Here is a 72,089-nt window from a genome sequence, read left to right on the forward strand (position 1 = left end):
AACTTATGTAAGCATATCGGCTTTTTCTTTTCTTTTTAATCTTTTTTTTCTTCCTTTATTTATTTTTTTTTATTTTAAAAAAAGATTAATCATTAAGAAAATCAAGAGAATCGTACAAAACTTTAGTTGGTAACCTAGCAACAAGCTGGGCACCAACACCTTTTTGAATGGCTACATTTAATCTATAAAAAAGAAATTTGCCTACTCCACTAGTAGCATTGTTAATACCGGAATTCTCGTTAGGCTCTACCCGTCGTAGTCTATCAAAATGACCTCACTTTTCTTAGAATAGTATGGGGGAAAGTTGTCTTTCTTGTCCTTTCTTATATAGACTTTCCAAAAGCCCTTTCTTTTTATGACATCTTGCCATGTGTCCTAAACCTCCTTAATTACTACTAATGTCATCCCTTCTCTAATATAACCTCCTTCTTCTTTGTTAATCCCTTCATTGTCCCTTCCAACTCATGGATACTTCTTTGGTGGACTTGGGCCTTAGTCCCCATGTTCTATGTGTGGCCTTTCCCCTCTTTGGGGCACCCTAACCTGGTTAAGGGGAATTATTTTTCATGTATCAACATTAGTCCCCTGACTATGAGGTTAGTCGTAAGATAACCTTATAGTCACACTCGTATGATCGAGTCAGCATACGCATGTCTTTGTACATGGGGAAGATCGCCGGTTACTGCCTCGTGAATGGTGTCTTTCTCTCATATATATATATATATATATAATCAACCGGTACCTTCCCATCGTATTCCTTAATCTCTTCTTCTTTCCTCCTTTTGTGGGCTACTCGACTTGCATGGCTGACTCTCTCCATGGGTACGTGCTAGTCTTAGCACCTATTCCTGCATTAACCCCTGTGATGTTCAAGCATGATGAACTGAAGCGTCTGCTGCTTTTGAAGGATGAAGTCGAAGCGCTACGAGAGTGGAGAATTGCTAACAGGCATGGCGCGAATACTAAGTTTAGGGGAGGTGTCTGAAGCTTATCAAACCGAGTTAGACATGGAGCCAGCGGGTCGGGTGTCGTCAGAGACTCAACGCACTCTGAATGATGCCGCCACGGCACATGGCGCGGCTAATCAGTTGTATGCAGATTCCTTGGTGATGGTGGCTACAATAGACCGGGTTATTTCAGATTGTCGCCTCTGGATTTCCAACCTAGTGATACGGCCACTCCTTGGTCACACTCTGGTCTTAACAGCGACCACTTCACTTGTACCTCATCCTTATGTTGAGGACGAACTAGCACGTCTGCTTGTTCTAAGGGAGGAAGCGGGAATGTTGTGGACTCTTCGTTCGTTCCACCGAGACAAAGCGCGTAGAGAATATGATGAACACGAGAACACCCTTTCACTTGCCCAAGGGGCTGGGTCCGAGGACAAGATCATTCAGGCTATTACTAAACGAGTTCACGAGGCTGATCATGATTTGCGCTTGGATGACGTACAAGTCAGCGATAGTCGCCTGATGGTGGAGTATCTGGACGTAGACATTGCTCGATGTCGTTCGTAATTGGAAGACTATTTTTTTTAGTATATATATATTATTATATATATATTTTTTAATATTTCTCGAAGTATGGCCCACTTTCGATGTTTTCCACGTGTCAGCCATGGTTTTGCGGTCGTTGTAATCGTTCATGCTTTCCTGATTCTCTATAAATATGCAATTTTAGCTTCTTTGAGCTCCAACTTGTCTGCTTCTTTCTTTTGTTCTAAATGGCATATGTTCTTCATGGTTACGTACTTTCGCTGGCGCCGATACCCTCGCTGGTTGACCCTCGATATAAAGAGAAGGAACTCGCAAGTCTTTTGCTAGTAAAAGCGGAGATTGAAGCGCTCAAGGTGCGGAGGGAGATTGACAGGGATGCCAAACGGGCCCAATTTTATGATCAATACGATACATTCCAGATGGATGAAAGGTTTCGAGCGAAGGGGCGCATATACCTCCAAATCCGCGGTGCGTTAGACGAGACGGTTAAGATCCGCCAAGCTGCCGATCAGCTCTTTGAAGAGTCCGTTGTGATGATGGTCAGTATATATCAACCCATAGCTGACTGCCATATATCTATCTCTGAGCGGGCTTCCCCTCACTTGCACGGGTATAATTTAATCCTTGCAGCGGTCTCCGCGCTTGTTCGCTCCTTCCATATCCCTGGTGAATTGAGGCGTTTGCTCATTTTGAGGGGAGGGATAGATATGTTGTTGGATTCTCTGGTGGTGCACGTGGAAAAAATGCGTGCGATTTATCATGGTCGATAGGAAATGCTAGCCATTGTTCGTAAATCAAAGGTTCCCGGCGAAATAAATGAGCTCGCTGAATTGGCTAATGAAGCCGATTATGCATTGGCTACTGCTATTGATCAGCGCGAGGAAGCACTCTTAATGGTGCAGACCGTAGATGTAGACATTGCTCATTGTCGCGTGTTACTATTAGACGATGAATGAGTGACAGGCGACTTGTTGTCGTTAGGTTTAATTAGTTCTATCTTTTTTTTTTAGCTTTCCTCTGTACTCGGGTATTTATTCTATATAGTGTATTTCGCTCCGTATGCCTTCCTTTTCTTCCTCTATTTGTGAGAGTTTAATTAAGGATATGCTTATTTCATCCCCCTTTTAACAGGGACGCTGGGCAGAAACTTGTGATAAAACGTATTTACCCTCTCTCACCCTCCCCCTTTTTTAGCGAGGATTGGGAGGGAGAGATGTATATTAAACGCGCCTACTCCCCCCCTTCGTTTTTCTCAATGGGGATTAGGAGGTCGGGATGTATGTTAAGCGCGCCTACTCCCCCTTTGTTTTTCTCAACAGGGAACTGGGAGGGCGGGAAGTATGTTAACCGCGCCTACTCTCCCCTCTTTTTTATTTGATGGGGATCCGGAGGTCGGGATGTGTGTAGAACGCGGCTACTCCTCCGTTTACATTCCTGTGTCTTTTAGTAAGTTTGTCAGCCGATCGGGCGTCATTGGCATTCCCACGGCCTTTTGTTAGTCGATCGGGTGCCATTGGCGTTCCCGCAACCTTTAGTAAATTTGTCAGTCGATCGGGTGCCATTGGCATTCCCACAGCTTTTTGTCAGTCGATCGGGAGCCATTGGCATTCCCACAGCCTTTTGTCAGTCGATCGGGCGCCATTAGCATTCCCGCAACCTTTTTTCAGTCGATCGGGCGCCATTGGTATTCCCGTAACCTTTTGTCAGTCGATCAGGTGTCATTGGCATTCCTGCAACCTTTAGTAAATTTGTCAGCCGATCGGGTGCCATTGGCATTCCCGCAGCCTTTTGTCAGCCGATCGGGCGCCATTGGCATTCCTGCAACCTTTAGTAAATTTGTCAGTCGATCGGGTGCCATTGGCATTCCCGCAGCCTTTTGTCAGTCGATCGGGCGCCATTGGCATTCCCGCAACCTTTTGTCAGTCGATCAAGTGTCATTGGAATTCCTGCAATCTTTAGTAAATTTGTCAACCGATCGGGTGTCATTGGAATTCCCGCAGCCTTTTGTCAGCCGATCGGGCGCCATTGGCATTCCCGCAACCTTTTGTCAGTCGATCAGGAGCCATTGGCTTTCCTTCGATCTTTAATAATTTGTCGGCCGATCGGGCGCCATTGGCATTCCCGCATCCTTTATTAGTCGTTACGAATCATATATCAAAATCGGCTTTTATTCGAAACAAGAGTTTTACATTGATCTGTTTATGCATAAAATTTCTTTATCCATTTATCGTTGATGGGTGACTTGACCTTTGTGCCATTCATGCGTCTGAGCTTGTAATACCCGCTTTCTGCTACCTTCCTTACTCTGAAGGGTCCTTCCCAGTTCACGGTGAATTTACCTGCACTAGCATTTCATTGCATGTGAGGAGCAATCTTAAGGACCAAATCTTCTACCTCAAATTTCCTTTTCTTTAAGTTCTGATTATAATAGTTAGACGTGCGCTTCCTGTACGCCTCAGCAAACCATTCCGCCCGGGCTCTCATCTCCTCTATTGTATCTAAATGGGCAAAGCGGCTTATTTCGTCTGGTGTCGTATGGCTAGCCATTGCTACCCTCGCAGATGGTATTGCAATCTCCGCCGGTAAAATTGCATCCTCCCCATAGACCAGAGAATATGGCGACGCCCCCGTGGAACTCCGTTTCGAGATTCTGTATGCTCATACCGCGAGCGGGAGCTGTTCGTGCCACTCTCTGTGGTGGTCTTCCACTGTCCTGCTCAAGATCCGGATGAGCGTATTATTGCTCGCCCCGGCTTTCCCGTTCCCTTGAGGATAGTAAGGGGTTGACGTATGAAGCCTCATATTATATTGGCGTAGCAAATCTATTACATCCTTTTTTACAAACGACTTTGCATTATCCGCCCTGATAATCATGGGCGCGCCAAATCTGCAAATAATGTATTCTCTGATAAATGCTGCAATAGTTTCCCCGGCATAGTCTTTGATAGGTATCGCTTCGACCCATTTCGTGGTGTACTCGGTGGCGGTTATTATGTACTTGTGGCGCTTCGAGGACATCAGGTTGATCTTCCCTATAATGTCTAAATCCAAACTGTGGAACGGCCATGGTGTTACCACGCTATGCAGCAGGGTGTGGGGTGTTCTGATTAGGTCTCCGTGTGTTTGGCAGTTGAAGCATCTTCTCACATGTTCTGAGGTATCACTTTCCATTGTGGGCCAGTAAAACCCGCCTTCATAGAGCTGTAGAAACAACTTCCACATCCCTTGATGTTCTGCATTGTGGGACCGAGTCATTACTTTAGCGGCCTCCTCTTCCGATAAGTACCTTAACATAGCGTTGCTATAGCTTTTGCAGTAGAGAATCCCCTCATGCATGAAAAACGTGCCGCTTTCTTTTGGATTTTTAGGGTCGCCTGCCTGTCACTGGGTAATTTGCCGTTTTGTATGAAATTCACATATGGTTGTCTCCAATCTACCCCATCGGCTGTGTAGACTTCGGCGGGTTGTGGTGGGGCTTGGCAATCAGTGCAATTGGCTTGGAAGGCCGCTGCTTGCTGACATACTAGGCCAGTATACCCCTCTCTTCTGAAGTTTTCTGTATAGATGAACCGCTGAAGTTTGCCCACATGTCGTCGCGTGTATCTTCTGGAGTACTTTTTCCGCTTATCTCTTATTTACGCATCTGGCGAGGGCTCCCCCTGTTCCTCGATAGTAAAGAGCTCCTTAGATCAATACAAATTGTTTCAGATTTCGGGTAGGTATTACACGATCCTCTTCCATTTTGGTCAGATCGTCGTTGTAAGTCCGCCTCCAATCATCCGCCTCATCGAAGGCCATATCTTCTTTCCAGGCGCTGGGCAGCTCCTTCCTCTTAACCGTTACCGTGCCCTCCACCTTATCATTCAATTTCATATTGTTAGCTAGTGTTGCCAGGGCATCTGCGTGTTTATTCTTGCCTCTGCCTGTATGATCTAGGGTCGACCCTGTCTGACTTATCAGGTTTTGGACCTCTGCTTGATATAGAACTAAATGTGGCTTCTTGACGTGGAAATCCCCGTTGACTTGATTAGTTACCAACCTCGAGTCGCCTTTTATTTCGATGCCTCCCAAGCCGATCTCCTTTGCCATTCTGAGCCATAAGATCAAAGCTTCATATTCGACCACATTGTTACTACAAGGAAAGTCCAACTTGAATGAACACGAAAACAATTCTCCTTGTGGTGCTTCGAACACTACTCCCGCTCCTCCGACAGTATCATATGACGATACATCGAAAAACATGGTCCAAGGCTTGTTAATATCAGCGGCAGTTACCTCTCCTGGCACCCGATCATGAATCTCATCATCTCCTTCTCCAGGAAACATAACCATTAGGTCAGCGATGGATTGCCCTCGTACTCATTTAGGTCTCTGATAGTCGAGTTCGAATTCTGATAGCTGCAACAGCCATCAGGACGTTCTCCCAGTCAAGATGGGCTTAGAGGCGAGGTAGGCTATGGGGTTTGACGCGACCACAACGATCGTCTTATGTGTCAGTAGGTATGGCCTTAATTTTTGTGTTGCTTAGATGAGGGCTATGCATGCTTTTTCTACTCGTGGGTATCTCAGCTCTGCGTGCCTTAAAACCCGACTCACGTAGTATATGGGTGATAATTCATTTCCTCCCATATCTTGTGCCAGGACTGCCCCTATGGTCGAGCTTGTGAATGCCGTGTATAAGTAAAGAGGCACTCCCTTTATTGGTGGTTTGAGAACTTGGGGGCTGACGAGGAACTTCTTTAGTTTTTCAAACGCGACCTGTTGAGTTTCTTCCCATTTGAAGAAGGTCATTTTCCTTAGTAATGGAAAGAACGCCGACATTATCTGAGCCAAACCAGGCATGAAGCGTCGTATATACAATATCCGCCCTATAAACGCCTGGAGCTCTTTGTCATTAGTCGGAGGTGTCATGGTCATGATTGCTTCAACCTTACTTGGATCCAACAGATTCTCTTCATCGGTTACAACGAATCTCAAGAATTTTCCGGATGAAACCCCAAAGGCGCACTTGAGCGGGTTCATCTTGAGTTGGTACTTCCTACATCTTTCGAAGACCCTCTTTAGGTGAGATTCGTGACTCTCAGTCTTTGAAGTCTTAACTACGATGTCATCCACATATACTTCCACCGTCTGATGTAGTAGATCGTGGAATATGGATGTCATGGCATGCTGATACGTGGCACCGGCGTTCTTTATCCCGAAGGGCATCAATACGTAGTAGAAGTTCCCATATGGAGTTTGGAAGGTAGACTTCTTTGCATCCTCTTCGGCCATCTTTATTTGGTTATATCCATTAAACCCATCCATGAAAGAGAAGCACGTATTGCCTCCAGTCGCGTCTAGCATTAAGTCGATGTTGGGCAGTGGGAAATCGTCTTTGGGACAGGCCCGATTGAGATCCCTATAGTCCACGCAACACCGGATATTTCCATTATTCTTCACCACTGAGACGATGTTGGCTAACCAGGTCGGGTGCTAAATAGGTCGGATGAACTTGGCTTTCAACAGGCGTTCCACTTCTTCCTTTATTGCGAGGGCAGTTGCCCTCAGGAACTCTCTACTTCTTTGTTTTATCGGCTGGACTTCAGGAGACACCCCAAGGTTATGAGCTACGATGCTGCTGTCTATACCCGACATTTCATCATAATCGTAAGCGAAAACATCTCTGTATTCCCTGAATAAGGCGATCAATGCTTCCCTTTCTTTCTCGTCCAAAATTTTACTGATCATGATCGGTCGCTTATCATCTTCTGTTCCGATGTTAATTTCTTCGACATCATCCATGGTGAGGTCTTTAGGAGCCCGTTATTCTATAGACTGTGTACTCGCATTAAGTAGTTCCTGTAATTCTTCATCATCAATTTTATTGTATGGTAGCTCGCTTAGGTTTTGATCGTTTGAGGGGGACTCTACATTGGGTGTGTCGAAGTTTTGCGTGCTTGTAGATGCTCCCTCGGTTAATCTCTATAAGCGGTACACCTGTGTAAGGACCCTCAAGCTCGTCAACGCTATTAGACTAGTCAAGAGATGATTTAGATGCTAATTACTCGATTAGTGTACCTCGAACGCTAATTATTAGAAATTAATCTAACAACGATCTAGATATGAAATTAGTATCACTAAATAGGTCTCGAAGAGTTATGCATAATGAACTACTCGCACTCGTCATTCGGACACTGGGTGAAGAAGATTTATCAATTTATTTTCGGAGGGTAAAATAATAATTTTGCATATTACCCTTGTGGAAGCACGTGTCAAAGCGAGTGGGTGTCTCAGCAAGTTGGGTCGGCCTTATCAAACCAGATCGAGAGGATAAGACCACATGTCTTTTCTTCTTTCTTCTTTATTCTTTATTCTTCTTCTCTTTCTTTCTTCTTCTGCTTTTCTCCAAGCGATTCTGAGGTTTGTGAGAGATCGATTGAGAGAAGTGTTTGATGAAAATATTAGATGATGGAAGTGTTGTTGTGGTAGTGAATCGTGAAGGAGGAGAGTTAGGGGATTGATATAGTTCTGCTCGAGATGATGAAACAGAGAAGTAGAGTTAGGGTTCTGTTGTTGAGTAGAAAGAGAGATTAAGAAGAGTTTTGAGTTTCTGTTGGATGAAGATTGAATGGGTTGGTGTTTAATTTGATATTTAAAGTTGATTCAGTGGAGAATCATTGAATAGAATGAATTAGGGTTCTTGAGTCGATTTGGGAGATTATATGGAATTGATGTTGTTTATGGGTTTCTGATATATATTGAAGTAAGGGGTGGTTATTAATTTGGTGTTATGAGGATGTTCCGAAGATGAACCGATGAATTAAAGAGTTAGGGTTTCTGTTCTTTCCCAAATTAAGAACTAGGGTTTCATAAGAAGTTCAAGGAAGAATACGAAGATGGAATTGATGTATAGAAGGATGATTAGGGATGGGTTTAGTCTGAATTAGAGTTTGAAGTTGAAGAATAGCTTGGAATTTTTAGTTAGGGTTTGATGTTGTTTATTGAGGATTTGGGAATTGAATTAAGGTTTAGTTGAGAACTGATAATGATGGATGAACTGGATTGAAGCAAGGTGAAGAGGAATTTGATTTCAATTGCTTCAACAAGATTAACTTGAGATTGAGTTGAAATGGATGTATGTGGATATACAGAGAGTTGTGCTGATTGTGATTAATTGAACAAGAGAATGGTGTTGGTGATCTGTGGTACTGTTGTTAGTATTTAGTTGTTGAGTGTTGTGTGGATTGAAGTTCTGATGTATGGTTGATTGAGGTGTTAAGAACTGTACATTGGAAATAAAAATTGGAAAGGGTGTTGATGTTGCAATTGTAGATGATTATTGAAGTTACAGTTGCAGTTTAAACTGATCTTGGTGGTGTTGTAATACAGAGAGGTAGTCTGGAATGTAGAAGTTATCTGTTGAAAAATTGAATTGTGGAAGTGTTGCAGGTGCAATGATTGGGTTGCTGGTACAAGATGGGGTTGGTTAATTGGTGGGCATATGTTGAATTACAGATATAGATAATGGTAGTTAATAGATGTGAACTGAATCTAGTGGACTGAATGGTTGGTTTAACTGAAGCAATAAGCATTTTTCCTGAATTGGTAGATGTTGGAATTGTGACAGCGGAACTGAAGAGGTCATAGTGGTGAATGAGATGAACTGAAGTTGATGTGGGTATGGATTTGGTTGTGATAGACACTAGACTAGCGTGTAGAATGGTGACTAGGTGGATTAGTATTGTAGCAGAATATAGAAAGAGTGTTTTTAAAGCTGCAATTGCGAGGTAGGCTGTTATCCTTGTAATTCAATTTGAAGTTTATTTGAATGATTCAATTAATGTATTATCAGTTTTAAATTGGAACTTGAGTTAGAGTTGTAGAGTTAATAGTTTTGGTGTTGCACAATGATTGTGCATTAGCTTTCTTTGGCCTGTACAAGAGTTGTGGCCTTGAGCTATTCAGCCTAGTCAGGATCTGACTCTAGCTGACTTAGTCCATCTGACTGAGTTGAATCGTATTGACCCGCTGAGTTACCTGTCTTGATCCGAGTTGACTCGACTCAGTTGACCGATTTAGACTTAACCATTGGACCAGGACTTGACCTTGACTAGACGTTTACCGCTAATTGAACCTTTGACTGTCGTTGACTGTTAAGTTGACACTTTTGGATTGGGATTTCGATTATTGGGCGGAGTTTAGTGAATTTGGGCTTAGGGTTAGTTTTACTAGTTCGATGATTTGGACCTCTTATGGTCCGAATTAGCTTTCGGTTTCTTCTACAAAGTTGTAGATACTTATAAGACATATCTAATGGACTATAGAACCAACCTAATTTAATTAGTAAACCTTAACTATGCTAAGGATAGATAAATAAAAGATGTAGAACCTTAAATGGGCCTAAAATCATTAGAAAGACTTGTATGATTCTTGTGTGAGCCTTTTGGCTAGATTCTTAGACTTCTTGTGTGATTAACAGTTAGTCTATATTAACAACGATCGATTCAAAGGATGAACCAGCAGATCGTGGATCTCGAGGTAGGCGTGGCTTGTCATCAAAAGAGGTGGGAATACATTTGACTCTTTTGTAACCATTGTTGTTTCTTTTACAAAAGTTTATGCTTAACAAACTCATGCATTGTCTAGTGTGCATTCCATATTTTGTTTAAATTGCATTACTATACTTATGTTGATTTTGTTAATCTTTCCATGGTTTGGAAAGGACTTGTAATGTTTGTTTGTCATATGAATTGTTATGGGAAATACGAATTTCCACTTGTGGTATATAGGATACGCTCCTTCATATTTATATCTACATGAATTCAGCTTTTATGCTTATATCGATCGACAGTTTGCGAGTTCGGAATTGTCGACATCCATATTTACGATTAGGTGTGGATTTGCGAGTTCGGAATTGCACAACCATAGTATACATTGTTTGAAGAAGGAGTTTGTCTATATACATGTTTGTTTACTTCTGTGAGGATATGCTCTTTCACATTTATATCTACATGAATTCAGCTTTTATGCTTATATCGGTCGACAGTTTGCGAGTTCGGAATTGTCGACATCCATATTTACGATTAGGTGTGGATTTGCGAGTTCGGGATTGCACAACCATAATATACATTGTTTGAAGAAAGAGATTGTCCATATTCATGTTTGTGTATCTCAGTGACTTGGTCACTATTCAATGTCTGGGAAAAACATTATTGTTTTTCTTAATCTTGTTTATGATTACTTAGAAGTTAAATGTTGATTATTTCCACTTTCAGTTTTCAGAGACAGAACAGAGTTGCACAGCGAAAGCCTCAAGTGTTGACTTCGTTAATTAGTTAACTTCTGATATGTTTATTAAGTTGTAAATTTTATTTGCAAACCAAATGACTATTGTATATGTATCATTTGAGAGAAGTTCATGTATGTATATTCTGAGCAGGGTTAGTTTTGGGATAAGTTTTGTAGCAAATTTCTTAATTGAATGTTTAAGTATTTGAATTAGATTCGTAGTGCCTCTTTATTTATCTAATCTCTTGGATTAGTCAGCTGCTAGCTTAGGGGGGGGGGGCTACAACCTGCCCCTCATATGGTCTTGAGAAACGCTGGAACCTAGGTTGATCTTCGTGTTTCCGCTTTCTTTCCTCTGGGAACGTCATTTTGGACGGGCTGAAAACTGACTTGGTTGGCTCCGTCTTCTCTTCCTCTCCATTTTGGTAGCGGGGTAAGTTTCACGTCGGGGATTTCATCCACCTCCTTAGCTAAATCATAAAAAACCGCATCTGTCATATAAGCTTCTTCCTGGTCAAAGGGGTGGCTCGTGGCTGGTATCAAAAATTGCCTTCCTCCTATGTTAGTCTTGACATACTGATGGTACGTTGACGCTACCACTTTATGGTTGAGTAATCACCCTCGTCCTAGCAGTACATGGAACGTCGTGTCGTCTTCCAATACATAGAAATGGGTAAGCCCGCGAATGGGACCAATCTTCATAACCAAATGGACGATCCCGATGGCCGTCTAAGTATTCCTCTGAATCCTTTCACCGTTGTGGTTCGCATTTTGACTGCCGACTGCTGCACCCCGAGAAGGTCTAGTGTTATTGTAGAGATTAAATTTAGAGATGTGCCCCCATCCATGAAGGCCCTCTTCAAAGGAATCTTATTGATATGCGAGGTTAGATACAGGGGTCTAAGGTGCTCTCCCGGATAGCAAATATCCTCGTCTGTGAATACGATAGCTTCTTTGGGGAGGGAATCGTAGGGCTTTCCTGCCGCAATTGCTGCAATAGCTTTAGCCGCTTCCCTTCTTTGATCCTCGCTAAAACCCAGCGAGTCAAAAAACTGCTGGGACAACACTGTGCCCGCGAATTTGCTAGCAACGCATCTGTGTTTGTAAATGCGCAACCTTCTATGATGACCTCGCATGCTCCTTCCTCTTTTTCTTCCCAGGGTTGCCATTCGTCTTCGCTGGGATCATGAGAATGCATCATTACCTGATTTTGAGTTGCTTTTCCTCTCTCGGAATCCCCTATTTCGATTTCGCCCACTTACAGTTTCTTCTGAAACATTCTTTTTAGGTTATAGCAGTCGACCGTGGGGTGCTGTACTCTGCGATGGAAGTGACAGTACCTGGCATTGCTCTTCTGGATATCGTTGGGGTCCTCCCTTGTTGAAGGAAGCCGAATTTATTTATTTTCAGCCCGCTTCTCCAAGAGTCCGATAATCCGCTCTTTACTGCAAGGCAACGGGGGAGGAAGCGGTTGGTTCCTATATGACTGGTTTGTTTGCGCGCCCCATCCTTCTTGGTTATTGTTTGCGCGGGTTTTCCTTGGTGTTGTTGAGACAGTGTTGACTGCGTTGCGCCAAACATAATCCGAGTTGCTTTCTTCAACACAATCGGCGATCCTCGCTGCGGCTTCTTCCAGCTCGACGAAAGTTGGGAATCGGAAGTTCACTAGGCTTTTCTTGAAACACGGTATCATTCCTCGTACGCATATCTCCACTAGTGTATCTTCTTTAGCGTCCTCATAGAAATCCAGTGCGAAATGTCGAAACCGAGTGATATACTTCCCTATGTCCTCCCCTAACCGCTGGTTACACTTACTCAAGTTGATGGTCGTGACTTTTCTTTTTGCGGAGTAAAACTTTCTGAGGAAGTGTGTGGATAGATCCGTCCATGAGCTGATGCTTACGGGTTTTAGGTTATCATACCAAGAGAAGGCCGTCTCAGACAACGACTTCGGGAACTCCCTTAGGCATAATTTCCCATCATAGGCTCGATCGTTCATAGAAGCGATGAATCGGCTAAGATGTTCTCGCGCATTCCCTTTTCCGTCATACACTTTGAACTTTGGTGAGGTATAATCTTCCGGATATTGATAATACACGATCTCAGGGGTATACGGGCTTGCCATAAAATCGTAGTTATTTTGTTTTACCACTTTGTAGTTCGTCTCGAAAAACTTGGCCATCGCCTCCTGCGTCATCATTCCATGATCCTCTCCTTTATCCTCGGCGTTTTCTAAGGCTTCCTTGGCGCTTTTCTCATTGCTAGCTTCTTTTAGCAATTTTCTCAATTCTCTTTCCCTGCGGATGTGTTCCTCCAACTCTTTCTGCATTTCCTTTAAAGTAGGTTGCGCGAGTGATGCACTTCCGCCCTCTAGTTGCTTATCCTTCTCCTACGTCGCCTCAGGTATTCTCGCTTGTAAGATTGGGTCTGTCACTATCCATATCCGCTCTCCTTCTAGGTTAGGGGGCGGATTATTCAGCTGACCGCTAGTCGCATTTGGGCTAGTATCGCTCGGATGCATTGTGTTAGACTAGGCACGAGCCTCCCACTGTGGTCGCCAAATGTTAATACCGGAGTTCTCGTTAGGTTCTACCCGTCGTAGTCTACCAAAATGACCTCACTTTTCTTAGAATAGTATGGGGGAGAGTTGTCTTTCCATTGTACCTTGTCCTTTCTTATATAGACATTCCAAAATCCCTTTATTTTTATGACATCTTGCCATGTGTCCTAAACCTCCTTAATTACTACTAATGTCATCCCTTCTCTAATATAACCTCCTCCTTCTTTTTTAATTCCTTCATTGTCCCTTCCAACTCATGGATACTTCTTTGGTGGACTTGGGCCTTAGTCCCCAAGTCCCCATGTTCTATGTGTGGCCTTTACCCTCTTTGGGGCACCCTAACCTGGTTAAGGGGAATTATTTTTCATGAATCAACAAGCATCATTGGTAACTAGACAACTATTCAACCTCTTAAAAAAACATAAAGTGTCTTCACTAAGCTCACCCAGGGTAGAAAAATCTAACACACCCAAACCATAACCGTGTGATACACATTTGTCCAAATATTGAGTACGCTTGCGTAATACAACATTAGAAATAGCTTGGCCCGGAACGAAAGCACGAACACCTTCGCCTGTGAAGGGTGAGATGCATGTGACATTCATACACACATCCTGTCCAAAACCAATTGTAAACAAGAATATCCGCAGGCTGTAAATCTTTGTTATTATTTGACAAAAACCCCAGAGCTACCTCCTTACGCTTAGGCACACCCTCCTTGTAAAAAATATCAGCAATTACATCATGTATAAGGTGAAGGTGGAACTTGAGACCAACATCTTTGGAAATAAGAAAGATTTACGGATAAAATGTATTATTACAATAAACTAGTCGGAAGCCTAACATGCTAAGTTCCAACAACGTACTACTATACTAGTTGAGCGGATTGTCGTGCTAGAATATTGTCATATACCTGCATATGACAAGCCATGAGCTATGGGTTTCCATGATTAACACAGCGGGTGTAGTTAGTATTAATAAGTGACTAACATCTAAGTAACTCGTGTCACGTCCGGATTAGTCTAATAAGCTACATGTGTCACACTCGGATTAGCTAAACCCGATCTGGTTATCTCCCTCTTTCTTCTTTATTAGTGTAAGAATATGTTTTGAGAAGGTTAAGATTGAATTAATGAAATTACTTTGAGGCTGCTTCGGTAGATTTTATCGTTTTACGTTTGTTCTTCAAATTAAGTTCAGTTTTCCGATTACTAATCGTACTAGCACAGTACAATTGTTATTCAGAGTTGTTCTTTCCTATCCACGCATCAAATTTGAGCTCAATTTTTTTTTCTCACCATGGTTGCTCAGACTTGTAAAGAGTTAACTGATACAACTAATAAGCAACAGCTTCAGATCGATAAAATCCATCTTCAACTCGATTCGATGCTGACCAAAGACGAATTCGAAACAAAACTGAAAGTTGTTCTTGATTCACATATGCTGACCTTACAGTCGATGCTGAAATCTCAGATGCATAATCTCTTCTCAGCAAGAAATTTCCACCACGGTGACCATAGTGGAGCTCCAAAACCTCATGAAAATGGTGGCAATCCTTTCCATACTAACTCCGGCGGCCGAGATTACAATCATCATCATCGTATTCCAAAGATGGATTTTCCACGTTTTGATGGCGATAACCCAAAAGGCTGGCTTAATAAATGTGAGTATTACTTTCAGATGCATGACATTGTTGAGTTTAATAAAGCTAGAATGGTTGTGATGCACTTTGATGGCAAAGCAAGTAAATGGTTTGAGAATTTTCGATTGAATAGGCCACATATCACCTGGAACGACCTAAGTAATAATGTTTGTCTTTGATTTGAAAATCTGTCTCATGAAAACATTGTAGGATTGTTCAATAAATTGTCTCAACTTACAACTGTAGATGCATATTTTGAGGAATTTGAACATTTGAAAGCCTTGCTGTTAAGCAAACATAATATCTTTACAGAAGAAAATTTCATTAGCAGTTTTATTTGTGGGTTAAAAGAAGAATTAAGAGAACCAGTGCTTATGTTTGGACCAACAACACTCTTATCTGCCTTCTCACTAGCTAGAATGCAAGAGAAAACACTGGCTCTACAATAAAAATCTGTCAAACCTGCTACAAGAGCATATTCAACTTCTTTTTCCACCACTAGACATTTTACTCCACAGCCTCCTATTACCCCAACTCCTTCCACCCAACCAACTTCATACACTTCAAAAATACAAAAGAATACTACATATCTTCATATTAAAAGGCTCACCCCTGAACAAGTGCAAGCTAGAAAAGCAAGAGGTATGTGTTACAATTGTGATGAAGTATACAGAAAAGGCCATGTATGTAAGCAACAACATTTGTGCTTAATGATTGGAGTTGAGAGTGAAGACAGTTCCCTGGAGAATGAGGAAGCATCTCCTCTTGAGGAAGAGGACTCACCTGTGGAGAGTGACATGGAAATTTCACTTCATGCATTGACATGTAATAATTCTGGTGAAACTATTAGGATTCCTGGTCTCATTAAAAAGAAAGCTATATCAGTACTTATAGATACAGGCAGTACACATAGTTTTATTGATAGTGACATAGATAGACAACTCAACTGTTCCATTGAGCCAACTGCTAGCATGTTAGTCATTGTGGTTAATGGTGATAAAACTGTCAGTAATGGGATCTGCTCCAACTTAACTTGGTCTATGCACAACCACAAATTTTCTGGGAGTTTAAGACTTTTACCACTTGGTGGCTGTGATTTGGTATTGGGAGCTGATTGGCTCAAGCAATTGGGTGATGTGATTTTTAATTTCTCAAAACTGAGCATCTCTTTTAAACACCATGGGAAGAAAATTACACTTACTGGTACTCAAGATAAAGCTTCCATCAGCATGATGAGTGGCAATGCAGCTATCAGATTCTTCAAAAAACACACCTATGGCCTCATTGGCCAACTATTTACCATTTCCACTTCTCCCACACCTACAATTCCACCACCTCCAATTTCAGAACTACTCCACTAATACTCTGATGTTTTCTCTGAGCCAAAATCACTTCCCCCTAAGAGAAGCCTAGACCACTCAATTCCTCTTAAGCCAAATTCTGAACCAGTTAACATGAGACCTTATAAGTGTCCCTACATTCAGAAGTCAGTGGTGGAAAAATTGGTTCAAGATATGCTTCATTCTGGTATCATTCAAACAAGTCATAGTCCTTTTGTAGCTCCTATACTTCTAGTAAAAAAGAAAGACAACACATGGAGATTTAGTGTAGATTATAGAAAGATTAACAGTATCACAGTCAAGGATAAGTTCCCAATTCCAATTGTAGAAGAATTGCTTGATGAATTACAAGGCAAGAATTTTTTTTCAAAAATTGATTTTAGAGATGGATATCATCAAATCAGGGTAACTTCTGCTGACATCTACAAGACTACATTTAGAACTCACCATAGCCACTTTGAATTCAAAGTGATGCCATTTGGACTTATCAATGCACCTGCTACCTTCCAGGCACTCATGAATGATATCTTCAAGGAGCATTTAAGGAAATTCATCATGGTCTTCTTTGATGACATCCTTGTTTATAGCTCCTCACTTGAAGAACATCTTTTGTACTTACAACTTACATTAGATATTTTGAGCCAACACCAGCTATTTGCCAAACTTTCTAAGTGACGTTTTGGACAATAAGAGCTAGAATACTTGGGCCATATCATTACTGTCGATGGAGTTAAAGCTGATCATGCAAAAATATCTGTTGTGGTTAATTGGACACTCCCTCACACACTTAAGGAACTCATGGTTTTTTTGGGCCTCACTGGATATTACAGGAAATTTTTTAAGGACTATGGTCAAATCAGCAGACCACTTACTGACCTGCTCAATAAGAATGCATTCCTTTGGTCTTCAGCAGCTACATCAGCTTTTCAAAAACTCAAAGAGGCCATGTCTTCTACTCCTGTGTTAGCTCTCCCAAATTTCAACAAACAGTTTATAGTTGAAACTGATGCTTGTGATGCTGGTATTGGGGTTGTTCTTATGCAAGATGGAAAACCTTTGGCTTTCTATAGTAAACCCTTGGGACCAAGAGAAGCTGCATTGTCCACTTATGAAAAAGAACTGCTATCTATTGTCCAAGTTGTCACCAGATGGAGGCAGTATTTACAAGGTACCCACTTCATTATTCAAACTGATCACCAGAGCATCAAACATTTCTTGGAACAGAAAATCTCTACTATCTTACAACAAAAGTGGTTGATGAAATTTCTGGGGTTTGATTATGAAATAAGATATAAGAAAGGGTCTGAGAACACTGTTGCTGATGAACTTTCTAGAAGACCTCATGTTGTTGGTGCTTGTCAAGTTATTTCCATTTCCAGACCAGCTTGGTCTCATAACATCATTGACAACTACTCTGATGATGCAAAGGTGCAAGCCCTCATTGCACAACTTACTCTTCAATCTGCTACTCTCTAAATTATTCTTATACTGATGGGATTCTGAGATACAAATCCAGAATATATGTTGGCTTTGCTTCAGATATTAAGTCCAAAATTTTGGATTGCATTCACTCTTCTGCAGTGGGTGGGCACTCTGGTATTCAAGCCACCTATATGAGAGCAAAGGCAACATTCTATTGGCCAGCAATGAAGAAGGAATTACTACAATTTGTGTCCACCTGTGACGTGTGTCAAAGAAACAAAAATTACCATACTTTTCCAGCTAGGCTGTTGCAGCCATTACCCATTCCTGATCATGCTTGGCAACACATTTCCATGGATTTTATATAAGGCCTTCCTATGAGTGAAAGGAAATCTGTTATCTTGGTTGTGGTGGACAGATTAACCAAGTATGAACATTTTATTGGGTTGCATCATCCATATATTGCTTCCTCTATCGCCAGGGAATTCATAGCTCAAGTTTACAAACTCCATGGACTGCCTGCCTCTATTGTGTCTGACATGGAAAAAATTTTCACCAGCCATTTTTGGCAGGATTTGTTCAAGGCACTGGGTATACAATTACATCTTAGCACTGCCTACCATCCACAAACTGATGGCCAGACTGAAAGAGTGAATTCATGCTTGGATAGCTACCTCAGATGCATGTGTGGACATCAGCCAAAAAAATGGCACCAATGGCTGCCTCTTGCTGGATGGTGGTACAATACAAATTACCACACAAACCTCAAATTAAGTCCCTTTACTGCACTTTATGGTTATAATCCAGCTCACTTGGCCTTCTCTTCTACCTCCACTACATTTGTTGCCACTATTGAAGAATACTTAAAATAAAGGGATGTTGTGTTGGAGTTACTGAAAGATTCCCTCCACAAGTCCCAAGAAAGAATGAAGTTCTATGCAGACAAAGGTAGAGTGGATAAAAGTTTTGCAGTAGGTGACAGAGTCTACTTAAAGCTACAACCTTACAGACAAGCATCCTTAGAACTGAGGAGGAATTTAAAGCTTGCATCCAAGTACTATGGCCCATTCACCATCCTCCAAAGAATTGGCAGTATAGCCTACAAGTTGCACTTACCTGCAGAAGCCAGAATCCACCTTGTTTTTCATGTCTCTCAGCTCAAGAAACAGATTGGAGCCAAGCACACTATCTTATCCACATTACCAGTCCTCAACAGGGAAGATCAAGTGTTAGTCATGAAAAAGCGAGGGTACCCAAATATACCTCAAGCTAAAGCTTTTCCTACCTATAAGTCCTTTCTCTGAAAGTGATTGTCTATGGACTAAGTCGGAATAATACAACTAATCGGCCCACACTTCGTGTGATCGTCTATGGATACGAGATCGAGACAATACAACAACGAAGTATGTTTACTTGATACAAAGGTTCGGTCTTAACCAAACACAATAGGATTGCTTATCAAGTAAATATGACTTAACGTTTGTGTAATTTATTTTAATTATAATAAAACAATTATAATGTGTAAGATAAAAGTAAATGACACAGCAAGATTTTGTTACCGAGGAAACCGCGAATGCAGAAAAACCTTGGGACCTAGTCCAGAACTAAATACTCTCAGGATTAAGCCGCTACACAAAATTACACTAACCTCGTATAGTTGAGACCAAGTAACTAACCCTATACTTCACCTAGTTCCTTCTGTATTCCCACGCCTCCAACTTATAAATAAATCACGTACTTGGAACAATTCCTTTGGTTCGTATTCCGAACAGTAAAGGAACAACAAATCTGTTTGGTATCAACTCTAGTCAACCAAGTGATATGAGTCGGACAAAGGCTCTTCCGTTTATCTCAACATAAACTCCTTCGTCGGGTACTTAGATCTATCTTACGTTCAATCAACCAAAGGTAATCGTTTAAGATTAAGCCAACAACATCTTTAATCCGAAGAATCGTGTTGATGCCGATCTACTCAATTAATAAATCCAATCTAGCACAAGGATAAACCGATTATTAATTGGATCTTCTTTTACCGAAACAAGTATTGTGCACACCAAAGATTATAAAACCTAAGTCAGATCTTCAATATCTTCTTTGTCTTCAAATCTTCTTAAATCTTCAATAAAAACCTGCACAATCACTTGAATCTCTTGTGATCAATCACGCAAAGAACGGAGTCTGTTAATAATGGATTATGACAAGATCGTCTTTAGAACTAACAACAGTCTAAAGATCCCTTTCGAAACTCTGAACTATTTTGAGTGAATCTTATATCAGAAGAGAATATTCTCAATAATAAACAAACTAGGTGCAATCATATTCAACCACCGTTAGTCAATCAAATCAATCGAAAACAAAAGATAAACCGCAATTATCTAGTTTCCCACCAACGGTACACGCTAGAGCTTCCCAATCCCAAAGAAGACTTTAAATTGCGTGGCCGTAAGATATTTCGCTTAATTAGGTAACTCTCCTCTCTGAATAGGCGGCTACACCAGTAACAACAACAAAAGAGTAAATCTGTTCTTCCGAAGGATTAGTTTGCTAGAAAGGCAAACTTCGAGTATTTATAGACAAGGAAGTTTGGACACCAAGGAATTTCCAAAACCGAAAATATTCTCAAGATATTCATTAAAGAACAGATTCGGTTTTCATAATTTTTGGAAATGCTCTGTCAAAAAATAACGATCGAAATCTCTCGGAAAATCTAATTAGTAAATGCACATTACTAATTATGTAATTTCCCTACAAAATGAAATTAATAGCCTTAATAAAAAGATTCTTAACTTACTTATGTTTCGATCATGGGATTCTCTTCCCTTAGCCGTTAAGGAATATCTTTGAATAATTAAAGAAATAAACATTCACAACACGTGTTCAAAGTTTGTCGACATCTTTACTTTGTAAGTTCTCTTTCACACTTACAACCTTGAGAACGATTTTCCACACTTCCAAAAAAGTTTAGAATTGGTTCATCTGACTTTCAAGAACTATGTGATTGATCAAACCAACATTCAATCACAATCATGGGTTTACGGTTCTACCAAAACAAGTTTCGGTTCTACCTCCATGTGAGTACCGTGCATAGTCTCACTAGCTTTCCAAAAATTTGGTTGACTAGGTACTAAGATCGGTTCCCACATATATATGGTATCTAACTTATATGTGTTGCACATGTCCATAGGATCGGTTCCTCTTTCTGCTATAAACCTTGTTGCACCCCATACAAGGATCGGTTCTCTTTGATGTACTGCATCCCTTACAAGGATCGGTTCCCCTTTCCTTTTAATTAGTCATACATACAAAATCCGATCATACCACAGGTGATTACTTAAGATCGGTTTTACTATTAAAAGTTATACCAATACATAAGTCAGGCCTTTGTGAATAGTTCTACCAAGAACACAACAAGTTGTGAGCGGTTATACTCTATCACACATATTGGTTGTTCATAAGATATGCAATGAATAACAAAACCAATAACACCTGGCAATTTCCTTTTCGGTCCACAAACAAGTTTATGAACTTACTTCCTTAGAACACATGCAAACATTGTTCCCTATGATGAAATCCTCACCTCATACCCATACATAATCAAAATAGCATTCAAATGATTATGGCGATGTCTTATCTACAAAGTTTAATGGTTAAGCAATAAACCTCGTATTGTATTCCTTAATACTATGTCTATCTAGAGTTCAAATATGCTTCGCAGTTATGTTTTCAATATGCACGCTTGAAAGATACGTTAGGGACTGAAACAGTTCAAGTCAAATATCACTAACCTCAAGTGAAAGGATGATTGTTGTCGTTGTAGCTCCTTGCTTCTTCACATCTTCAATACTTCTTAATACTTGTAATGTCTCATATCCTAGTACTTTCAAGCTAACCTATACGAAGTTGACTCTAGTACATAATCAAGCGACTCTTAACATGAGTTTTGATTCACTAAAATATGACAACCAAACTTGACATACCAATGCTTGGTGGGTTCAACCGAGCAATGCTCTAATAATCTCCCCCTTTATCAATTTTAGTGACAAAACTCTTACACCATATGGATAAACAAATTACAAGAATTCATTACAATCCGCTTGATTACCGATTCAACAGCACAGTAAAACTGCTTACATTCAATCCTTGAAAATGTCGTTGTTGACATTATAATAACAAACCTAATACTCCCCTTAAGGAAGATAGGTAGATATTCAATCCACCCGTCTTTGTTATACCAATTTATATGACATGTTACTCCCCATTAGTCTGTGCTTTCACTCTTTCATTAGATAAAACATTCAAGTACCAATGTTCTTTTCCCTAGCGATGACAATCAATATAAAATTAATGCCAGCATCACCTGTTTACTCCATATATTTTTTCCCCTTTTTGTCACAAAAATGACAAAGAAACGAAAAAATAAAGGACAACACGAAAAGAATCTTACAAATCTCAGAATAGACTTGCAAACCTGTAAAGTTAGGCATAAGGGTTCCATACATCATGTTCTGATAACCAATATCAAAAGTGAAACTACAAGTAGTCTTATTTTGATATGTTACTAAGGAAACAATTGTCCGAAACAATTTTTCCAATTTAGTTTAGCAAACCAAAAATAACTAAGCACATTAGTCCATTTGCTAAACCGATTGTTCAAAAACAACTGCTTAATTCGATAAGACCAGAATAAAGATAAACTCCATTTTTCTCATCAGATCTAATTATCCATAAACTTAGACCTTTCAATTTTAAACAAGACAAGTACTAGGTTAGTTAACTAGCATTCCTTGTTTAGGCATTCAATTAGACTTGAATAACTGAAACCTCACTTTGATAAGACAAACTAAGATCAGAATTAACTTAGTTTCTTATCCGGAATCGAATTGGCTAAACAACTCATCCCATACACAAATTATTTCGTTAAGCCATAAATAATTCATACAAACCAAAATAAATCAACTTGCATAATTATTCACCTCAACCGGAAGCAATTGAAACAACATAGACATTAAAATCACCGCAATTGCACCGTAATTTTGTAAGCCTAAACAATTGATACCGTACAAAAGCAAGATAACAATAGTTTTTCTTAACCGGAACCAATTGAATCACACACACATCAATTGTACCGAAATTTTGTAAGCCTAAACAATTGATATCACATAATAAAGCAAGATAACAATAGTTTTTCTTAACCGGAACCAATTGAAACACACATCTACACATACATCATGGAATAAATATCAATTGAACCGAAATTTTGTTAAGCAAAAGCAACAAATATATATAATATAAACTCAGGCTTTTCTTAAACAGGAAAACAATTAACTAACAAGAGTGTTACCTCAAATTTCGCATCCACTTATCCAGTATGATATCATCTTCGTCCAGGGAGAATTGATATCGAAATATCACCACGCTGTCATCCTTATGCATAAACAAAAGAATAACAACACACCTCAACCTTTACTAGAGAAAGGTTGAAAACAGGTTTTAACAATTGCAAGCAAAAGTTGAAAACCGTCGAAACACATATGCTTTTATGCTAAACCAAAAACGATTCAACATATTGTGACTTTTTCACATATTGTTTCTATCAGAACCCCTCATGATCCTTTGATAAAGCCTACCTACTAGGGATAGAACTTAATCCCGCTAAATCAAAAAGTCACCCAAACCATAAGGGTTCACAATATATGAGACCGAATATTAAGGTAGTAAAACCGAAATCAAACATCCCATAAACATACACAACAATAAGATAAAAGAAATTAAGCACAGGCTATGTAAACCGAAAACTATCACAAGAAAAATTACTAATCAAATAATTTTATTCATAATAGTTTTATTCATAATAGACCGATACAATCAATGAAAGAAACCAAAAATTGATGTCTATTATACTCTCTCATTTCTTCTGAAGATTTCTTTCAAAAACTGGATTCAAATTCCTCGGAGTACTTCCTCTTTAAGTAGATATGTTCATCTCCAGCAGTTGAGAATCAAGATTTGCAAGTACTTCTTCTGAATCCTTTATCATCAGTTCATGATACCTAATACAACCTTTAACAGAGTGAATCTATTTTCTTAGAGAGTCTTGAGAGATTTTATGAAGAGGAACATCATGAGTTTCAGTCATAACTGATGCACATAGTGCTAGATCACCAAGAGATGATTCTTCTTTTACCGATTTCTCCTTTGAAATATGATAATCTCCTTTCAGACATGAAGATTTATAAGATGGACGAAAATCAAGGAATAAAAAAAAATGGTTTAAGGAAACCGAAATTATTCTTTCCCAAAAATAAGAAATATTCAATATTTTTCACTAGAGAAACAATCATGAATATCTTGCCCAAATTTATGCTTCCTCACAATCAGAATTTTGGTCAACAAGTGAGGATGCAAAACTCAACACAATCAGTGTGTGTTGAGGTGAGAAATTTTCTCACCATTCTTAGCAAAAACATCTTTAGGATGATTAATCAACACAATGGACTATGTTTCCTTAGGTTCTCCCTCTCTCTTGTTATTGCGAGAGTTTCCAATCATCTTTTGTAAGCCAAGAACTTTACCAGTCTTCCTTATCCCTTTTTGAAGAGCCTGGATAAGTTTGATTTCGCAAAGGATTGTAGCGAGATCATTTTCTTCACATGAATAACTTGTTGAGTCATCAGAAAAACTAGTTTCTGATTCTCTTGGTATTTCACCCAATTTTCTGGTTCAGCTTCTACCATACAAGGTTGATCTGAAATGGGTTTCAACCGATTTTCAAGATCTAGGATTAACCTTTTACTTTTCTTAATTTCCAACTCAAGTTTTTCTAGAAGTTGATTAGATTTACTGAAAACATCATAATTAGAGTTAGCAACAAGTGCATTGCAATTAGATATTTCTTCATTGGATACTTCCTCCGGAATATCATCAAGAGTGGAAACATACGCTCTATTTCACTTTCTAGTTTTTCTGCTGAGACACTATTTTGACATATGTCCGAATCTACAACACTTGAAGCATTGAACTTTATCATTACCATTTCTATGGAAAACTGATAGCGTATCAGGAATACATTTATCACAGGATAATATATTCTTAATTCGTTGCGCAAGAAGCACAATAGTTGAGTCAAGCTCCTTTTCAACAGGTGCCAAAACCTTTTGGAAACGTTTTTCAGTTTGATTCTTTAGCAGAATTTCTCTATCAAAGATCTTTAACTTTCCCACAAGAGAGCTTCGAGAAAGTGTAGAAACATAATTCCCTTCTATTATGGCATGCTTCTTAGACTCGTATTTGGATGGTAACGATCTGAGAATTTTGCATACTATTTCCTTTTCAGGTACTGCCTTTCCAAGGAGAAAAGATGCATTAACAATCTCAAAAAGTTTAGAGTTAAACTCCTCAAAGGTGTCGTTATCATCCATATGGATATGTTCCCATTCAAATTAAAGGATGAGAAGTCTAGCTTCTTTTTCAGATTCATCACCTTCGAATACAGTCTCAAGATATCCCATGCTTCTTTAGAAGTTCTACAAGACAGTACATGATGTAGAAGGTCATCACTAACTGCATGTATAATGGCGTTTAAACCATCATAATTCTGTTTTGCAAGCATCCTTTCTTCAAGAGTATATGCCCCTAGTCGTTTGAACTCTGACTCCGAATTGTCTATCGGACGTTGGTATCCGTCTTCGATTAATAGCCATGTATTAAAATCTCGGGATTAAAGAAAGGCCTTCATAGCCGATTTCCATAATGGATAATTAGTTCCATTAAATCTTGGTGGAATGTTAACTGAATCACTGATCAGATTCATTCGTATAGGTTGGATCGCACCAAACACAGATTGTTAGATATTTTCGTGTTTGCCTGCTCTGATACCAATTGAAAAGGAGAGGGTACCCAAATATATCTCAAGCTAAAACTTTACCTACCTATAAGTCCTTTCTCCGAAAGTGATTGTCTATGGTCTGAGTCGAGACAATACAACTAATCGGTTCACACTTCGTGCGATCGTCTATGGATACGAGATCGAGACAATACAACAACGAAGTATGTTTACTTCATACAAAGGTTCGGACTTAACCAAACACAATAGGATTGCTTATCAATTAAATAGGAATTAACGTTTGTGTAATTTACTTTAATTATAATAAAAAAATTATAATGCGGAATATAAAAGTAAATGACACCGCAAGATTTTGTTAACGAGGAAACCGCAAATACAGAAAAACCCCGGGACCTAGTCCAGAATTGAATACTCTCAGGATTAAGCCGCTACACAAAATTACACTAACTTCGTATAGTTGATACCAAGTAACTAACCCTATAGTTCACCTAGTTCCTTCTGTATTCCCACGCCTCAAACTTATAAATAAGTCACGTACTTGGAACAATTCCTTTGGTTCGTATTCCAAACAGTAAATGAACAACAAATATGTTTGGTATCAACTCTATTCAACCAAGTGATATGAGTCGGACAACCGTTTATCTCAACATAAACTCATTCGTCGGGTACTTAGATCTATCTTATGTTCAATCAACCAAAGGTAATCGTTTAAGATTAAGCCAACAACACCTTTAATCCGAAGAATCATGTTGATGTCGATCTACACAATTAATCAATCCAATCTACCACAAGGATAAACCGATTATTTATTGGATCTTCTTCTACCGAAACGAGTATTGTGCGCACCAAAGATTATAAAACCTAACTCAGATCTTCAATATCTTCTTTGTCTTCAAATCTTCTTAAATCTTCAATAAAAACCTGCACACAATCACTTGAAACTCTTGTGATCAATCACGCACGGAATGGAGTCTGTTAACAATGGATTATCATAAGATCGTCTTTAGAAATAACAACAGTCTAAAGATCCCTGTCGAAACTATGAACTAGTTTGAGTGAATCTTATATCAGAAGAAAAGATTCTCAAATATAAACAAACTAGGTGCAATCAGATTTCAACTACCGTTAGTCAATCAAATCAATCGAAAACAAAAGATAAACCGCAATTATCTAGTTTCCCACCAATGGTACACGCTAGAGATTCTCAATCCCAAAGAAGACTTTAAACTGAGCGGTTGTAAGAGATTTCGCCTAATTAGGTTACTCTTCTCTCCGAATAGGCGGCCACACCAGTAACAACAACAAAAGAGTAAACATGTTGTTACGAAGGATTAGTTTGCTAAAAAGGAAAACTTCGAGTATTTATAGACAAGGAAGTTTGGACACCAAGGAATTTCCAAAACCGAAAATATTCTCAAGATATTCATTAAAGCACAGATTCGGTTTTCATAATTTCTGGAAATGCTCTGTCCAAAAATAACGATCGAAATCTCTCGGAAAATATAATTAGTAAATGCACATTACTAATTATGTAATTTCCCTAAAAAATGAAATTAATAACCTTAATTAAAAGATTCTTAACTTACTTATGTTTCGATCATGGGATCCTCTTCCCTTAGCCGTTAAGGAATATCTTTGAACAATTAAAGAAATAAACATTCACAGCACGTGTTCAAAGTTTGTCGACATCTTTACTTTGGAAGTTCTCTTTCACACTTACAACCTTGAAACGATTTGCCACACTTCCAAACAAGTTTAGAATTGGTTCATCTGGATTTCAAGAACTATGTGATTGATCAAACCAACATTCAATCACAATCATGGGTTTACGGTTCTACCAAAACAAGTTTCGGTTCTACCTCCATGTGAGTATTGTGCATAGTCACACTAGCTTTCCAAAATTTCGGTTGACTAGGTACTAGGATCGGTTCCCACATATATATGGTATCTAACTTATATGTGTTGCACATGTCCATAGGATCTAACCTTGCTGCACCCCATACAAGGATTGTTCCCTTTGATGTACTGCACCTCTTACAAGGATCGGTTCCCCTTTTCTTTTAGTTGGTCATACATACAAAATCCGATCATACCACAGGTGATTACTTAAGATCGGTTTTACTATTAAACTTATACCAATACATAAGTCAGGCCTTTGTGAATAGTTCTACCAAGAACGCAATAAGTTGTGAGCGGTTATACTATATCACACATATTGGTTGTTTATAAGATATGCAATGAATAACAAAACCAATAACACTTGGCAATTTCCTTTCCGGTCCACATACAAGTTTATGAACTTAGTTCCTTAGAACACCTGTAAACATTGTTTCCTAGGATGAAATCCTCACCTCATACCCATACATAATCACAATAGAATTCAAATGATTATGGCGATGTCTTATCTACAAAGTTTAATGGTTAAGCAATAAACCTCGTATTGTATTCCTTAATACTATGTCTATCTAGAGTTCAAATATGCTTCGCAGTTATGTTTTCAATATGCACGACTTGAAAAATACGTTAGGGAATGAAACAGTTCAAGTCAAATATCACTAACATCAAGTGGAAGGATGATTGTTGTCGTTGTAGCTCCTTGCTTCTTCATATCTTCAAGACTTCACAATACTTGTAATGTCTCATATCCTAATACTTTCAAGCTAACCTATACAAAGTTGACTCTAGTACAAAATCAAGCGACTCTTAACATGAGTTTTGATTCACTAAAATATGACAACCAAACTTGACATACCAATGCTTGGTGGGTTCAACCGAGCAATGCTCTAATAAGTCATTCCTGCAGCTGCACTGGCTACCAGAACTATTGTCAGAAATGGTGTCTCAGTTCCACAACTACTCATCCAATGGACCAATGCCACAGCTGAGGATGCCACTTAGGAGGATGCTGGCAACATCCAGAGCCATTTTCCAAAGTTCAATCCTTGAGGACAAGGATTTGGTGATGCGGAGGGTATTTGTCATATATCTGCATATGACAAGCCATGAGTTATGGGCTGCCCTGATTAACACAGTTGGTGTAGTTAGTATTAATAAGTGACTAACAACTAAGTAACTCGTGTCACGTCCGGATTAGTCTAATAAGCTACACGTGTCACGCTCGGATTAGCTAAACCCGATCTGGTTATCTCCCTCTTTCTTCTTTATTAGTGTAAGAATCTGTTTTGAGAAGGTTAAGATTGAATTAATGAAATTACTCTGAGGATGCTTCGGCAGATTGTTATCATTTTCCGTTTGTTCTTCAAATTCAGTTCAGTTTTCCGATTACTAATCGTACTAGCACTGTACAACTACCAGCAAGCTACATGAGAAACCAGCCAAGCAAGCCGAAATGGAATGGGCTGATTATGTCGTAAGAGGACAAACCAACTTCACCTTCCATGTCAAATTCTGCAATATTCTTCTTTTTATATTTTGTATTGGATATTACAATTAACACTAGTTTAGGGTTGTCAATGGGTACCCAATTACACCAAATCAAACCGATTTGGGTCCGGTTCCATGTCCAATTTTAGGACTTGGAACCGCTTTGGATAAACCCGATTTGGATCCAAAACATATTGGGTTCAATCCGGTAATACCCGTCGGGTACCTGTTATCTACTCCCTCCATTTCAAAATAATTTGCACACAAACAAAATTTTGAAGCGGAGGGAATATGTTTTTTTAATCATTTTAGCAAAATTCTACGTGCTGAGCTAGTTTCTTGTAATAATACTTTATCCAGTAACTAAAAGGAGAACATAGTTGGATTCATGCTAAAATGAGAAAGATATTCAGTTCTTGAGAATTCCTCCTCGTAGTTTTCCAAATACCCAACGAGTGTAAGAATACTTTATCCAACAACTAAAAGGAACATAATTGGTTTCATGCTAAAATGAGAAAGATATTCAGTTCTTGAGAATTTCTTCTGATAGTTTTCTAAATACCCAATGAGTACCCCAAACCGATTGGTACCCTAGGTTTTTATTTGGTCCGGTTCCGGAATCAATTAATGGATGTAATCATGATCAATCAATCCATCACTACTCTTAAAACCATGAAGACATCAAGACACCCTATCTATGAACTTCCTAAATTTTAAATCTTCAACAAAGAAGGGGAATTGCGAAAATAGTTGGTATGCAGTTCACACAAATAGTCAAACAGAACTTAAAAACCTAACCTACTATCATAATCGAAATCATCCATAACCCCCAATCACTTAGATCACAGCTCCCTCCCAGAAGTTGATCATATTCTAGGAAAGGACAGCTTGTGATTTTTACTCTGAGCACCAAACATTAACAAGATATCCAGCAAAGAATCTTCTAATGTGGGGATCCCCCAATGCATTAAGTAGGAAATGCTTTTTATGAAGCTCTGAGATATAAAGATTGACATTCATTCCTTGAGAAAAACAAACTATGTTATCAACTTCCCCAGTTAAGCACATATAAAGGAAATCATCTACTTAATTGCATGTGCCCAGAAGTTGATCATATTCTATTTTCCTTTTGCAGACCGTATCATGTTTGGAGAATCAGAATCTTCAAAAAGAGATATCTGTATGCGAAACATTAGAATCTTGCTGTGTCAATAAGATGAACCGTGTGGGTACAATTAGTTCAACTGATCACCGAACAATATCAGTTTTTTCCTATACAAATGATATATAATATGAGACAAGCATAGCAGACGTTCAAAGTACAGAGATTGTACCATTACAAAATAGCTTACCTACAGACATGAAAGCATACAGAAAAAAAGAGACCGATTGCCATGCCGTCAGCTTATTCCGAACAAGCTTAAGGAACTTTATTTACAGACTTCATTGGGCCTTTTCGGTCGCTTGGACAGCAAACATGAAACTCATGGGCTTTCGCAAAACTCCATCTCCTGATGTTCCATTGAAAGAAAAAACAAGAAGTTATTGACCCATAACTGTTCCTCTGTTGTTTACTACAGTTATATTATTACACCTTGCACAGTAGTTTTGAAGAATGAAAAAATAGTGACGCCAGTTGTGGACGAAGGTAATTTAACACCACCATCAGAGAGCAGAAGGATTGTTATCATTTAGAGTTTTATGTAGCTGGAGTTACCATTACTTGTGGAAAATAAAAATCCAGATGAAGTTTAGTTTCAACCACAAAGGAAACAGACAAACAGATAATCTATAAGGTACCTTGCCACAGAGTGGACAACTATCGCTCCTTTCCATCCACTCATATATACAGCCCAGGTGAAAATGATGGGAGCATCGTGTAATGATCTTAGGATTTTCAGGAGTGTACTCTGCATAAAAATGTATCAGGTCAAAAACCATGACAAAAACTTTATGTGCATACAGTTTCCAGTATCAATCTTTAAATGGCTTCATGCAAACCCATCCCAACTATGAGGAAAAGTTCCATAGGGTAGACAAAGGGGCAACTAAGAGTTAGTCGAGTACCAGAACAACATTAGCATACGCTATTAGGCTATTAGCAATTATGAGTGACTAGTTATATTACAATAACAAAAATAAGTGAAATTACCATCAAGGCATGTCGGGCAGACGTCTTCGTCCTCAGAAGATGGCATTATAAAAGCTAGTCCATGCGACATCTTTGTAGATAAAGACTTAGAGGACTCTGAGCGACCAATTTTATATTCTTCATCAGACTCAGCGCCATCCCATTTCTTCCCTCCACCCACCGGTTCTACACAAGAGCTACCATTGCTTCTTCTAAGCAACTGATTATCTTCCTGAATGTTGCTCACAGACTTCTCACGCCTCAAGACCAACCCATCACGTTGTAAGCGGGTAAACCTTTGTTCAGCGTCATAAGGCATTGGTCTAGTTAAGGAACTATCGGGTAATGTACTTCCCAGCTCCGTTGCTGAAGAAGTGGCTCCTTGGACTGACGATGCAGCTGACCGGCCTTCAAGTCTATGGAATGCTGCACCATTCTACAAAGTAAACCCCAATACCATATCAATCTCATGCATTAAAGATGGCAATGCTCTAATGTCGCTATCCAAAAACGTTCAGTTTATCATACATACCCCACTGAACAGGTGAAGAAAGTACCGCAGACATATGCAATGCCTATATAAATGGCTACTAGGACCAGCATACTCTTCAAACTCTTCACTACACGGGCAACAGCAAAACGCGCCCATACCCGTTGCTTCACCAAAAACACTTGAAAATTGACCACTTGTAACCAAGCTTATCCAGATACAGATATATGATTCGAAATGCTGAATCCTTTAGAAATCAAGAACCCCAGAATCCATAATTTTATACTGCTAAAGAAGCATATTGAATTAGACCCTTTACTTGGACATTGAACTGAGCAATGCCGAACACAACGACGAAAACTCATAAAGTACACTAATTTCTACTTTCTCAGTCTCTTGAAACAAATTCTAAAAAACCCAGACAAATATTAGCTTATAGAAACACGATCTCAGTTCAAAACTGAGACTAAAGCATTAAACCTAGACTGTTCTCAGCTCCTAAAATTGGTAAAGTTACAAACTTCACCAGAATATTACATCAAATTAATCGTATCAGATCAAACCCCCAACTAATAAATTCCTTCCTTAATTAACGAAAAACTCTTACAAACAAATTCAAAGATGTGTTACTTTTAAATTAAAGAAGTTGAAATGAAAAAGAAAAAAAGGAAAGGAAAAAAAAAAGGAGAGATCTTTACCTGAAAATGTGAGTGAAGACATTATGAGGTACACCGGAATTGAGATATGAAACTGATGAAAAAAGAGAGAAGTTTCTGGGTTGGGGGAAGAATTGAAGAAGAGAGTGACGAAGGGGGGATTGGTTTCGGTGGAGTGTCGCTTTATTTGTGAAAGGTGGTGGTGTCATTATTCATTACAGGGGGTGATGAAGAATTTTTACTTGAAGATTGCACCGTTGGATTTATTCTTTTGGCTTCTTATGAGAATCTAACGGTTCATTGTAGAACCAGAGAATGAGGGACACGAAGGTAACAAGGTATGACTTATAAGGTTCGCATGAATTTGGAAGAAGCATGGACAATTGAAGACACCTGGTTTGTTTGGATCAAACTCGCATTCTGAATCTGACTCGTCTTGAGTCAGATTTCAAATCATTCGTTTTTTATGTCCGATTTGAAGTACATTTGATTCGGAATCATTTGAGGTGGGTATTATTTTGTACCTAACTCGTTGAGCACATATCTAATTGGATTTAAAAGTTTTTTTCTATAACCCTACATTTAATAATTTTTTAACCAGACGTAATGGGTGAGATTCATATGTAATAAGTTAGTTTAGATAAGTTGGATCCAGATGAGTCAGTTAAGTCAGAAAAGAAAGAAAAACATACAACCTGACATCTAACTATGTACAAATAAGAAATATTACAGGCTTAATTATCCAAGCTTGTATTGGGACCTTCTTCACAACCTGTCCATAAGAGGCATAAGCACTTGGCTAGTTGGAACCTGCTAGAAGGGTAAAGACTTTTGATTTTCATTCTTTTTGGTTGGAAGGAGACTGCACACGAGCCACATATTGTGCGAAAGAAAATCAATTACGATGAAATAGAGTAACCAAGCAATCATTAAAGAAACTCTGAAAAAGTGATGCCCACTTGTGAAACTATTAGGGGAATTTTTTGTACCTTCCAAACGGGGAAAAATGCAAATATTTTGGAGGAAAAAAAGTAAAGAAAACTATTTTCATCATCATTGGAGTATAGCAATGCCTGTTATTATCAGTGATAAACTATCGAGAGATGGTAGTAGCTTGGTTTCTTCAAATTGTTCTTCTACTTTCAAGTTTCAGTTGTTTAGAGAACTAATTTTTTGGAGGATCCACCTATGATATCGCCTATAATAAGAGCAACTAATATGCATAGTTTGATCTTTGTAGCTCCTTTTTGGGCGTTTAATATGTCGTCCAATTCACACAATAATAATGATAATAATTATGCATGATCATCTAAATTGAATGCATTTGTGGTAAATTTTTCAAGCTAGTTAGAGGGACCACAACTCCATTTAGTGGAACGTGGTTTCTATAATAGTTTATACTAGGTATTTTGCACCCGTGCATTGCCTAAATAAGTTTAAAGACATAAGATTTTTGGAGCCAAATGACCTATCTATATTCTTTGATATTTTGATAATTCTTGATAGGTGTATATATCTTAAGATGATATTATAAAAATTGGACCATTTTTATTTAATTATTATTAAAATTAAATTATAAAAGCATCAAAAAATATTGAAAGGTAATTGCCATTTTTTGAGGGATATATATATTAATTTGGAATGTGTTATTTCATCTGGGATGTCCCCTTTCATTTTCATTGTTCGTCCAGTGTCCTTTCATTTGGGATATGTCGTTGAAAGAGTTTAAAATGTGGCTTAACCATAGATTAGGATGATTGTGGTGCCTCCACGTAGTCTAAAACATTATGTTTCGACATATATAATATTGATTAAATAAAAGTTATGTTCGTTCAAGGGGCCAACAATCCAAACTAGGTACATCATAAAAATAATTAAAAAAAAGGTGGTGTGTGTATGGGCAGTCTCAGACTAGAAATAAAGCATGGTAGTTAAGTATCAGAATTCACCAATAGACCTTAAAGATTGAAGAACAACATAGACATCTACGAAAATTTCATCAACAAAGGTATGTGAAGACTGACTATCCTATTTACTCATATTTTCTAGACGATGTCATTTGACTTTAGTATTATGATGAATCTTACAAATAACAAATTTCGAGTTCAAACTAGTACTTGATAAATCTCGAATTATAAATTCAATCAAAGAATAACTTATAGCATAATATGTTGAGAACAATTCTTGTTTACCACATCGTAATTACGTAAGAAGTTCATAGGAGACGTCAAGTTAGTTTTTGTGTTCACGAACTAATTTGGTAAGTACATGAACTTGGAGCTTTATGTTTAACCTAACTTAATATTGATAAAATTTAATAGTGTTATGATGTGATTAAAATTGTTGTCTGCAAGTGCACAACTATTAATTGGATAATGGGTAAATGCGGGTCGACCACAGAGACTAGCTACTTTTATTTATTAATGCATATTATGTCAAATAATAAACTGAGAAAATATTTAAACTTATTGTAGTGATATAAGTGGCTGACCACTTGAGGGGGCATGGTGCGCGTACTTGTATCTACATGATTGACACATGGTGTACTTTCTCTACTACTACCAACACATGTAACAATTACACTACTTCCAATCTCTTCTTTATCTTGTGTATTTAAAGACAAAAGACAATGAATATGGTACACTCGTTGATTATCCTTCCCTTATATTTTGGTTTCTTCTAAAGCTTTGTTTCCTTGGACACAATAAACTTTAACACGTTATCAACACCTTGCTTTAGCCAAATTGAGTGTTTTCTACATCAATTATAATTACTACTAGTTCTACTAAAAATTTATCCTTCACATATACTAGTTCTTCTTGTTTTCTACATCAAGTAAGGAAAGCTAAAAGAAGGTATATCTAAACTACCCCTTTTGATTTGTTAAGAAAATCCATGTATTCTTTTACATATGCATTTTTTTCCTTGATTATGATATATTTCTCTCTATATTATATATCACATAATGATATGAAATCTCCTGTTAGTATTTTTTTTCTTCATCATAAAGAAAATCTGTTTTGCTATTTTTCATTATAATAAAATTTAAAGACCAAAAGAAAAAAATAAAATAATTAAAACATATCATTTTATAAGACCAAAAGAAGTTGTACTATTATTTTATTGTACGACTACTTCCTTTACATTTTATAAGCATGCAATGAATATTTTCCCATCAAATATATTTCATGCATGTATGCATGTTATTTTCCCCGTAATATGTTATACTTTACCATGCAAGTTTTTAGCAATGATGTGATATTATTTTTAGACCTTCCTTGATATTATGATTCTTGTAACTCATGATATATACTTTATGCTTATTTTAATATTTGGTTTGATATTAATAATGGAGGCTCTAAATATTAACCAAAAATCATTTATCAATTTTTTTAAATATTTTCCCGCAAATGGTTTGCTACTAAAACATGCAAATGAATTGCAAATTAAATCCTAATAATTATGTGCATGTAAATGATAAACTAGCCTGTAGTTTACTTTTTTTTTTAATGGGCCTGGTTTCAGTTGACTATTTTGTCAGCCTTATTATCAAATTGTTTGCAATTTTTAAACCATAAAGAAGTTGGTTAACAAACGATTGGTCCCTGTTATAACCATAAAGAAAATTGGTTCGAAAATAGAGCACTTGTTTTACAAGCGGTTAGCATCTTCGATAACCATAAAGAAATTTGGTTTACGGGTTTTCTCCTTCAAAACCATAAAAAAATTTGGTTTTACCTATTTGCACCTTCCATAACCGTAACGAAATTTGGATTACGGGTTTGTTGCTTCAATAACCATAAAGAACTTTGGTGTACCTGTTTGCACCTTCGATAACCATAACGAAATTTGGTTTAAGGGTTTGCTCCTTCAATAACTATAATGAAATTTGGTTTACCTGTTTGCACCTTTGATAACCATAACGAAATTTGATTTACGGGTTTGCTTCTTCAATAAGCATAACGAAATTTGGTTTACCTGTTTGTACCTTTGATAATCATAACGAAATTTGGTTTACAGTTTGCACCTCTTATAACCATAACAAAATTTGGTTTATGGTTTGCACTTCTAATAGCCATAATGAAACTTGGTTCATGGTTTACACCTTTAAACCATAAAATTTGTTAATTAATTTTGTTGACCGGGTTATGATCAGAAATTGAACTATGATATATCCGTGTTACCCACAGAACCATAAGGAAATTTGGTTTTGGTAATCCATCTCATCAATAAAAAAACTTGGACACGGAAAAATGGTATCACAATTTGTCATGTTTGTGTACTCAGAAGGACTTGCGCATCATACTAATGTACTTTACTTTGTCTTATGAAAATTGACCCAATTCGACCTAAGTTCGAATTTTTGGACTCAGCAGATTTTGAGTACCATCATCAGGGTATTTGATGTGGAAAGCACATTCGAGGCAAATGACGTAAAGTCCATTTTAATGTTTGGCACAAAAAAGTAAATTCTGGCCATAGTGTTATTGACCCTAAGTTCGAGAAAACACCTAAGAATCCCTCTACTAAAAAGTCCGCAGATGGAAATGCGCCTTGTTACAAGTACGGATTTACTGGATTTTGATAAAAGCAATGCAAGTCTAGTGTCAACGTAGCTCCGAGCTACAAAATGCACCTGGAAACTCTCGATCAAGAAGCTCACTACACGAACGAAAATAATCTTAACCCTGACGTCAACCTCACAATTTCAGACTTCCTGGGAAATTCGTACTTTGCCCTAGCAATGGAAGTACCTGAATTTGTTGGGCCTAAAAATAATTAGTCTCTTGTACTTTATGTTGTCTTAGACTACAGTTTGTTTAACGTTGCATGTATAGTTTATCTATAAGTACTTGTTTCTCTATTATGTTCTATAGAATTTCACTTTATTTATGATATTTTATTATTTAACATGTATATTAGAATGGAAGGGACACCATTATAATGGGACATAAATCTCTAAATAAAGCGAGATAAATTGTTTCTTTTTATAAAATTCATGCATAATGTACTTGTAGGAATGTCTTAAGGAGAAATATAATGTTTAGGTGATTTTGGAAGCACCCACACTATCCTAAGAAATAGACAATTATTTATTGATGTTACTCCTTGTAATACCTCTGTGACTACGATGACTGGATCATCACATGTAATAATTGGGTGACGTAGGGCTCAATTTTTGTAGCCAAACGACATAATGATTAAAGTCACAGGAGCTCTGTATGAACCAAGAGCTAAATGCACCTTGTTGAGTTTTAACTATATCCATGCAAAAGGTTATCACTTGGAAACTCACTGTGAAAATGGAACTGAGCACGTATATGTGATCTCTAGTGAATACGGAAGGAAGCGCATGTTAGAAAAACTAATGAGTCAATCTAGTGGATTGTACATCACCACTATAAGGATTATTGAATCCCATGTTGTTACCGACGATGAATTGTTGGCATGTGACTCATATAAGCTTTGGCACAATCGACTAGGGAACCCACGTCATGATATGATGATCCGTGTTTTGAAGAACTACACGTACATCCCTTCTTTCTAATGAAAAAGAAAATGGTAATACAGATTGTTACAATGCAAAGTAACAATGTCCTTTTTAAAATAAATGATGCACAATCTATGCCTTCTAAAGTAAGAGAAGCGCAACCTTCACCTTCCAAAGTAATTGAAGCGCACCTACTATCACATTCTTCTTCGATTTCCTTCTCAAAGGCACATCATTCATCCTGCAAAGCTTGTTTTTTACAAAAGATAGGATCGAGACCATCCTATGCTAAAGATACAAAACAAAATATTCCATTTTTGCAAAGAATACAAGGTGATATTTATGGACCTATACATCCAGAATGCGTCTATTCAGGTAGTTTATGGCTCTGGATGATGCTTCGACCCATTGGTCACACGTTGCATTGTTGTCCACAAGAAATGTTGCATTAGCAAAGCTCCCAGCACAGATTATACGATTAAGGGCTCACCACCCTGATTATCCAATCAAGTCTATCAAACTTGATAATGTTGAAGAATTTACATCTAAAGGATTTGATAATTTTTGTACGTCTAACGGAATTGACGTAGAGAACCCGTACAGCATGCACACACTCAAAATGGTTTTGTAGAAGCTACCATCAAAAGGTTACAGATGATATCTAGGGCATTGGTTATGCGTCCAACCTGCCTATTATTGCCCGTGGGTACGCCATATTGCATGCAATATTACTTATTAGCTTTAGAGTACCCACTGCTATCCAACCATTTTTTGTGTACCAGTTGGTAACTGGATGTGAGCCTGATATTTCATATTTATGCATATTTGGTTATGTAGCATACGTGCCTATTACGCCCCTTACAACGTACTAAAATGGGTCCACAAAGACGATTAGATATTTATGTTGGATACGAATCCCCAACAATTATCCGCTACATAGAACCTTTGTCAGGCGATCTCTTTCCCGTTAGATTTGCGGATTGTCACTTTGATGAGACAGCCTTCCCGTCGTTAGGGGGAGGAATGGAAAAGGACTAAGGGAGCGACAGGAATTATCGAGGTCTATTCCCACTTTATCTCATCTTGATCCCCATACTTCACAATGTGAAAGTGAAGTGAAAATAATTATCAATATTCTGAATGTGGCATATTCAATTGCCTGACGCATTTATTGATGTCGCTAAAATAACGAAATCACACATACGAACTACAAGCGTGCCTCCAAGGTTAGAATCCTTAATCTAGGATATGCACCATAAACTAAGGTGTTGCAACTACATTTTGTGGAAATGTGGTTGAGGTTGTGGCTCCATAAAGGAAATTGGATGAACCACCATATTCGACTAATGCTCACCTAGAAAGGAAGTGGGTGAGTAAGGTAAATTGGGATATTTTGACTTTGAGCCCCAACTTTGTGACCATAGTTGCATTTGGGTCCCAAAAAGTTCAATATTAGAGTTTGGGTCCCAGGACCGTGGTTGACCGTCTTGACCGTTAGTAAAATAATATTAATTTTAATTAATTTATAATTAGTTGAAGGCGTCATTTAGCGTTAGCATGCGAGCCACATGTGTTAGTTAAAAACACATCTAACGGGTAAGAATAAATTTCATCCAATGGTCTGACTTGTCTGTTTGTTTTGCTTGTGAAAAGGTCGTCGGAACAGTTGCTGGCAGTGACGATGTATGATGGTGTTAGTGTGAATGGAATAAGACTGACTAGGTTTGGAAGGGTTTATGGATAGACGTGAATTGATGAAGGCCGATGGTAGTGAACTTTTGCAGTTGTTTTTTCTTTCGAAGTGGTTGTCGTGAAAAGTCTAAATCAAATTTAATGTCATCTCATTTCTACTGTGTAAAACCACATTTAATGTCATCTCATTTCTACTATATAAAACCACGAAAGGGGCCTTTTTACAAACAATTATGAGCGATAAAAAAGTGATCAAGAGGCCGGTATTTTATGGTGCATTAGCTACTTTGATAGCTCAATATTCCCTGCAATTTTGAGCTCAAACCAAACCCAATGATCATAAGCACTAACGACAACTTTATTTTACAGCCACATCTTAACCCCAAAACTTACGATAACTCGCTTACAACCTTGCGAAACTTTTTCAAACACTAAATAATGATTAATATCAACCGTTCATCCATAAAACCAATACATTCAACCATTCTTCACTATCAACAACAACAACAATATATACCTTCGCTTAAAACTCTCTAAAATCGGAAATTTCTGTAAATTTTGTACTTGCCTTAATTTCCAAAATCAAATTGGAAATTTAGCTCCATTAATCATCTTCCTATGTGCTTTACAATACAATTTTTCAGATCGAGAAAGAATGACAAAGACAAAACAAAGGGTTATCTGTAAGAAAAAGGAGAGAATTGAAGAGTTAACTAGAGACAATGATTAAAAATGGAGAGAGACGGTGAGTGAAAGGTGGAAACACTTCTTGATGCTTTCTTGAACTCTTTTCTAGTGTTTCCAACGATATTTCCTTTTCTATTCAGGTTACCATTCGAAGACTCTAGACTCTCAGTTTTATCTGTTAAGACAGAGTTAGTAAATAAACCGAAAACCAAGTTTTAGTTAGTCATTTCTTTATTTAACCAGTTTTTCTAACTGTCAACACAATCAACTACAGTCCTGGGACCCAAACTCTAATACTGAGCTTTTTGGGACCCAAATGTAACTCCGGTCACAAAGATGGGACCCAAAGTAAAAATATCCCAAAAATCTAATGTTTATATCATCCCCTATCATCTCATGATATTTTCTCTAAATATGTCCATGAATCATATTGGAGGAGTCCAAAGTTTTACATGATTCTAGAGAACAAGGAAATCCTATTGGATTATGAGAATGTTCATGAGTCAATGGAAGGATCGTGCATGGATGTTGATGATATAATTCACACACAGTTTCTCCAAAGATAGAGCACAATGAGATCGAATCATTATATGTATTGATTAATATAAAAAAAGAGCATATTTGGCCTTCGCAATTAAGGAAGAACTTAGTTCTTTGACATATATACAAGTATTTAGTATGGTAGTGCTAACCCACCAAGTGTAAAGCATGTGGGACATATATGATTATTTGTCTCAAAGCATAGTGAGAGGAATGAAGTCTTAAAGTATAAAGATTCACCTTGTGGTGTGAGGTTTCTCACAAACCCCTGGATCGCTAATTCTCCTGTAGTGAACATCATAATGTTCTTCTAATTATATGAGCTTGGCAGTTCTTAGAAGGGCTTGAAATACAGCTTATCGATGTGGTTACTTCATATCTCTATGGGGATCTTGATACAGAGATATCCATAAAAGTTCCAAATGGACTTCCATTTCCCAAATCAAGTAACTCTAAACCACAGAATGTGTTTGCAATTCAGTTGAAACGATCACTTTACAGATTAAAGTAATCCGGGCGGATGTGGTATGCCCGTCTAAGTGATTATTTGATTGGGAAGGGATATAAATAAATAATTATGCCCTTTCATGTTTGTAAATAAAAAGAGTTTCGGTTTTGCATGTATAGCTGCCTATGTCGACGATATGAACATAGTAGGTGCTCTTGATTAAGTAAGAGAAATCACAAGTTATTTGAAATCCGAATTTGAGATGAAAGATCTTGCGAAAACTCAGATGTGTCTAGGATTTAAACTAGAACATTGAGGTTGTTGAATGTTAATTCACCAGTATGCATATGTCCATAAGATATTCAAGCAATTTAATATGGGGAATTTTGATAAAGTGCCCCACTTTTTTGAATATAAAAAAAAAAGTGCCCCCGTTTTTTCCAAATTTTCAAAAGTGCCCCGTTTTTTTTTAAAATGGGTAACGGCTTGTTAGGATGGTTAAGTGTCAGCTGGCACCTTAAAAATGACATATACACCCCTCGAGAGTGCATCTCACACACATATCAGTAACAAGGCTGGAAATTCTTCGCACGTGCAACTCACACGGATTCAGGTAACATAACGGCCAGAAAACACGTGGCATGATCATGTGCACACAAAAATGAACGACCATGATTAAGCTGACAAAAAAGCGGCTATCTTCATCTTCTCCACCCTATAAAAACCATAGAAGAACCCCGATTCATTCATATCAATCAAGTCATTTTTTTTAAAGTTACTCATCAAATTCAAACTTAGAAAACGCAAACAAGTAATGGGTGGTGGTCAGAATGAATCTCCAAGTAGTAGCAACATCAAGAATAAGGGAAAAAAGGCATGATTGATTGTGCAATGTGTAAAAAAGGAAATCATGAAACACAAGTCTGTCCTTGGTTGTATTCTAGGTGCAAGCATATTCCATGTGTTGGTGTGAGAGCATTACTTAGATCTACAACAACTGAAAACTATGAAAAAATGTTCTTCAAGTGCACAATACCAACCTGTAGTTACTTTGAATGGTTTGAAGATGCTTTAGACCACTGTAAAGCCAAAGACATTATGCTACCATCAACAAAAAGTTGTTGTGCTTGTGGAGAAGAAGACCACTCCTACAATGATTGTCCACTGCATAATCAGGTTTGCTTTTCTGCAACCTGCAAATACAAAGTCATACTGAAGATGTGCAAAAATCAACACAATAAGAATATAACTTACCTTACCTGTCAAGATTGTGAATCTTTTAGATGGGATTCAGATGCCCTCTACATTGTTGTAAAGGTCAGGGTTAGAGAATCTGCAACCCAAATGGCTGCCATATGTAAGCAATTAGGAAAAAACCTCCATATGTAATATGTAAGAAGTTTCTTTAAGAACTTAGTTTACTACATTTCATATCCTATCATAACAAAAGATGTTCAAACAGACCAAAGTTCACAACCAGTTACATTCGTACAATAACTTAAAGTTCACAAATTAATCATTCATAAAAGATACCAAAAAAAAGGAAACTGCAACTTTAGTTTTTCTTTGCCTTGCTAGGTTTATTTGTCTTTCCTTTAGGATCTGTCATAGTCTGGCTCACTGTTTGTTTAACAGATCTTACATTTATGAAATTTTGAGAAACTTTCTGCTTCTTAGTTCCAGCTGGTTTGGAAGTAGATGCACCTGGAGTATCATATGATTTCCTCTTCTTAGATCTTGAAGAGGTTGCTGCAGGTTTACCAAAGCTTGTGAGAGTTGCACCATCAACTTGAGTTCTTTGTCTAGGTGCTTTAGAGTTCTGCCCAACAGCACCAGCAGAACATCCCCTACTTTTGTGGCCTCCAATCCCACACCTGTGGCATTTGTAGACTCTAGGATGTGGTGGAGGTTCATCATATGCCCTCCTTCTTTTAACTCTAGGCCTTCCTGTTTTCCTGCCACTTTTAAGAGGGTTTAGCTCCATCTCTACCTGCAACCAAACAATAAAGGGAAATGAAAAATGAAACCCTAAAGGAATCATATATGTTATATAATGAAGAATATTGTGAATATTAAATGTACAACTACCAAGATAGTGCTTTACTGGTTTCAGATCTAGTTTAAAGTGCTTACCTTGACCCATTCTTTGACATCAACCAATGGTTTCAGATGTGGTTCATATGTGGCTCTAAATGCTACCACAGAGTAGTAATGAGAGCAATACTTGTTCAACAAAAAAAAGTAAATGGTTAACAAACACAAAAAGTAAATAGTTAACAAGAACAAAAAGACAAACAAACAAATGTATAAAGTGAACTTAAAGTGAACTTACTTATGCCATTTTGGTTTGTATCTTTTCAATGCACAGACTGCATGTATGCATACAAACCCTCTCAGCTTCCATTGAAGACAAGAACATGTTTTTTCTTCCAAATTAATAGTGAAAACAGAATTGTGAACAGATGTAACTTCATATAATTTCCCAAAAACACATGGATTAACATCAAAAGTACCAGTTAACTTGCACATCTTCTTTATCAAGTTCATTTCCTTTGGAGCCAAACCTTCATCTGGCCATTTTTCAGCCTCTTGCCTCCTCTCATGCCATTTAGCATTCACCAACTGACTATAAAGGATTCATATTCTACAGATAGGTTTGTCCCTAATGTGTGGGATCATTTCATTAAAATTATCACTAAATTTTTTAATTAAGTATTCACATTTACAAGTGTCATCAAAGAATGCTCTTGACCAAGACTCAGGACCAGCATCCAAAAGGTATTGATGTGCTGCTGGATTTTCAGCCTTCAAAGCATCCATGTGTTGCTGCATATAACACTCAAAAATGTTTACATATGACAGTAAAAAATGTTTACATATGACAGGCAAAAAATTTTACATATAAAAAAATGAAAGTAGCCTGGTGTTTGAGGGTGAAAACGGTTTCTGCTAATTTTGGTAATTTCGGGTGTGTGTGTGAGAAATGAGTTTAAACCCTAAACAATGTACTGCAAGGGATTAATTTAGATTCAAGAGATCAATATATACAAATCCAGCCTAAACCAAGAAATGGCCATTTCATACTTGCTTCGGTCACAAAGTAAAGGAGAAGGGTTGGATTTGGGGAAGGAAACGAAGAGAGTGTTGAGACCAGAATAGTTGATTCTGGAAGAGTAGTTGTTTTATGACTTGTATCAGAAAGTGGGAAGCTAACAAATGGAAATCTAGCAAATATTTTCTGAGTGTTGTATGCTCCTGACCTGAACTTGTTGTTCGGCGGAAATAGGTAAGACCTATTTATACAAGTCGAAGTGAAACGTACTCTGGTCTCATTAAGAAATGGAAAACGGATGAGTGAATGGGAGGAGGTGGTAACCGGTAACGCATGGAATTGATGTTCCATAAAAGAAAGCGTTTCACCATTAACCCCTGTATTTACTAACCGCCTCATCCTTATGACACTGTCTTATAACGGGCGTAGTGTATGCCGCACGTTGTAAACCGCCAAACCAATACCCCATGAGCATCCCCCAGTTTGTGACATGTGTTGATGTCTCGAGTGTTTTCGTGGAAAACATGTAGCATGTTGTTGTTTTCTGGAAAATTGAGCTTGGGAGACTTGTCGGCTAGGTGGTGACCTTCGATTGCCGAGATTTTGCATCTTAAGAGGAAAGGTAGCCGTTGATTATTGCAACCCTTCGTTTGGTAGACAGTGGCATGAAAGCATGCTCGGTATGGCTTTAATATGGCCTAATTTAGGCGCGGCCAAAAGTTAGGGTTTTGGCTTTGTTTAGGCGCGACCAAACTAGGGCCAAAAGTTGACATGCGTTAGCTGGTAACCTTGGATGGCTAAGATTTGCATCTAAGGTGGAAGAGTGGCCGTTGATCGTCGCACGCCTTCGTTTTGTTAGCCGCATAAGGAAGGCCGGCATGGTATGGTGTGGAAAGGTGGTTGGCATGTCATTGGCACATGTGGCATGGCATGCCTTGGCGCGGTTTGGCGTGGCCAAAACTAGGTTTTGGGCCAAAGGTTACCATGCGTTGGTTGGCGACCTTGGACGGCTAATATTTTCCTCTAAGGTGGAAGGGTGTCCGTTGATCGTCACACACCTTCGTTTTGGTAGCCGCATAGGGAAGGCCGGCATGGTATGGTGCGGCAAGGTGGTTGGCATACCATTGGCACATGTGGCATGGCATGCCTTGCCGCGGTTTGGCGTGGCTAAAACTAGGGTTTTGGGACAAAGGTTACCATGCGTTGGTTGGCGACCTTGGACGGCTAAGATTTGCATCTAAGGTGGAAGGGTGGTCGTTGATCGTCGCACGGCTTCGTTTTGGTAGCCGCATAGGGAAAGCCGGCATGGTATCATGCGGCAAGGTGGTTGGCATGCCATTGGCACATGTGGCATGGCATGCCTTGGCGTGGTTTGACGTGGCCAAAGGTTACCATGTGTTGGTTGGCGACCTCAGATGGCTAAAATTTGCATCTAAGGTGGAAAAGTGGTCGTTGATCATCGCGCGCCTTAGTTTTGATAGCCGCATAGGGAAGGCCGGCATGGTATGACGCGGCGAGGTGGTTGGCGTGCCATTGGCACGGTTTGGCGTGGCCAAAACTAGGGTTTTGGGACAAAGGTTACTATCCGTTGGTTGGCGACCTTGGACGGCTAAGATTTGCATCTAAGGTGTAAGGGTGGCTGTTGATCGTCGCACGCCTTCGTTTTTGTAGCCGCATAGGGAAGGCCGGCATGGTATGGTGCGGCAAGGTGGTTGGCATGCCATTGGCACATGTGGCATGGCATGCCTTGGCGCGGTTTGGCGTGGCCAAACCTAGGGTTTTGGGACAAAGGTTACCATGCGTTGGTTGGCGACCTTGGACGGCTAAGATTTGCATCTAAGGTGGAAGGGTGGTCGTTGATCGCCACACGCATTCGTTTTGGTAGCCGCATAGGGAAGGCCGACATGGTATGGTGCGACGTGGATGGCATGGCATGCCATTGGCACATGTGGCATGGCATGCCATTGGCACATGTGGCATGGCATACCTTGGCGCGGCTTGGCGTGGCCAAAACTAGGGTTTTAGGCCAAAGGTTACCATGCGTTGGTTGGCGACCTTGGACGTCTAAGATTTGCATCTAAGGTGGAAGGGTGGCCGTTGATCGTCGCACGCCTTCGTTTTCGTAGCCGCATAGGGAAGTCCGGCATGGTATGGTGCGACGTGGCTGGCATGGCATGCTATTGGCACAGTGGTGCGGCTGGCATGGTTGGCATGCCTTGGCGCGGTAGACGTGGCTGGCATGGCATGCCATTGGCACAGTGGTGCGGCTGCATGGTTGGCATGCCTTGGCGCGGTAGACGTGTCTGGCATGGCATGCCATTGGCACAGTGGTGCGGCTGACATGGTTGGAATTCCTTGGCGCGGTAGACATGGCTGGCATGGTATGCCATTGTCACAGTGGTGCGGCTGACATGGTTGGCATGCCTTGGCGCGGTAGCATGAGAATTAGGGTTTGGCATAGATGATGTCGGTCAATGTTAACGGTTCTGTCGTGGAACATGACACATAAAAAAAAGGTACCCTGGTAATTCTTACGTGGGCATGCTGATCGATTCAATAAATGTGCTAATGGTCATAGTGACATCATGTCAGATGTGCGGTTTTATGATTTTAACCCTAAGCTAAAAACCACCATCAATATTAAGTCCCCGGCTTAGCTCGGAACGGAAGCATTGTTGCGAGGTAAGCATAAGATGGTGACAGGCTAGGACAAAATCGAAACAACAAGTCGTGAAAAGATGGTCAGGTCCGACTGACCTTTTTCGGGAGGTAAGGAGAGTTCATGATCCTCGTGTCTGGCATCCTTGCATAGATTCTATTTATGGTGTAGACCGTGAAGTGATGAGGTGAAGATTGTCGGCTTAGTCTGGCCATGCATCACCTTGGTCGGGTTAGGGAATATCGTGACACTGGCTTGGCGAGTTGTTGGTGTTGGCGCGGCAAGTCATGGCACGGAACGATGGTGCAAGGCATGATGCGGCTTGGTGAGGCAGGCATGGCGCAGACGGCTTGGCATGGTGGGGCCAGGGAAATGGCGTGCACGGCTTGGCATGGTGGGGACAAGGCAAATGGCACAGACGGCTTGGCATGGTGGGTCCAAGGAAAATGGCGCAGACGGCTTGGCATGGTGGGGCCAAGGCAACGGCGCGGACGGCTTGGCACCGTGGTGATTTGTCTCTGCGGGACAGATTGCCTCTTTTCCTTACTTCACTCAAATAGTAAGTCCTTTCCTTATTCAAACTCCTAAGTGTTACGCCTATAAAAGGGGCCGGCCTCTCCTTTTATTTCACATCTTTGTTTTTTGTTTTTTTATTCTGGCCGTGTGGTAGTAGTAAAGTGGATGAGAGAATCCCAGGTATTCCTTCCAGCACTTCCTTTTTAACTTGTTTTTCTTGTGTTAGTGCAAACCCTAGCCGTAGTCGTACCTTTTCATGAACTTGTAGAAATATTGTTCTTCTGTGTTGGTATGAATCCTAGCCGAAGATATGCTTTGCATGAACTTGTAGTAACATTTAGGTGTGAATACCGTAGTAATGTTGGTCGCCCTAATTACTGTGCAAAGTAGGCATGCATGAGCTAGTAACTGTCATTTCCTTCCAGTGAAAACCTATCTTCTAGGTTTTTCTCCTTTTTCCTCGTGTGGCCGTGTGCATGGTTCCCATAGTGGGGCGCGCCTTCTCGGCCGGGCGCCAACTTCCCATTGCGGGGTATGGCCATGGCATGAGGTGGTGATGCAAGGTCTTCAGTCCTCATTTCTTTGTCTACGCGCATTATGACTTTGCAACAAATTGGCTTACGTTCAGGATGGATCTCCTGTGTATGATAAAATAATTTCCATGCGCTTTCCGTAATAATTTCTCTTCGTATTGTTCCATTGTAGTTATTTCGAAGGTGAAAGTAGCGTGAGAGAATTTTTGTTAGGGTGTAATTTTCTGCCATACCGAAAGATGTTGGCAATTCCAAGCCAAACATAGACGATGAGTTCTTTACAACATCCTCCACAATTATGAAGAATCATCCCAAGTATGTGTCGATTCTTCTAACTGGTCTAGAAAGTGAAGGAGAAGCCCGGTCGGTTCGGCCAGGAGGTGTAATACGGTTGTGTCTTCAGAGGAAAGAGTATTCTGCTTCTCCCATCGACTTTAAAATCTGTGTGAGTCTGTTGCATCCCTTTGAGCAATGGATGCGATTCATGATGAGCCAGGAATGTGTAAAAGCCAGTTTGACCAAGGCGCAAAATATTGATGTTGTCGCGGCTTCCGCAGTGCTTCAAATTAGGAAATATATTCCAGGCTTGGTTGCCTTTATTTCCAGATGGTGTCCGGACACTCACACGACCATATGCAGGTGGGGTGAAATGACTATTTCCTTAGAGAGTGTGGCTGTACTGCTGAACCTTCCCGTTATTGGAAACCTCGATGTCAAATTTTCTGCAGATGAAGAAGAAATGCGCGCCGCTCTGGTTGCGAAATCAAAAGGATTTGTCCGGAAAGAAAACGAGACGAGGTGCTTCTATGGATGGTGGGCATCGCAGTGGTTTCCTGATGAATTGGAGCCAAATCAGAATAATAGTACGCTTCATGTCGCGGCGTTCTTGGATCTTTGGTTATCCAGGGATATTTTCGATGACGGCTCTGGTAAGAAAGAGATAAGACAGGAACTTTTAAAATTGGCAAAAGGTGTCGTTCTCCCTATTGGCGGCTTGTTTTTTGGTTCTCTGTACACACACTTGGATCAGCTGGTCGCGGACATGTGCGCTTCAAATGGCTACATGAAAGTGGATTCGTATATTCATGCCGCTTTTCTCCAAGCGTGGCTGTGGGATCACTTCGAAAAGTATGCTCCAAAACCGTTGGCCTTACTTCCCGAGTCTTGGGGTGGCTCTAGGATACTGCGTTGGTCGAATAGGCGCCCAAAGGTTGGTTCAAACCTGGTTGGATTCCTTGACAACTCGCACACGGTCAACTTTCGCCCATGGGCTCCGGTGCATGCGTCCATAACTCAGATCAATACCTTTGCTCCTGCTTCGAGCATGTCCTTGTCTTCTGATGAAGAGGATATGATTGTTGGAGAGATGGTGTTCATGCGAAGCTGTACGTCTGGTCATGTGCCATCATTATTTCGGGGATCTTGTAAAGCAGTCTCTTACAATATCGATAGGGCGGCTCGGCATATGGGTTTTGACCAAGGGGTCCCACTCGTTCGTCGGCCATTTTTTCCAGAAAAATCGTTGCCAACTGTTCTCGGTACTAGTGTTCTTGTGTCGGGTAAAAGCCTTCCTGTTCTGCTTGCGGAACAAAATCCATCAACAACCTCCAAATATAACATATTCTGGCAGGATGAGTTTCTTGCTATTCATGGGTTTGTGAATGATATGGTAGAAAACCGTCGCGGTAAGCCTTCTCCTACGGTTTTAGTGGAGCACCCATTGCTGAGGATCCTTCTTCAACCAAGCCAAAATCCGTTAGCCTGGACGCGGATAGTCCCCAAGTGAAGGAGCGAAGGTCTAAAAGCCGTGCAGATGGTTCCCAGTCAGATTCGGCGGCTTTTACGACTTTTAGTTCGTCTAATATGCGAGTATGTATGATTTTCTATTTGATTTTAGTTGTATTGCGTATATCCTCGTCTCTTTTCTAAGCGTCTATCTTCGTGCCTTGCCCAGGGTCTCAGCAGCGTGAACGCCTTTACCAAACTTGCTAGTAGTCAAAAAACAACGTTTCTCGAGGAAGTAAGTGGCGGTGCGGAACCTGTCCGTGGTGAGGGGGAATCCGAGAAGGGAGAAAGTTCGGAGTCTAGTGACGACGAGAATAGTTTTTCCAACAGTAGCGCTGAATATTCTTCTGGCCGGTCTGAAAGCGGATCAGTGAGTCTTCTACATGTTTTTCCTTCTTCCTTCTTTCTTTCTTCTCTTTGGAAAAGCATATAATACGTGATATCACAGGGGGAAGCCATTTCTGAAGATGAACCCGATACGGAGGTTGGTGGAGATACAGCTTTGTCTCCAACTGTGGCAGCTGCACCGGGCGACCTTGAAATGGAGGTTGATCGAGGTGAAGACGTCGTTGTGACTCATACAATGGAGAGCACCCCAGTGTCTGCAGGTGCAACTGTCGTTAGGAATCCCTTGTCGGTCATTGATGCAGTCGCGGGCGCCACCTTCAACCCTCCATACCTGGTTCCTCATCCAGATCATGTGTTGGTCGGGGGATTTAGCGTGCCAGCCAAATATGCGGCGATGTATACTAAGATATGGGAGAGCTACGGAAATATCGCCACGACCAAGAAAATTACTAGTCGATTTGCGTTGGTTAAGCGTGTGGAGGAAGCCTTGTCTTCAATTGAAGACATGTGCAACGTGACTGGTTGTACCGTTTCTGAGGATGTGATCTCAAGCTGGAGGTTCCATCGTGACATGTGCATAAATTTCGAGTTCAATGCTCCCTGGTTCGTCGAGGGTTTCTCTGAGGTTGAAAAGTTGCTGGTCGAAACAGCCGAAGGTCCTTCTGCAGATACGCTCAAACAGCAGGAAGCGGAAGTCGAAAAGTTATCCAGGAAGCTGAAGTTGAAACGGGCGGCTCTCCAAAGTACGAAGGAGGCTTTCGCTAAGAAGAGCAAGCCGTTGTTGAAAAACTTTCCTTGAATGCATTTCTGTCTTCTGAACTTCTTATCTTAGTTTTTTTTTGAAAGGCAAATGAAACACCTAGTTTACGGTTTTGATTTTCTGGATTTTTGGGTTGATAGACAATTATTACCCCAGAGGATTTTGGATTATTATTTGGAATGAATTGCTTTAGAATAATGATGTTTTGGTTATGATTGTAAGTAACACAAACATCCTAGGGAAGATATGGAAACGTGAACATTGCGTGTCGGTAGATGACATGGGATGAAACATAACATGGCTATCGGTTTTATCATTCCTGTGAAATCTTGAAATAGTAAACCATGTATTTTGTCTAGGCAGGACTTACTCGATTTTTTGGATCTGCTAACGAAAAATGAGTCAGGTGCAAGTCCAGGTTTTGTGGGAAGCACCGCGATTTCGGAAATTCCCCAGTCGTCCCCGAGTCACTTGGTAATCGAGTCATCGATCCCTGGGCGGATCGTTTGATTTTGACCTCTGGGAAGTCCCCAATCGCCCCTTGTCGTGTCATGACTGGTAACCAGGCTGTCTGGTATCTGAGTCGTCGATTCCTGAGTGGATCGTTTGATTCTACCGTCCTGACGTCTGGGTCGAAATATGAGATTGAGGATTGAAAGTTGACATTGTAACCGAAAGATCAATATCCCACTATGGTCTCCAACTGTTTCAGGGTGAAAAATGAGTTTAAACCCTAAACAATGTACTGCAAGGGAGTACTTTAGATTTGAGAGATCAATCTGTACAAATCCGGCCTAAACCAAGAAATGTCCGTTCCAGACTTGATTCGGTCACAAAATGAAGGAGAAGGGTTGGTTTTGGGGAGGGAAGCGAAGAGAGTGTTGAGACCAGAATAGTTGATTCTGGAAGAGTAGTTGTTTTACGACTTGTATCAGAAAGTGGGAAGCTAACAAATGGAAAGATAACAAATATTTTCTGAGTGTTGTATGCTCCTGACCTGAACTTGTTGTTCGGTGGAAATAGGTAAGACCTATTTATACAAGTCGAAGTGAAACGTACTCTGATCTCGTAAGAAATGGAAACGGATGAGTAAATGGGAGGAGGTGGTAACTGGTAACGCCTGGAAATGATGTTTCATAATGAAGGAAAGTGTTTCACCATTACTCCCTGTATTTACTAACCGCCTCATTCTTATGACACTGTCTTGTAACGGGCGTAGTATATGCCGCACGCTATAAACCGCCAATCCAATACCTTAATGAGCATCCCCCAGTTTGTGACATGTGTTGATGTCTCGAATGTTTTCATGTAGCATGTTGTTGTTGTTTGGCAAGTTGAGCTTGGGAGACTTGCAAGCTTGATGGTGACCCTCGATGGTCGAGATTTGCATCTTGAGAGGAAAGGTAGCCGTTGATTATTGCAACCCTTCGTTTGGTAGCCAGCGACATGAAAGCATGGTCGGAATGGATTTGACATGGTTAGGCGTGGCCAAGCTTGGATTTTGGCATAGTTTGGGCGCGACCAAAATTAGGGCTTGACGTTGGGCCAAAGGTTATCGCGCGTTAGCTAGCGATCTTGGACGGATAAGATTTCCATCTTAGATGGAAGGATGGCCGTTGATTGTTGCAACCTTTCGTTTTAGCAGCCAACGGCATGGCTTTGGCACAGCGGTGCGGATGGCATGGTTGGCATGCCTCGGCGCGGAGATGTGGCTGGAATGCCATTGGCACATGTGGAGCATCGTCATGGTTGATATGCTTTGGGCGCGGAGATGTGGCGCGGAATGTCGTTGCCACATGCGCCATGGTTGGCATGCCTTGGCGCGAAAAGGTTGCACGACATGCCATTGGCACATGTGGTACGGCTGGCATGCCTTGGCGTGGAGATGCGGATGACGCCATTGGCCTTAGCGCGGCTAAAAACTAGGGGGTTTGGGCATAGTTTGGGCGCGGCCAAAATTGGGGCTTAGCGTCGGGCCAAAGGTTACCACGCGTTAGATGGCGACCTTGGACGGCTAAGATTTGCATCTTAGATGGAAGGGTGGCCGTTGATTGTTGCAACCCTTCGTTTTGGAAGTCGTGAAGGAAAGGTCGGTCATGGCATGATTTAGGCGTGGCCAAGCTAGGATTTTTTCATAGTTTAGGTGCGGCCAAAAACTAGGGTTTTGGCATAGTTTGGGCGCGACCAAAACTAGGGCTTGACGTTGGGCCAAAGGTTACCGCGCGTTAACTGGCGACCTTGGACGGCTACGATTTGCATCTTAGATGGAAGGGTGGCCGTTGATTGTTTCAACCCTTCGTTTTGGAAGCCAATGACATGTAGTAGGACCGACATGGCTTTGGCATGGAGACGTAGCTGGCATGGCTGGCATGGTTGGCATGCCTTGGCGCGGATACATGGATGGCATGGTTGGTATGCCTTGGCGCGGAGACGTGGATGGCATGGTTTGCCATTGGCACGGTGGTGCAGCTGGCATGGTTGGCATGCCTAGGCGCGGAGACGTGGATGGAATGGTTTGCCATTGGCACGGTGGCGCGACTGGCATGCCTTGGCGCGGAGACGTGGCTGACACGGTTTTCCATCGGCTGGCATGGTTGGCATTCCTTGGAGCGGAGACGTGGTTGTCACGGTTTTCCATTGGCGCGGAGATGCGGCTGGCATGGTTGGTATGCCTTGGCGCGGAGACGTGGCTGGTTTCGGTAATTTTGTGTGTTATGGGTGAGAAACGAGTCTAAACCCTAAACAATATACTGCAAGGGAGTACTTTAGATTCAAAAGATCAATCTGTACAAATCCGGCCTAAACCAAGAAATGGTCGTTCCAGACTTGCTTCGGTCACAAAGTGAAGGAGAAGGGTTGGTTTTGGGGAGGGAAGCGAAGAGAGTGTTGAGACCAGAATAGTTGATTATGGAAGAGTAGTTTTTTTACGACTTGTATCAGAAAGTGGGAAGCTAACAAATGGAAAGCTAGAAAATATTTTCTGAGTGTTGTATGCTCCTGACCTGAACTTGTTGTTCGGTGGAAATAGGTAAGACCTATTTATACAAGTCGAAGTGAAACGTACTCTGATCTCGTAAGAAATGGAAACGAATGAGTAAATGGGAGGAGGTGGTAACTGGTAACGCCTGGAATTGATGTTTCATAATGAAGGAAATCGTTTCACCATTACTCAATGTATTTACTAACCGCCTCATTCTTATGACACTGTCTTGTAACGGGCGTAGTGTACGCCGCATGCTGTAAACCGCCAAACCAATACCCCATGAGCATCCCCCAGTTTGTGACATGTGTTGATGTCTCGAGTGTTTTCGTGGAAAACATGTAGCATTTTGTTGTTGTCTGGAAAGTTGAGCTTGGGAGACTTTCCGGCTCGGTGGTGACCTTCAACTGTCGAGATTTTGCATCTTAAGAGGAAAGGTAGCCGTTGATTATTGCAACCCTTCGTTTGGTAGCCAGTGGCATGAAAGCATGCTCGGTATGGATTTAATATGTCCAGTTCTCAATGGTTTCAGACTTGCAAACATAAATTCCCAATAGCACTAATCTGTTTTCTGTATCTAATCCTGTTGCAGCAAGTAATACACCTCCATGCTTACCAGTTAGATGGAAAGCATCAAACCCAATAATATTCCTGCAACCTTTTTGCCATCCTTTAATTGCTGCCCCAAAGCTAATAGTCATGGTTTCAAATGCATTGTCAGACTTGCATTAAGAAAAGTCTGCAGTATTGCCCTTGTCCAAGTTACTTACCATCTTACAAAATGTTGGAACCATCTTAAAACTGTCTTCATAGTTTCCATGCATGTATTCCAATACTAACATCCTAGCCTTCCATGCAGTATGGTAAGGAATTTTAGTCCTGTGAGAAACTTTAAAATCCTCTTTAATCTTCCTTGGTTTTGGAATCACTTTCTTGGCACTGTGCTTCAAATTGTCTATTAATACATCAACAATATACCTTGCATCTGCAGATCTATTTCTACCCTCAAAACGTCCTTCACAAGTATGCGTGAGGTTGACTTTCCTAATTTTAAATGTAAACTCTTTCTTAACTCTAGATGCAAACACAAACCAATTGCAGTTACATTCTTTTCTATATGGACACCAAACCCTAAGTTTCTTCTTATCACTTTTCTTTACTTTATATTCATGCTCTTTATGTACACAATAGGCTCTAAGATGCCTTTGAAATGCCTTTTTATTAGGAAATAATGTACCTACCACCATGTATGAGGGGTCAAGAGGTTCATCATGTTATTGGTCTGGGAAAAATTCTTCCTCTTCTTCTTCAATAACTTCTTCCTCGGGGAAGGTCATTAACCTCTCATCTTTAAAATTCTTCAACCATTCAGGATCATCATCTTTCATCTCAGTAGTACCTACAACAACAACAAAAATGAGTTAGTACAAGCAATTTAACCAAAATGAGTTAGTACAATAACTTCTAATTGTTACCTCCATTATGTTTTCCCTTATCTCTTCCATTATCTCCTTGTTCAATAACTTCATCAGGGAAGTTCAATGCCCTCTCATCCTTAAAGTTCCTGAACCATTCAGGATCATCATCCTTGTTCTCAACATCACCTAAACAACAGCAAAAAACATGAGTTAGCATACTAAGGAAACCAAAAATAAATAAATCAATAATGTGTAACAGTTACCTTCATCATTATTTTGTTCACCGTCATCACTTGAATCACCACTATCTTCTTTTGCATCATCATTTGAATCAGCACTATCTTCTTCTGAATCATACTTCATACAATCACTATCTTCATCACTATCATATATTGGTGTAGCATCAGGGTCCTCTACAGGGTTGCACTCATCCTCACAAATGTTATCAAGTTCAACAACATATTCATCAGCTTGAGCATCTCCCATTTCTCTATCTAGCATTGCTTTATTTACCCAATAATCATGATTAACTACCCCAACATCTTCAATGTCTTCATCACTTTGTCTATTTTCAATGTCTTCATCTTGACCAGCTCTCATTTCTACATCTTCATCACTATCAAGTACAACTGGTTTGGTACTTGAACCACCTGTCTCACCAAACAAATTCTTTGAAGTAGAATTTTTAACTCCTTTACCTTTCAGTCTAGGTCTTCTTCTCACTGGAACTGATGGTGTCTTTGACACTCTAGTCTTCTCGGGTGTGTTCATACAAAGTATCCCATTCTGGATTGAGTATCCTTACTTGTAATTCTAAACAACCATTACAATTTATTTCAGCTTTCTCCCAAAATGTGAAGTAGTCCTGATCACTCATTAAGCTACAACCAACGATATTGTCCATTCACATTAAATCAACAGTTTCAATATCTTCCAGTTGTAACCTACTGTGAATCTTTTGCTCAAGCATCTTCAAGCTCAGTTCATCTTTGTTCAGGTTTTTCAATAGAAATTGAATCTGACTCTGTGTACAATAACAATTTACATCCATGTATGGTGTATTTCCACTGAAACATTGAAAAATAATCATACAAAGTACATTAGAATCATACCCAAATTCAATAAATTTATAAAAAAAATACATTACAAACATAAACAATGTCATGCATCAAATACTGTTAACTAGTTGGTCTATAGTGTTTCAGATACTACAATCATTAGTGCAGGATAATATTGATTCACCTAGACATAAAAACAAACGGTTTAAGCTCATGATGATCGTGTGTACTGAATCAACAGCAAGAAGAACAAATTAAAATTAGATCCATAAATAAATTCAACAAAATCATATACTCAAACAAATTGATTGGTAAACTCAAATACTGTTAACAAATTCCCAAACCCAATTTCTAACAAACCCTAACTTTATAAACATATAACTGTTACAAAATGAATAAAGTAGAATATTCATCATGCAATAACATAAACATCATCATTCAACTACAGAATCATCACCAAAACAAAGAAATTATCATCAAAAAGAATAAATCAAAATTAGGGTTTTGATAAAACTAACTTGTCTGCAACCTTCTTCCTCTTTTCGTTTTCGTTCATCTTCAAATCAAGCAAACACCCAAGTTAAGTCTCTCAATCACTCTCGATTTCATTTAAAATAGCAGAACAATCACGATCTACAACTCTCTCAATCGCCACTGCTAAACTGAAACCTAAGAGAGAAAAGCGAAAATGAAAGTCTCTCTCGACAGGTCATAAAGACCAAGGGATAGACTGGGAAATCGGTGGAGTTTTGACAACTTGTTGACTTGGTTGACCAATAGATATTTGACTTTTGACGGATTCTGTAACTGAGGGGCAGTTTTGAAAATTTGAAAATAACGGGGGCAACTTTTTAAACCGTAATTTGGAAGTGGGGCAGTTTATTAAAATTACCTTTAATATGAACAAAGTTCAGCCGGCTAGCACTCCCATGATGGTCGAGATTTAGATATACATAAAGATCCATTTCGTCTAAAGGAAGGTGACGAAGAGGTATTGGGAGCAGGATGTCCCTATCTAAGTGTAAGAGGAGCATTATTGTACTTAACACAATGTACTCGACCAAATATCTTGTTCTCAGTGAACTTGTTAGCTAGATATAGCTCAAGCGCCAATGCAGCGTTATTGGAATGGTATAAAGAATATCTTTAGATACCTAAAGAAACCATTGACATGGGTTTGTTTTATGCCTATGAATACGAAAGGAGATATGCTAATGTAATTTCTACTCATGATGTTGTGTACCTCTCATACCCACACAAAGGTCGATCTCAAACTGGATACGTGTTCACTATTGGGAATACAACGAGATCTTGGAGATCGATCAAGCAAACCCTTGTGGCTACCTCAACGAACCACTCTGAGATCATTGCCCTACATGAGGCGGTTCGTGATTGTATATGGTTAATGTATATCATTACACATGTTTGAGGACCATGTGGTTTGAGTTCTACCACCGAGGAGCCAACTTGCATTTACCAAGAGAATGCAGCTTGCATCGAAAAAATGAAGCATGGGTAGTGTTGCACATGGGCTGGTACAGTACAAGTTTCTTATGAACACGGTACCTGTACCTCATGTTTACCGGTCCCCTGGTTTGAGGACTTTTACTTGTACCTATACCGGTAAGACAGGTCCGGTTCCTGCTGGTACCCGGTATTTACCTGTTCCAGTTCATCTCCACCTAAACCTTATTACTCAAAAAAAATATCTAAGACTCCAAATGCATTACAGTGAAGTAATCAATGTATTACAATGAATAATCAATATAAGAGATGAGTTTGATCAAGAATTGAATCTCAATAAAATTGATTCGGACCTTTATAATAAGCATTTGAATCTACATCAAGGAATAAATAAAATGAAAAAACATTGAACCTCATTGAATCTGTGAAATGAAGATGAAAAATAGTAATATCACAAATCCATTCAATTTTCGGACCACCTCAGATTCAAATCAAAACCCTCATTACAGAGCAGCCATTAGTACCATTCTTGGTTCAATTTCTCTCATAAATTCAACCGCTAACAAACCCGTCTCTTTCGTTTCTTCTTTGTTTCTATGATTTCAACATCACCTGAAAATCCATCTTCTTTATTCTTGTGATTACAACATCACCTCAAAATCCATCTTAATTATGTCGTTAAAAACCGACTGCAAACCCTAATTAGAGATTGAGATAATTAGCGTCTGGGATCTAACAGCAAACCCCGATCTCTAATTATCTCAGATGTAGTTATACAACATAACAAGAATCCCATTTGAATGGTTAAAGTACGGTGGAGGAATGATTGAATGGCCGGATATTTGTAGGGAGAACACCAGAAAACAGTGAGAGCGACGAAGAAGAAGAAGAAGAGAAGTGAAAATGTACGAGTACAATACCTGTATCTAAACCTAATATGAATGGTTAATATTAAATCTAATCAAAAGATCAACGGTTAATATTAACCGGTTTATTTAGTCCGGTACAGACCGGGAATGGGATAGAACCGTTCCCTGTACTCACTCCTCCACCGGTTCCCACTCTCATTCCCGTTCCATGTACTCCATAAACCGGTTCCGGTTTTTTAGTCCAGTTCCAAGCCGGTTCTTTTGGTACAGGTCATTTCTTGTGCAGCCTTAAGTATGGGTATATCAAGGGTGATAATACGAAACATTTATCACCGAATTTCTTTTACAATCAGCAACAACAACAATTTTATTTACATATGTTAGAGCACTTCTTGGTCGAACTCGCAAGCGTTGCTCTCTCAAGCTTATTTGTCAAGTTTAGTTGCCAAAACTATAAGTCTTGATTTCTACTCTACTTATAGCCAAGTCTTGGATTAGGATAGAAAGCGTAGTTGAGCATTAGACTTCACGACGTTCATCGATTGAAGACGAAGAACTATTAAGGGGAGCTTGTGGAACTTCATCAACAAAAGGTATGTGGAGACTTGAACTCATCTATCACTTAAAAGTCTATCTACTCTATCTCCTATTTGAGACAAAAGTCGTATAGCTATATAGAGTTCAATTATGCACATTTGATATTTCGAGCTGAATTTAACTCGCTTACATATTTCTCGAAATATGTGTTGGTAAACTTTCTCTTTAACCAAGTTCATCTTATATTCTTGATGAAAATAAAAAGGTGATCATGTGAAAATCGCCTGGTAACATCTTACATGATTTGTGTGAGACAGTCATTTGATGTAGACTCGGAATGTTTCGTATTGATCATTCAATCACTTTAAAATTGCTTTGAATCTAACAGTTTGTGTGAGACAGCTATTGTCGTCTTACGAGAATGTTTCAATGGTTGAAATGAGAGTTTGGAACAATTGGATATAAGCACAGTATGCGTGCTTGCATATGTGTAATCCAAGTCCGGGAACCATGGTATGCAAACTCGTATGCATACTAATTGGTTTAGTAGAGGTCCGGGAACTAAGTACGCATACAGGTACGCGTACTGGCATGAGGTTCAAGTTCTGGGACTTTACTGAGTTTGATGGTATGCGTACCCGTTTGTATACTTGAGTGGGTTATGTTCTAAAATCGGTTTGTTCATGAACTAATACATTTACATAATAAGGAATGCAATCTTTTGCAAACCGTGGCTATAATGTTCAAGACTTGATTCGAGTATATCAAAATCGATTTTGCTTCAATGTGTCTTGTATACATCTATGCGAATATAAACAATTGAACAACTCTAGGATTAGTTTCATTTGAATCATTTGAACTAGTTATGATTAAGATGAATAAGGTTGATATGAAAGTGTTAATATGGGTAACTTAGGTTAACTATTGTTGATCCAACAAAGGTGTACATGTTTAGGTACGGTTACTCATATCTAAATGAAGTCACTTTTCATTTGTGTGTAACAAGCAAAGTTCGATCTAACGGTTGAAAGATATTATCTTGAGTCTAATCAGGTTTTCATCTAACGGTGAATATTGAATGCTTTGTTACCAAGGTAGCATTGATTCCAAACCCTAATTTGAAGACTATATAAAGGAGAACTCTAGCAACTGGAAAATGTAATCCCCACACCTCATGTATGATAATAGTTACGACTAGAGTCGATTCTCCTTTAACCTTAGGTTTTTTTCCAAAACCTTGTAGGTTAACGACTTGAAGACTTCATTGGGATTGTGAAGCCAGACCCAACTATTTTCTCTGTAGTTGTGTATTCTGATCTTGCTGTTTTCTATCGTGATTGAGTACTATCTTCTTTAAAATTTGCTCGAGGTTTTATCTCCGATAGGCAATATTGAAAAGTAGCCACAAACACCTTCGTCTAATTGTTTGTGATTCCAAAATATCTTGTTTCGTTAATCGGTTAAGATTATTGTGAGTTGATTGATAATACTAGGATGTTCTACGGGATTATAAGTTCGGTTTACCAATTGGTTCTTGTTCACCTTGATTTATCAAAAGACGGAATAAAACTCGTAGGTTTATTTGTGGGAGACAAATTTATCTATTCAATAGACTTTTCTGTGTGATACAGATTTGGTTATCAAGTTTTTGACTTTGGGTCATAGCAACTCTTAGTTGTGGGTGATATCATCTAAGGGAATCAAGTGCGTAGTATCCTGCTGGGATCAGAGACGTGAGGATCACGACTGCACCTGGATTCAGTGTGAGATCAATTTGGGTTCAACTACATTCCATTTCGAAGTTCATTGGCAGTATGCTAGTGTTTGTAGCGGATTAATACATTGTGGTGCTCAAATATGGACTAGGTCCCGAGGTTTTTCTGCATTTGCGGTTTCCTCGTTAACAAAACTTTTGGTGTTTGTGTTATTTCTTCTCTGCATCATATTTGTTTATATAATTGAAATATCATAGGTTGTGCGTAAGTTCAATCAATTGTGAATCCAACCTTTGGTTGTTGATTAAATTGATTGACACTTGGATATTGGTTTTTGATACCGTCCAAGTTATTTATTATATTCAATCGGTCTCGTGAATTCCTATTTTTTTGATTGCAGATTGAGTTGAGAAATTGAGATATAACTCTTTGATATACTTTTCTTAAGATTGAGTCTGACTGTCTAGTTGATTCTCTTGAAAGTATATTGGAGTTCCATACAGATTGCTAAGAGAAATATTGGGTGTGGTTGTTAGACCCCCGCCTTTTCAATTGGTATCAGAGCAGGCAAACACATTTAAGACCTTATAAGTCTGTGTTTGTAGCGATCTGAATCTATGGACAAAAGTGTTATCTCTATAAATGTACCACCAGTCTTCGATGGCTCGAATTATGGTAGGTCGGAAAAGGTACCTACAATTACTGCAAGTGCACAACGTCTATTTTAACAGGGCAAATACAGGTTGATCCCACAGAGAGTTGTTACGATGTGAAGTTAAACGCCTAAGTTCTACCATTACTAATTTAGAAAACAAATGGGTTGTCGATACGACTAGGTACGAATGATATAATAAGGGCGCAAGATTGAAAATAAATATCTAAGATAAAATAGGGGTTCAAATCCACTGCTTAATCTAATAGAAAGTCCAATTTATCCATTATTCTCCTTAAACATGATAAGAGTTAGAGACGTTAATCTCTCGCTCTCTCGGAGATATCATCGTGACATAACAAATACTTCAAAAGGGAATAATTCAACTTCATGAGCTAAAATGATAATCCTTAGAATTGATTGTCTGTTTGGAGTATAACCAATCACAGATTATTCTATTTCATTAGAAAACATGCTTGAACAACAACATAGAATGATTCTAACTACCATGGATGCAAGACATACAAAGTGAGAGTAATATGTTGTAATTCAGAAACTGAATCATGCTTAAACATTAATATTCATTGAGAACAATTAGATAGACCAGAAAATTCTACTTTGATTAAGGGTTTCATCTTATCCCTGATTTAAGAAAACTAAAACATAATTGATAAAAACAAACAGAAATTCTAAAAACCTAAAACTACAGTTGCTTGCTACGGCTACTCCGGGCTTGGCTCTCCATTCACAACTGCCTCCCCTTTTATATAAAACTTTCCCCCAATTCCAGCTTTGTACGAACAACATAAAAATGTAAAATCTAGGGATTTGATGTCTCTAAACTCACCATGAAGCAGACTTCAAAATAGACATTTATCTCACAACGTCTCCTGAATTTGTCTACATGCCTCTTCAAGTCATGCTTTCAACGGTAACTTGGATGCGAAATGGTAATAGAAATCTAGTGAAATAGGGGCAGGGAGGGATGAGATTGATAGAGATAGGGTTGTTTTTGTTTTTGTTTTTGTTTCTAACCTTGGAAATGACAATGATAAACTTCCATAAGGCATGTTTGGTTGCTTACTTTAGATTTAGACTTCTGTTTGGCTATTAGAAAAGGGCCTTGCATTTTCTTTCAAAACCGTGAGTGTAAGATCAACTTGTATTTTGGCCCATCAATTATATAAAGCAACCCACACCTCATTTTCCTTCCACTTCTTAGCCACCTTTCCCATTTCCACTTTCCATGATGTCTCTGCAAATTCATTATCACCAGCTCACTTTATGGACCCCATATTTATCAATCATACAATATGAACACAAAACATCAATATTTACTACACAAAAAGATTATTGATACCTCGAGACGCAAAATACATAATTTAACTTAAAATGGGACATTAAGGCACTTGAGATGTGATAAAAGACAACAAAATAACCTAGACTTACGCAATATTAGGCACCGATCACACCCCCAAACCTGAATTTTGCTCGACCTCGAGTAAAACAGAAAATTAAGAAATCCTACATATACCATTGTTGCTGGTCTCTCGATTGCATTTAACGAATGAAATAAGCCTTTTAAACCACTAAGTGTCCCTAGTGGATGAGTCGAAGTCTCGTGAGGGTTTGCTTAGAACATACCCGCAAAGTTCTCGGTCAAAGAATAAGTTCAAATTCCTTGAAATGTGACACATGCATCTTAAATTTTGTTCACAACAGTTTGATCTATCAATCTAGCTTTCAAAGGTACAAGTTCAAAATAGTGCACATTGATTCCAGCACTTGGATTTTTTTTCTTTTTATCTAAGAGTTCGAATGTTAGCAAATTTCATCAGTATTCTGTATGGTTGGCCCTCTACTAGACTATGCAAGCTTGAGAGATTTTGCAAGTGCATTTTCAGATCAGATGTTCAAAAAGTTTCAAAGAAAATAAATCGAACTTCACATGTTATGGTGCTGGAAATTAGGAGTACCTTATCATCTAGATCAAGTACCCTAAAATATCATATATGTACAGGTATCACAGATCAAGGTAGATGACTCAACTTTTTTTTTATTATTTTTATTACAGAGTTCTTTCTAATATATAGCACAGTGACAATCACGTAGATATCTACTCTTCACCCCCACGCCTAAACTGAACATTGTCCTCAATGTTTCTAAAGATAAAAAAAAATTATAACTGTAACATACCATGAGAATCATGCATAGTAGAGAAAAGGAAAGAGATTACCAGATGTCAAGCGAAAGAAATTTTAGAACTCCAATATCCATGGCCAGAATCCAAGGGAATCAACTGATAGTCACATTGGATTAGCACATATAAACAAGAAAAGCTAGAAAACATAATTACCTACTGGAATATACAAAGATGATTTGCCATATATATACAACCTAAAGAGTTGAGGATCAACCAAAAAAATGACATGCAGAAACATCAAAAGTCTTACACATACAACATAAGAGTTCTAGTAATGCTGCATATGTAAACGAGATACCCCAAAACCAGAAGTTTTCAACATAAGTGTTTTTGAACACAAAATCTTGCAATTTTGGAGGTACATCATGCACAAGGTCAAGCTCAAATTGTATTTTGTTAGGGACGGGCAGAGATACACATTCCAATTGTGGCTCCTTAAAGGTATTAAATTTAGCTTCAAAATAGTCCAAAAGGACTTGAGAGGCACACAGTTCCAATCCTAGATTAGGTACTCTAAGAATAGTTGGTTTTAAAATTTTGTGGCAAACCAAACCTAGATTGGATGAAAGAATATCAGTTTGCGACTTAGGCAGGAAGCTAGGTTCATTTTTGAGCACAAAGGTGCAGCCTAGTTTTTCCCAGTCAGAAACAAGTAATGCAGTATCATGCTCACAGTCATTGAACAAATTAACAAGCCCCAATTCAGAATCATGACTATCCAAAGTATCCAAATCAGTATCAGAAGAAGAATCATATTGCGACCTAGGCAGGGAATCAAACACATTATAGTTATTTTCATGCATAAGTTTATTAGTGTCAACAGACAATTCAACCTTCCCTAGGTCATGCTCATCTTCACAGAACATTTGTACAATCCCCAAATCTGGATCAACATCACATGTATGTAAATACTGAATATTAGAAGAAACCTCATTCATGAAAGTCGCAGGGTAGAAATCTAATGTCTCTGAACCCAAAGGTTCCATAACAAAATTTTCAGAATAAACATGTTCTTCTAACACATCACCATAACAATAATGCAATTCCCTATTTAAAATCATAGTGTATGTAGTCCATTTGTTTACCTATGGATTAGGTTCGTTTTCAATATTTGTAGCCTGACTTGGAACAAAGACACTATTTTCAAAATTTACTTTAGGACTAACAATCATTTCACCCTGAAATTCCTCACTTCCTTCATTTTGTAAACGAATCAGATTCATTTTTAAAAACATATTAAGTTGTTCAGTGGAAGTAGGGTCCTCAACAGTGGGTATCCTCGTTTCATAAGGATATTCAGTGCATGGTTGTGCATGAGGGCCACTACAAAAGAAGAATTCAAAAGTGTTGCTATATGGATGATCATGCAATGCATTCAATTCAAATCTAGCATTATTTCGTTCGGTGAGTTTGAGATTTTCCATCACAGATTGCATATAAGGGGTCGGAGGAGCCAAAACTGTTCAACTTCCAGTTGTGTTGATTGGCACATGTATACATGGTCATTAGAGTCTATAAAATGTTGATCGCAACCTTCGAAAGGTTGATAACAGTCCCAATGACTACGAGCATCATAATATGTGGGCATTTCATACCTTAGATTAGCATGGTTTTCTCTAGACTGCCTAAAAGCAAGCAATTCAGGGCAGTGCTTGGTTAAATGTTGTTTGTTGTTACACAAAACACAAACAGAAATTTGCCTAGATGATCTAGATGCAACCAATTTCTCATATTCGCGCACCTCCAATATTTTAAGTCGATCCTCTATTTGATCCAGTGATACTGAATGAGTGGGTGGAGAACTATGACAATGTTCATTTTCACCCTGTGGTGAATGATACATGTGTAAATAATCATTAGGATCCGTGTATTGAGGCTCATGACCTTGAAAATGTCCACAATAATCCCTATAAATATTAACATCATGGTCTAGTGGAAACTCATACCGTGAAGCATGCTCATTTGCAAGTTCTCTAATCGATTTATGCGATGATTTCTCATCCCTAACACCAATACAAAATTCAGATTTTTTTTTCTTTTTGAAATAAAATGAAATGAATCTATTCTAAATACTACTAACAAGTCCTAAACAGAATGATGCAATAATTACAAAGGCACAAACAATAATAAAAAAAAATGATGCTTTCAGTTCTGCAATTAAGTCTTCCCTTCGACGACTCGGGTATTCCATCGATGGTGTAAGTACCGTCACTACGCTAAGCATCTGATATCAAAGATTGTTGTTTTTAAAAATAAATGCCAGCCTGTCCTAATATGGTTTCTATTTGATGTTTAGCAATTAAAATGCAGTTGACAAACAAGTGGCCAGCTCGTATTGCAACACAACTATGAAACTATTTTCACTAATCAACTATCAAAACCATTCAGGCAATAGCAACAAAATGCAGTATTTGGCTCAAAGTGGGTTTCCAGAAACTTACCTTTTCCAACAGGCTAGAGCCGGCACAACGGATTTGCCTTATTTTTCTTTGGTCTGCACAAAAGCTTACAGAAAACTGTCGGTACAGAACCGGCAGTAGATGTACATCAAATTTGTATCCCTCCTGCTAGTTCATTTCTCTTGGTTTGAACAAAATATTGCAGACTACCTGCCAGAGTGACCGAGAGTTTGAACAGCAAAAATGACATGTCCTTTGTGTACACATATATCTCACTATCAGACACGTGTATATAAAAAGATACGTGGAAAGCATGCAGGCCAAAACATCAAAACATGATGCGTCACGAAACACCAAATAAACCCCGAGGAGTTACTTTATCTCATCCCCAAAATAGAAGCTAAGATCAACGGTGGAGAGAAAGTTAGCTGACACGAACTGACAGGGGCAGAAGACACTTGTCTGACACGAGCAGACCCCTCAACTACCCGCATTAAACACTCTGAGCAGTGTACGTGTCGACCAACCTGTGGAACGAGCGAGGATGCCTCTGCGGGATCAAGGGGCAAACGCAGACCTCCGCGTGATGGACGCAAGGACACAAGAAGATAAGGTTCCAACGGTCTTCAGAGATGGGTCCCACATTCTAACCTTATAAATACCCCATCTCCACCAAGAGGAAGGGGGATCGGAAAAATCAGGAAGAGAAGGAGAGAGAGAGAGAGATTGCAAGGGTAAGTTAATCACTTAGAAGAGAGAAACATGTAAACCCAAAAGTCATTCGACTATTCGTGTAACCGTGAAGAACATAGTAAAACAACACACCCCGTGGACGTAGGCCTTAGTGCTGAACCACGTAAACCTTGGTCTTATTTACATTTCACCACTTTACATTTATTTAGCTCCATGGATGTTTACTTATATGTTTTGTTTTCCTTAATACTTATATCCCATGCGTAAACGCCTTGCATGGAGTTGTTAGATGAGACCATGATAAACCCGAAGGTTTTGAGCCAATGAATCAACACCAGGATATCATCATCACAATCTCTTTAGATGATAATGTTTGATTGTGAGCGTTCGGACCCCCTCGTGGTTTGTGTGCTCACAATTTGGCGCTAGAAACAGGGCTCCAATCCCAAACATTATCATAGCCTCCCCCTTTTCTTCTTTCTCTTTGGTCAGTGTAGCGGTCCAATCCCAAACACCCCATCACGGTTTTCAAAACCTTCATACTTCAAACAGAAAAACGATAAGCTGCAAATCTATGCGACTATTGAGGTGAAAACCAAAAAATGACAGAAAAGAACTCCATTTATTAGCACGAAATGATATAATATAGAACAGAGACAGTTGTATTTCCTGGAACTAAACTACTAACAGCACTATAAAGCGACCGCTTTAATGATTACGCAACCTATACCAGACTATACACTACATCTAAACACTAATAGTTCAAAAAGCCACGTACAAATAAAACAGATAAGATGCACTATGTACATACAAATAAAAAAATGAAATGACTAAATTAAGCTAAAATAGGAAACAATTATTATGCAATATGCATGAGACTCTCTGCTATAGACAAGATTTTAGTGAATGATAAGATGCAAATGATTAAGGGAAAAATTACTAGAAATAAAAGATACTAAGACTTAACAAATAACTGCAGATGCTTACAGTGACAAGACAAAATGGAATGCTAAAATAACTCTAAGTCTACAGACCCTAACTATATTTCCCACTCAAAGATATGAGACGATGCTAAAAAAAAAAAAAAAAAAAAGATTACACAGGCTATAGAGCAACAAAATTTTAAATATAACTGAAATGCAAATCAAAAGGCTACAGTACAAGGATTATGTAAAAAAAAACTAAAGTACTAATGCAGTAATGCTGCTATAAAAAGAAAAAAAAGAAAAAAGAAACACAAGGTTCAAATGAAACAGAAAAACTACAAGAAGACAAAGTTTATAATACAAATGAAAATGATATTGAAGGGATAAAGCAAAAATAAGAATTAAGAAAATCACACAACTATACAATATTTACAAATCCAACTACAGACTAGGAAAGGCAGAACCTATCAATCTAACTACACCGCTTGTCAACTCCCTGGCGGCGGCGCCAAAAACTTGGTAGGTTGGGAAAGGTACCTATAATTACTGCAAGTGCACAATGTCTATTGTAACAGGGCAAATACAGGTCGATCCCACAAGGAGTTGTTACTGATAAGTGCATAATTCACATGGTTTTAGTATCCATTCCATACTTGTTTTAGCTATTATTCTTGCATGTATTCGTATTATTACTCTTCTTTTCTCTTATGTGTCTCTATTAGGTGAATCATCCAAAAAAGAGCTGCAAAGTGCTGAAAAAGAGCTAGGAAGAGAAGTATTCCAAGTATCCAACTGCCCAAGCCCAAGAGAAGTGGAAGAAGTGCGACGAAAAGGAGCAAAACACTCAAAATCAAGAGAAGGGAAAAAATGGAGATTAACTCATTCAAATTAAGGATTTATCATCACCATCTTGAAGAGAATTGAAAGATAAAAATAATGCAAAAATAATGAGGTTATTTCGAGTTCGGACGAAGAAGTTGTGGCCAAAACGAGTTTTTATTGAATACCGAAGACACTAGGGTACGATATGGGTACGCATACCCTAGTTCCGAAAATTTCTGCTGGAATTTGAGGTACCCGTACTTAGCAAGTAGTAAAACGTATATAAACTCCTTGGAAGGCCTAAGGGAACGTTTGGGAATGTTACTTTGTATTTTTGGGTCGGGTCCTTGAACCGAACTAAGTACGTGAAGGCCAAACAATGTAAACCTATAAAAAGATATTAGGTTATGTAAAATAATATCAATCGATCTTATATCACAAGTTCTACATCAAAACCTAGGGTTTACCCCTTTAGGGGAAAACCACCATTATTCATCTTCTTTGTAATATGAGAAACTAAATCCTTTGTTGATTAAGGATGAATTCAATGTTCTAAGCGTGAAGCTTTATTAATAATATAAATCTATTGAGAGTTTTTATCATCATCGTTTGTTTTTACCATATCTAGGGTTTATGAGTGATTCTTAGATTGATTTGGGATGCATACTAGATTAGTCTATTGATCATTCTATCGCTAGTAGAAGTTATGAGATAAGTAATCGTTGATTAACTCTCTACACAAGTAGAAATCGCGAGACCTTACAGAGGGATTTTGTGGAGGAATCGTGTGTGAGAACAACGCCAGCAAGTAAACCTGGATCTAAGAGTTTAACTACTGGGATTAACCTAATTCACAAAGCTTAAAGCGTTCGGTTGGATTACACCTTGAGTGAGCTATTACTTGGTGGTTCAGTTGAATAGAATATGATATTGGAGAGCTTCTGTATCCGTGGTAAAAGGAGTTTTTAGGATAGCACTGAGCTAGCTGCTATTCTTCGGTTGGTGATGAATGGTTCTTATGAACGATAGATAAATATCCTAATCCTGCTATCACTTGGTAACGACGAAGGATTCCTTGATCATCTCTTTTACTTATTATTGTCTTTTTATTTATATCTTATACCAAAATCCCTATTTGTTATTTACTTTATTTTGCTAATACAAATAACCTATCAACTACACAACTCTCCGTGGGAACGATCTCTTGCTACCGCTATATTACCAGTTAATTAGTGGAAAATATATTTTAATTTGTTGTGCGTACGACAACCCATATCAAATTTTGGCGCCGCTGCCGGGGAGCAGTCGCTAATTGATTTGTTATTTGTTTAGCTTGTTTTTATTTTTGTTTTTATTTTCTCTTTTGTTCTTGTGAGTCGTCATGTTTCCTTACAGAAATAACATGTACGGAGCACATGATCAATCATATAATAGTGGTAATAAATATGGTTTTCAATCTCATTCTTATGACAACTACCAAGAATCCTATGGGTATAATCAAAACCAATCTTTTGGTTATGATCATTATCCCACAGAACCTTATGGATATTCTCATACATGTCAAAAACCTTATGACGGGCATGTAAGTGAACAATGACAAGGATAGAAGGATAGTCATACTTCTGATCAATTGTTTTCTAGTAATGTGCAGATGAAAAGTTATGACACTCAATCAAAACCTATTCCTCTTCATCGTGTTTTTCCTTCACTCTTTCCAAAAGAGGAGATTGTGCACAACGGTGGAAAGCGTGTTAATGTCAGAAAACTTTTTCAGCAACACGAGCATCTAGAAAAAAGCCGGTGCATCACAAGAGACTCTTGATGAAATTAACAAGGCCATAGACATGGAATTCAAACGTCATTTTAATGTTGACAGTGATTCCGATGAAGATGAAGTACCTATTGAAAGTCCTTGCAACAATGATACGATTATTCCAACTCCAAATCATAATAACGATTATTCGCCTATTCAAAAGGAGGAGATTGGTATGACATATATATTGTTATAAATGGTGTAACGTACTTAAACGAAGAAATTAGGAGTTGCATCAATGAACTAGACGTTTTAGGAGAGGATTCCGATTCTGATGACGAGGTTGTTGAAGAGATAGAAATTGAGAATGAAACCGAATTGATTGAAGTTGTGGAAGACCCCATTGAGCTAGATAATAATAGTTCAATAGAGGACCATAATATACTTGAGGTAAATAATTCACTAGAGATTATTACGAATGAGGATCCGAAACAAGGTTTGTCTAAACCTTTGCATAATTTTATATTTGTTGATCCTTTCCATCCAATTGAAGTACCTTCTTAAAGAGTTGTTAACCCAACTTTTAAGAAAATACCTCACTTAGGGTTGGAGTTGTGTGCTTCTAAAATTTTAATGGATTATTTTTCTTCTAAGTATCCACCACTTGATGTGTTGGATTCGAGTATTGTGCAGGTTCACCAAGCTGAGGAACCTTTTGAAGTTCCCGAATTCTATGTTCTTTATCTACGTCGAGTGTAGAAAGGACTAAGTATGGGAGAAACTTCAATAAAGTCATAGCTTCAATATTTATGTTTTGTTCTAATGGTTTTGTAAAGCTATTATTTGAACTGCAGATTGTTATTTGGAAGGATTACCAAATTTTCAGATTGTTGGTGTAGGGACGATAACATAACGTCGGGCTGACGACGTTAAACCAAGCGCTTCGAGTGAGGCAACCCATCGGTTTTGTATCTCCATCGGTTTTTTTAGTTTTTCTTAGTTTTGCATATCATATCTTGTATTCCCATTTTATATTTTACAAAATCCTATATCTATAATGAAAATTTTGACGAATTCTCGTCAGAAAAATTCTGAATGCGCACTTGTCACAAAAACAGCTTTCGAAACTTCATACAGAGTTAGATTTGAGTGGTTGACCCCCACTTTTAAAGAGGGCAGACTCAACTTTCTTTTCCAAAAATAAAATCTGAATTTGGAGTCTGTTAAGTTGGACCGATTGGCCTGGACATTTGAGTTTCGGTATTTTTCCAGAACTTTTTCAGATTGCATGTCAGCCAGTACGGAGGCCATAAAAGTCAGACCGTTTATCTAAACACTGTGCCCTTTTGACACCTTATAGAAAAGACGTAGGCGAACAACTTTAGTTTAGGATGTTTTTCCTAATTCCCTACCCATTTGTACAGTTTCCGAGTTTAATACCGAAGACACTAGGGCACGCATACCGTAGTTCCGAAAATTTCTGCTAGAATTTAAGGTACACGTACTGGTACGTGTACTTAACAAGTAGGAAAACGTGTATAAACTCCTTGGAAGGCCTAAGGGAACGTTTGGGAATGTTACTTTGTATTTTTGGGTCGGGTCCTTGAACCGAACTAAGTACGTGAAGGCCAAACAATGTAAACCTATAAAAAGATATTAGGTTATGTAAAATAATATCAATCGATCTTATATCACAAGTTCTACATCAAAACCTAGGGTTTACCCCTTTAGGGGGAAACCACCATTATTCATCTTCTTTGTAATATGAGAAACTAAATCCTTTGTTGATTAAGGATGAATTCAATGTTCTAAGCGTGAAGCTTTATTAATAATATAAATCTATTGAGAGTTTTTA

At 38.9% G+C, this 72,089-nt stretch overlaps 2 protein-coding genes across 3 annotated transcripts; both read right to left on the minus strand.

Annotated features, from left to right (window-relative positions):
* Positions 1-30,120: 30,120 nt before the first annotated feature.
* On the minus strand, positions 30,121-32,421 carry LOC113271408 (E3 ubiquitin-protein ligase At3g02290-like). 2 transcript variants are annotated; one of them, XM_026521260.1, is made up of 5 exons: positions 32,277-32,421; positions 31,621-31,863; positions 31,110-31,524; positions 30,758-30,867; positions 30,121-30,468 (listed from the first exon to the last, which is right to left on the minus strand). In XM_026521260.1, the coding sequence occupies exons 2-5, from the start codon at positions 31,735-31,737 to the stop codon at positions 30,442-30,444; spliced, it is 669 nt and encodes a 222-aa protein (XP_026377045.1). In that variant the 5' UTR covers positions 31,738-31,863; positions 32,277-32,421; the 3' UTR covers positions 30,121-30,441. The 2 variants fall into 2 exon arrangements, with proteins under 2 accessions (XP_026377045.1, XP_026377046.1); XM_026521261.1 differs by having other exon boundaries at positions 31,621-31,866.
* A 22,578-nt stretch (positions 32,422-54,999) lies between these two features.
* Positions 55,000-55,914, minus strand: LOC113273218 (pheromone-processing carboxypeptidase KEX1-like). The gene is made up of 3 exons (XM_026522974.1): positions 55,407-55,914; positions 55,201-55,329; positions 55,000-55,124 (listed from the first exon to the last, which is right to left on the minus strand). The coding sequence occupies exons 1-3, from the start codon at positions 55,912-55,914 to the stop codon at positions 55,000-55,002; spliced, it is 762 nt and encodes a 253-aa protein (XP_026378759.1).
* Between the last annotated feature and the right edge of the window lie 16,175 nt (positions 55,915-72,089).

This window comes from Papaver somniferum, chromosome 4 (assembly GCF_003573695.1).
Source record: "Papaver somniferum cultivar HN1 chromosome 4, ASM357369v1, whole genome shotgun sequence".
NCBI lineage: Eukaryota > Viridiplantae > Streptophyta > Magnoliopsida > Ranunculales > Papaveraceae > Papaver > Papaver somniferum.

What these genes read in the sequence shown, in the direction of transcription:
- LOC113271408 (XM_026521260.1), bottom strand. Translation starts at nt 31,737, where the DNA reads ATGGGCGCGTTTTGCTGTTGCCCGTGTAGTGAAGAGTTTGAAGAGTAT. An exon ending in TTCTTCACCTGTTCAGTGGG is followed by an intron (nt 31,525 to 31,620) that starts GTATGTATGATA and finishes TTTACTTTGTAG; the next exon opens with AATGGTGCAGCATTCCATAG. An exon ending in CTGCCCGACATGCCTTGATG is followed by an intron (nt 30,868 to 31,109) that starts GTAATTTCACTT and finishes ATTTTTATGCAG; the next exon opens with AGTACACTCCTGAAAATCCT.
- LOC113273218 (XM_026522974.1), bottom strand. Translation starts at nt 55,914, where the DNA reads ATGAACACACCCGAGAAGACTAGAGTGTCAAAGACACCATCAGTTCCA. An exon ending in TGAACAAAATAATGATGAAG is followed by an intron (nt 55,330 to 55,406) that starts GTAACTGTTACA and finishes GCTGTTGTTTAG; the next exon opens with GTGATGTTGAGAACAAGGAT. An exon ending in TAAGGGAAAACATAATGGAG is followed by an intron (nt 55,125 to 55,200) that starts GTAACAATTAGA and finishes TTGTTGTTGTAG; the next exon opens with GTACTACTGAGATGAAAGAT.